The sequence below is a fragment of the Ranitomeya imitator genome, chromosome 9 (assembly GCF_032444005.1).
Source record: "Ranitomeya imitator isolate aRanImi1 chromosome 9, aRanImi1.pri, whole genome shotgun sequence".
NCBI classification, from domain to species: Eukaryota; Metazoa; Chordata; class Amphibia; order Anura; family Dendrobatidae; genus Ranitomeya; species Ranitomeya imitator.
Window position 1 is genome coordinate 40,531,390 of NC_091290.1, and position 61,261 is coordinate 40,592,650.

At 43.9% G+C, this 61,261-nt stretch overlaps 2 protein-coding genes across 4 annotated transcripts; one reads left to right on the top strand and one right to left on the bottom strand.

Moving 5' to 3' along the window:
- The first annotated feature begins 32,092 nt into the window (after positions 1-32,092).
- LGALS12 (galectin 12) lies at positions 32,093-55,176 on the top strand. 3 transcript variants are annotated; one of them, XM_069740110.1, is made up of 9 exons: positions 32,093-32,176; positions 33,366-33,454; positions 35,186-35,399; positions 47,831-47,950; positions 48,099-48,137; positions 49,119-49,145; positions 49,402-49,490; positions 50,704-50,866; positions 53,961-55,176. In XM_069740110.1, exons 1-9 carry the CDS (start codon positions 32,132-32,134, stop codon positions 54,105-54,107), a joined length of 933 nt encoding a protein of 310 aa, XP_069596211.1. In that variant the 5' UTR covers positions 32,093-32,131; the 3' UTR covers positions 54,108-55,176. The 3 variants fall into 3 exon arrangements, with proteins under 3 accessions (XP_069596211.1, XP_069596213.1, XP_069596212.1); XM_069740112.1 differs by having other exon boundaries at positions 32,103-32,224; XM_069740111.1 differs by having other exon boundaries at positions 32,131-32,220.
- Positions 55,177-56,322: 1,146 nt separating this feature from the next.
- LOC138649590 (keratin, type II cytoskeletal 5-like) lies at positions 56,323-60,627 on the bottom strand. The gene is made up of 2 exons (XM_069740113.1): positions 60,555-60,627; positions 56,323-56,743 (listed from the first exon to the last, which is right to left on the bottom strand). Exon 2 carries the CDS (start codon positions 56,739-56,741, stop codon positions 56,469-56,471), a length of 273 nt encoding a protein of 90 aa, XP_069596214.1. The 5' UTR covers positions 56,742-56,743; positions 60,555-60,627; the 3' UTR covers positions 56,323-56,468.
- Positions 60,628-61,261: the final 634 nt, after the last annotated feature.

Sequence of the window (61,261 nt, forward strand, 5' to 3'; positions counted from 1 at the left end):
AGGAAACTTACAGGCCAAGCAATGCTCCTCTAGGAAATTAAATATACAAATTGCCTCTTCAGAGAAGAAGAGGACTAGAACTCCAGTGCCACCTATTGGAAGCAGCGATCCTAAACGTCAAAAGTAACCCTCTCTTTTCTCTTTATTAAGCGCCAACATATTCCACAGCGCTTTACAGATATTATCATCGCTGTCCCCAATGGGGCTCACAATCTAAATTCCCTATCAGTATGTCTTTGGAATGTGGGAGGAAACCAGAATACCCAGAGGAAACCCACGCAAACACGGAGAGAACATACAAACTCCTTGCAGATGTTGTCCTTTGTGGGATTTGAATCCAGGACTCCAGCGCTGCAAGGCTGCAGTGCTAACCACTTAGCCACCATGCTGTCCTTTAAGGAGTCTTGCCACATGACTCAGAATAAAAGTCAAACCAGTATCTCAATTTTCAGACACATGTTTCAGGGTGTTGCCCCCTCATCAGTTCAATTGAAGAGGTCTGACTTGGCTGTATGAGAAACCATTAACTGGAGAGATAATAACTCTCATACCATGGGAGAGAAGCAGGACGAAGGCACAGCTGCATGTGCAGCGCCCCAGGGTCCTGGTCATTTGTTGTGAATTCTGTGGCAGAGCTCCCTCCTGTGGTCACAAGTGGTACTTCGGCTGATTCTCTCTGGGAGCTTCCGTTTGTGGAGGAAACTGGTACTGCTGCTTCTGAGTTTCCTTCCTCAGGTGATCTGGTGAGGTCGTTAGGTGCTTCTCTACTTAACCCCACCTAATGCTTTGATTCATGCTTCCTGTCAATGTTCCAGTGTTGGACTTGTGTTTCTCTGGATCACTCCTGTGGCCTGCTGCTCTGCATAGCTAAGTGCTTCTTTGCTATTTGTTGCTATTTTTCTGTCCAGCTTGTCTATTTGTTTTGCTGGAAGCTCTGGGACGCAAGGGGTGTACCTCCGTGCCGTTAGTTCGGTACGGAGGGTCTTTTTGCCCCCTTTGCGTGGTTTTCTTTAGGGTTTTGTGTAGACCGCAAAGTTTTCTTTCCTATCCTCGTTCTGTCTAGAATATCGGGCCTCACTTTGCTGAATCTATTTCATCCCTACGTTTGTCTTTTCATCTTACTCACAGTCATTATATGTGGGGGGCTGCCTTTTCCTTTGGGGTATTTCTCTGAGGCAAGGTAGGCTTATTTTTCTATCTTCAGGCTAGTTAGTTTCTCAGGCTGTGCCGAGTTGCATAGGGAGCGTTAGGCGCAATCCACAGCTGCCTCTAGTTGTGTTTGGAGAGGATCAGGAATTGCGGTCTACAGAGTTCCCACGTCTCAGAGCTCGTTCTGTTATTTTGGGTTGTTGTCAGATCACTGTGTGTGCTCTGATCGCTATGTACATTGTGTTCCTGAATTGCCTATCATAACAGTACAGGAAGCCAAAAGTACTAATGTTTCTCAATAGAAGGAAAAAAGAAGTTCTGAGACCATTTTTTTTCCTTTGCACTGTGTTTTGTCTTTTTTTTCCCCTAGACATTTGGGTGGTTCAGGACACAGGTGTGGACATGGATATTCAGGGTCTGTGCTCTTCAATGGATAATCTCGTTATAAATGTACAAAAGATTCAAGACTTGGTGGTTCAGAAGCCTATGTTAGAACCAAAAATTCCTATTCCTGATTTGTTTTTTGGTGATAGAGTCAAGTTTATGAATTTCAAAAATAATTGCAAGCTGTTTTTGGCCTTGAAACCTCACTCCTCTGGTGACCCAGCTCAACAAGTGAGAATTATTATTTCTTTTTTGCGTGGTGACCCTCAAGACTGGGCATTTTCCCTTGCGCCGGGAGATCCTGCATTGGGTAATATTGATGCGTTTTTCCTGGCGCTCGGATTGCTGTACGATGAGCCTAATTCAGTGGATCAGGCAGAGAAAAATTTGCTGGCTTTGTGTCAGGGTCAGGATGAGATAGAGGTATACTGTCAGAAATTTAGAAAGTGGTCTGTACTCACGCAATGGAATGAAGCTGCGCTCGCAGCGATTTTCAGAAAGGGTCTCTCTGAAGCCCTTAAAGATGTCATGGTGGGATTTCCTATGCCTGATGGTCTGACTGAATCTATGTCTTTGGCCATTCAGATCGGTCGACGCTTGCGTGAGCGTAAAGCTGTGCACCATTTGGCGGTATTACCTGAGATTAAACCTAAGCCTATGCAGTGCGATAGGACTTTGTCCAGAGTTGAACGGCATGAACACAGACGTCTGAATGGTCTGTGTTTCTACTGTGGTGATTCCACTCATGCCATTTCTGATTGTCCTAAGCGCTCTAAGCGGTTCGCTAGGTTTGCCACCATTGGTACAGTACAGTCAAAATTTCTTCTGTCCGTTACCTTGATATGCTCTTTGTCATCATATTCTGTCATGGCGTTTGTGGATTCGGGCGCTGCCCTGAATTTGATGGACTTGGATTATGCTAAGCGTTGTGGGTTTTTCTTGGAGCCCTTGCAGTGTCCTATTCCATTGAGAGGAATTGGCCAAGAATAAGCCTCAGTACTGGACCCAGCTGACCATGTGCATGGCTCCTGCACATCAGGACGATATTCGCTTTCTGGTGTTGCATAATCTGCATGATGTGGTCGTGTTGGGGTTGCCATGGCTACAAGTCCATAATCCAGTATTAGATTGTAAATCCATGTCGGTGTCCAGCTGGGGTTGTCAGGGGGTACATGGTGATGTTCCATTTCTGTCAATTTCGTCATCCACCCCTTCTGAGGTCCCAGAGTTCTTGTCTGATTACCGGGATGTATTTGATGAGCCCAAGTCCGATACCCTACCTCCGCATAGGGATTGTGATTGTGCTATCAATTTGATTCCTGGTAGTAAATTCCCAAAAGGTCGACTGTTTAATTTATCCATACCTGAGCACACCGCTATGCGCAGTTATGTGAAGGAATCCCTGGAGAAGGGGCATATTCGCCCGTCATCGTCGCCATTAGGAGCAGGGCTCTTTTTTGTAGCCAAGAAGGATGGTTCGCTGAGACCTTGTATAGATTACCGCCTTCTTAATAAGATCACGGTTAAATTTCAGTACCCCTTGCCATTGTTATCTGACCTGTTTGCTCGGATTAAGGGGCTAGTTGGTTCACAAAGATAGATCTTCGTGGTGCGTATAATCTGGTGCGAATTAAGCAAGGCGATGAATGGAAAACTGCATTCAATACGCCCGAGGGTCATTTTGAGTATCTAGTGATGCCGTTCGGACTTGCCAATGCTCCATCAGTGTTTCAGTCCTTTATGCATGACATCTTCCGAGAGTACCTGGATAAATTCCTGATTGTGTACTTGGATGACATTTTGATCTTCTCGGATGATTGGGAGTCTCATGTGAAGCAGGTCAGAACGGTTTTTCAGGTCTTGCGTGCTAATTCTTTGTTTGTGAAGGGATCAAAGTGTCTCTTTGGTGTGCAGAAGGTTTCATTTTTGGGGTTCATCTTTTCCCCTTCTACTATCGAGATGGATCCTGTTAAGGTCCAGGCCATCCATGATTGGACTCAGCCGACATCTCTGAAAAGTCTGCGAAAGTTCCTGGGCTTTGCTAATTTTTATCGTCGCTTCATCTGCAATTTCTCTAGTATTGCTAAACCATTGACCGATTTGACCAAGAAGGGTGCTGATTTGGTCAATTGGTCTTCTGCTGCTGTGGAAGCTTTTCAAGAGTTGAAGCGTCGTTTTTCCTCTGCCCCTGTGTTGTGTCAACCAGATGTTTCTCTTCCGTTCCAGGTCGAGGTTGATGCTTCTGAGATTGGAGCAGGGGCTGTTTTGTCGAAGAGAGGTTCTGATTGCTCAGTGATGAAACCATGCGCTTTCTTTTCCAGGAAGTTTTCGCCTGCTGAGCGAAATTATGATGTGGGCAACCGAGAGTTGCTGGCCATGAAGTGGACATTCGAGGAGTGGCGTCATTGGCTTGAAGGAGCTAAGCATCGCGTGGTGGTATTGACTGATCATAAGAACTTGACTTATCTCGAGTCTGCCAAGCGCTTGAATCCTAGACAAGCTCGTTTGTCGTTGTTTTTTGCCCGTTTTGACTTTGTGATTTCGTACCTTCCGGGCTCTAAAAATGTGAAGGCGGATGCTCTGTCTAGGAGTTTTGTGCCCGACTCTCCGGGTTTATCTGAGCCGGCGGGTATCCTCAAGGAAGGAGTAATTGTGTCTGCCATCTCCCCTGATTTGCGGCGGGTGCTGCAAAAATTTCAGGCTAATAAACCTGATCGTTGCCCAGCGGAGAAACTGTTTGTCCCTGATAGGTGGATGAATAGAGTTATCTCTGAACTTCATTGTTCGGTGTTGGCTGGTCATCCTGGAATCTTTGGTACCAGAGAGTTAGTGGCTAGATCCTTTTGGTGGCCGTCTCTGTTGCGGGATGTGCGTACTTTTGTGCAGTCCTGTGGGATTTGTGCTCGGGCTAAGCCCTGCTGTTCTCGTGCCAGTGGGTTGCTTTTGCCCTTGCCGGTCCCGAAGAGGCCTTGGACACATATCTCTATGGATTTTATTTCTGACCTTCCCGTTTCTCAAAAGATGTCAGTCATTTGGGTGATCTGTGATCGCTTTTCTAAGATGGTCCATCTGGTACCCTTGTCTAAATTGCCTTCCTCCTCTGATTTGGTGCCTTTGTTCTTCCAGCATGTGGTTCGTTTGCATGGCATTCCAGAGAATATTGTTTCTGACAGAGGTTCCCAGTTTGTTTCGAGGTTTTGGCGAGCCTTTTGTGGTAGGATGGGCATTGATTTGTCTTTTTCCTCTTTTTGCCTTTGGCTGAGTTCGCCCTTAATATTCGGGCCAGCTCGGCTACCCTGGTTTCACCGTTTTTCTGCAATTCTGGGTTCCATCCTCGTTTCTCTTCAGGACAGGTTGAGTCTTCGGACTGTCCTGGTGTGGATACTGTGGTGGACAGGTTGCAGCAGATTTGGACTCAGGTAGTGGACAATTTGACCTTGTCCCAGGAGAAGGCTCAACTTTTCGCTAATCGCAGACGCCGTGTGGGTCCCCGACTTCGTGTTGGGGATCTGGTTTGGTTATCTTCTCGTCATATTCCTATGAAGGTTTCCTCTCCTAAGTTTAAACCTCGTTTTATTGGTCCGTATAGGATTTCTGAGGTTCTTAATCCTGTGTCTTTTCGTCTGACCCTCCCAGATTCTTTTTCCATACATAACGTATTCCATAGGTCATTGTTGCGGAGATACGTGGCACCTATGGTTCCATCTGTTGACCCTCCTGCCCCGGTTTTGGTGGAGGGGGAATTGGAGTATATTGTGGAGAAGATTTTGGATTCTCGTGTTTCAAGACGGAAACTCCAGTATCTGGTTAAATGGAAGGGTTATGCTCAGGAAGATAATTCCTGGGTTTTTGCCTCTGATGTCCATGCTCCCGATCTTGTTCGTGCCTTTCATTTGGCTCATCCTGGTCGGCCTGGGGGCTCTGGTGAGGGTTCGGTGACCCCTCCTCAAGGGGGGGGGGGGGTACTGTTGTGAATTCTGTGGCAGAGCTCCCTCCTGTGGTCACAAGTGGTACTTTGGCTGATTCTCTCTGGGAGCTTCGATTTGTGGAGGAAACTGGTACTGCTGCTTCTGAGTTTCCTTCCTCAGGTGATCTGGTGAGGTCGTTAGGTGCTTCTCTACTTAACCCCACCTAATGCTTTGATTCATGCTTCCTGTCAATGTTCCAGTGTTGGACTTGTGTTTCTCTGGATCATTCCTGTGGCCTGCTGCTCTGCATAGCTAAGTGCTTCTTTGCCATTTGTTGCTATTTTTTCTGTCCAGCTTGTCTATTTGTTTTGCTGGAAGCTCTGGGACGCAAGGGGTGTACCTCCGTGCCGTTAGTTCGGTACGGAGGGTCTTTTTGCCCCCTTTGCGTGGTTTTCTTTAGGGTTTTGTGTAGACCGCAAAGTTTTCTTTCCTATCCTCGTTCTGTCTAGAATATCGGGCCTCACTTTGCTGAATCTATTTCATCCCTACGTTTGTCTTTTCATCTTACTCACAGTCATTATATGTGGGGGGCTGCCTTTTCCTTTGGGGTATTTCTCTGAGGCAAGGTAGGCTTATTTTTCTATCTTCAGGCTAGTTAGTTTCTCAGGCTGTGCCGAGTTGCATAGGGAGCGTTAGGCGCAATCCACAGCTGCCTCTAGTTGTGTTTGGAGAGGATCAGGAATTGCGGTCTACAGAGTTCCCACGTCTCAGAGCTCGTTCTGTTATTTTGGGTTGTTGTCAGATCACTGTGTGTGCTCTGATCGCTATGTACATTGTGTTCCTGAATTGCCTATCATAACAGTCATTGCAGTAATATCATTCTCCTCTAGGGGGGAGTGATGTTACGTTTGGAAGCAATAAAGGAGATCTCTTTACCAGGTACCACAAACATACAACACATTTCATACTCCAGTCCACCAGGGGGAGCTATGCTCCTATTTATTAGGGCACTCTTCACAATTAGGTAAAACTGGTGGCCTGGATAGGAAGTTAGGCAGTTGCTAGCTGAGCTCCGCTCAGATAGTTGGTCCCTGACAGGGGTGAGATCCTGTCAGAGGCCTAGACAGAAGGACACGGAGCTGTGCCGGCCCCACATGTGGCAGTTCCTAAGAAAGGACACGAACAGAGAACTGTATTGTAGAGAGTGAGAAAGAAGTCATAGCAAATGGAGTGGAAACCAAAAGGAGTTCTGCCCTGCACAGGCTGCCTCCTTCTGAGGCGCAGGATCCCGGTAGCCGGAACACCAAGGGAGCAACAGTCCTTTATGCCTTGCTCCAGAGACCGGCAGGACAGCTAATTGCAAGTTACTGATCCGCCCTATACCCAGGAGGCAAGGTTCCACCCACGAGAGGCCGGGGCATGCTGGAGTCCCTGTAAAAAGCCTCACGCCACCGGTCATACGGGTTTGTCCTATCCATCTGGGGGACAGAGAGAGACATAACATCTAGAACATCTACAACAGTTGTGAGGACCTTATGAGAGGCTCAGCAATAAGGTACTACAACACCCAGGTGCTAAAGGAAGGTCACTGATTTCCACCTGGATAAGGAGACTCTGGATTTGCCTCCAAACCGGCCAGACTCTGCCTGCCCTGTGATCTGGTGCTCTGGACTGTGGATGCTGAAGCCTTCAGTAAAAAGGTAAAGAGACTGCAACCTTGAGTCCTCGTTCTTCACTGCGCCTTACACCATTGACCATCCACCTTCTACATAATGGGAAGCCCTGGGGACATACTTCACCTGTGGGAAGGTATACCATCTAACTGCCATAACATCACCCCAGCGGACCCCTTAAAGCAGCGTCGGTCATCATTACCGAATACCACAGGTGGCGTCACGAACATATCCCTTTAAAGACCTTTCCCCCCTTTTACAATAGACGTTCCGAGGGCCACGGACCGGGTCAGCCACCGTGACATTCCCCCGAGAACCGAAGGGCCCGGTACCATGTACCCCACTGCCCTCGGGGGCGCTCCATATAACCTCGGATTGATGAAGCTGCACCACCAGGGATTACGGGTGCCACTTCTAAAGAAAAAGAATCTGTATGTCCATAGAAAAGAAAGCGGATTGGCACATACCATCCCGTGCAACAAAATCCTTTATTGTGGCATCATCATACCAGCAGCAGGCAGATAAAACAGTGGATATGACCTGTTGAAGCACAATGTAAGCATGAAACAATCGTCGTCTGTATTTGCTCCACTGTTTTATCTGCCTGCTGTTGGTATGATGATGCCAATTTTGTTGCATGGGACGGTACGTGCCAATCCGCTTTCTTTTCTATGGAGATAATAACTCTTCTTGCAACATATATAAACTAATGGTGGTTTCCAAGTAGAAGCCACCAGAAAAATGTACCATTCCCTACTTTTAACCTCTTCGTGGCTTTTTAAGTCTGAATCTGGTAAATGAAGTGACTAAAGACGGAACATGAGCACAAGTCGTTTTCACGTTGCTGTGCATATGCTCATTCTTTTTTAACACTTATTGAGCTCTTTTTTTCTGATGGGGGCCAGCAGAATCCACCTGTGAATGACGTCGTGTGCACAAACCCTAAGGGTGCATTCAGACATCCATGCCAATCGGTTTGAGATTGGGCTGCAATGCACGGACTGGCTGCAGGTCTCCCAATCCAAGCGTGTAAACTTCATAGAAATATATGAAGCTGTCACATTTGAGTAGGGAGACCCGCAGCCAGTCCGTGCATTGTGAACCAATCTCTGACCGATTTGTACAGACATTTGAATTTCGCCCTTACAGAGAATGCCGAAGATAGCTGAGGGGTTCACTCCCTTTAGAATGAATGGAGCAGCAGTGTACATGACCGACTACCGCTCTATTCTCACGGGGCTCATCAGAGTGCCGGTTCTCGGGGTCAGTCCCCGACGGCTGGATCCCCAGCTAGTGTAAAGTATTCCGTAACCCATTACACACGAGAAAACCCCTTAAAGATACCAGTAGTCAATGTACATGTGCACTAGAATCTGCACCAGCAGGAGGGCAGAAGAATAAACAGGAGGCTGTGCCTAGAGAGGAGATGGAGAGAAGAAAAGCATGTCTGCAGCCAGCGAACCAGTAGTTGAGGCTATAAGCGACCATGACACCCCTAGTAAAATAATGCTATTTGTTCAATTTTTTTTTTAGAAGAGTCTCAGGTCTAAACCTAAATGGATAGCCATGGCGAAGTTGGCATTTCATCTGTACAGAGAAGCCAAATTGGAAAGCAACCCCTTAATGGCTCCATAGTATAACAGTCACCTGAAGTCTTCAAAATGCTAAAAGTATGATCAGAGACAACCACTTTTAATCCTGTAAACTTCCCACCTTCCTTTTCGCTTTCAGTTTTCTCAAAACCATGACCCCGATAAAAGAGGCATTGGGCATGAAATGCTAACCTGCATCACCATCTCGTGGCAAAAACTAGTAATACAACTAGAGATAGCTCAGCTTCCCTAGAACTGGAGAGCAATCCGAGAGCTATGAGAATCAGACATTTTATTCTATAAAGCTGGATTAGAAACACTAATAAGATGTCTGTTCCAGCATATATCCTAACACTAGTTTTTGTACACATTTTTGCAGCTGAGTTATTGTGACCTTATCCCTATTGCCTACAAATATATTTTGACAGCTTTGCCCTTAAATTATTTTATTAATTTTAAATGCTTTCGGTTCAATCTCGAGTCATGGCGACTTGATGGGTGAACGATCTATAGGAAGAGCCATCTTGTGCAAGCCTAGTTAGGCCCACCAGGGTCTTGTAATGGCTTGTAGCCACGGGCAAGCGTTGAGGCTTCTGCACCCCGGCTCACTACAGAACTAGAAGGACCCTGTAGTCCCTTTGATTCCTGGGTGTGTATGTTGCAGTGTTTCAGTGGAGGAGAACTCCCAGCTTACTTCTGGGGAAGGGAAGTGAACTGAAGGTAAACTTCAGGGAATTGAAGGTAAACTAATCAAACTTGCAGACAATGCTAAGCTAGGAGGGATAGCTAACACTAGACAAGAAAGAGAAAGGAATCAGAAGGATCTAGATACTGTAAGCTTGAACAATGGGCAGAAACTAATAGAATGCTATTTAATAGGGAGAAAAGCAAGATTCTACATCTGGGCAAGAAAAACTAAAATTACACCTACAGAATGGGAGGAATAGAACTAAGCAACAGTACATGTAAAAAAGACTTGGGTATACTAATAGAACACAGACTGCACATGAGTCAACAGTGTGATGCAGCAGCAAAAAAGGCAAACACAGTTCTAGGCTGTATAAGAGAAGCAGAAAAGAGTCTTGATCACGTGAAGTAATTATCCCCCTCTACTCCTCCTTGGTCAGGCCTCATATGGAATACTGTGTCCAGTTCTGGGCACCACATTTTAAAAAAAGACATAAAAAAACTGGAGCAAGTTCACAGAAGAGCTACCAGGATGGTGAGTGGACTGCAAAGTATGTCCTACGAGGAATGGTTAAAGGATCTGGGAATATTTAGCTTGCAAAAAAGAAGGCTAAGAGGAGACTTAATAGCGGTCTACAAATATCTGAAGGGCTGTCACAGTGTAGAGGGATCATCATTATTCTCATTTGCACATGGAGACATGAGAAGCAATGGAATGAAACTGAAAGGGAGAAGATACAGATTAAATATTAGAAAAAACTTTTTGACAGTGAGGGTAATGAGTGGAACAGGCTACCACGAGAGGCGGTGAGTTCTTCTTCAATGGAAGTCTTCAAACAGAGGCTGCACAGACATCTGTCTGAGATGGTTTAGTGAATCCTGCATTGAGCAGGGGGCTGGACCAGATGACCCTTGAGGTCCTTTCCAATTCTAACATACCGTATCTCCGTGTTCCATTTGGACTGTTACTTATTGGTCAATGTAAAGGTTCCAATGGGGCTGATTTTAGATGATTCAGAACATCCTTATACTTCATGGTATTTCAAAGCTTCTGGTGATCAATATAGTTGAAGGCTTTGCTATATTCGATGAAGCAAAGATACATCTTGTAGTCTTTAGAAGTTTCCATTATCCATCTAATGTTATCAATCACATCACTTGTTTCCTCTGCCTTTTCTGAATCCCGCTTGTCCTCTGGGAGCTCTTTGTCAAAGTAAGGCTGTTGTGGTCATTGTAGGATCTTCAGTAGTGTTTTACTCACATGAGGTATGATTGCAATAGTCAGATAGTTTCCACAGCCAGTAGCATCTCCCTTCTTCGGAATAGGAATACACATCAATCTTGTCCAGTCCTTGGGCCATTTACCAGTTGTCCATATCTGTTGATACAGGCATGTGAAGACATCAACTGCTGCTTCAGAAAACGTTATTAGCTCAGTGGGAATATTGTCACATCCAGGCACTTTGCTGTTTAATAGAAGCTTTATTGTAGCAATGACTTTCAGGATGATTGGCTCTCTATAATTTCCACTCTCAGTTTCTTCTTGTATCACTGAGGAGTTCTTGTAGAGGTTCTCTGTGTATTCTTTCCATCTTTCCTTGATCTGTTCTGGCTCAGTTAGTTTGTGCCCGATGGCGTCTTTCAATATTCCCACTCTTGGTTAAAACGTTGGTCGAGTGTTGTCGAAAGCAACACTTGCATTCAAATCAGTTCTCACCTCTGCTAAACAGGCCTACTTCACAACCCTCGTATCTTACTTATCCCACAACCCCAAACAGTTGTTCAACACTTTTAACTTCCTCCTCCGCCCACCACTGACCCCTCCGAGTTCCCTAATCATTGCCGAGGACTTTGCCACGCACTTCAAAAATAAGATCGACCAAACAAGGCAAATCTTTGTCGTCAAACCACCACAACCCCTTTGTATACCAGACCAATGCCCAAACCTCATAACTTCCCTCTCCAAAATCAATGAAGGGGAGCTTGCTCATCTTTTCTCCAAATCACACCTCACCACTTGTGCACTTGACCCCATCCCATCCCACCTCCTCCCTAACCTCACCACCACACTAATCCCATCCCTAACCCATCTCTTCAACCTATCAGTAACTTCTGGTACCTTCCCCACTGCTTTCAAACATGCCACAATCACACCTATTTTCAAAAAGCCATCACTTGACCCAAGCGCTATGCCCAGCTATCGCCCCATATCTTTGCTCCCGTTTGCATCCAAACTCCTTGAGCAGCACGTCCATGCTGAACTTTCCTCTCACTTTGCACCTAACTCTCTCTTCGACAACCTACAATCTTGCTTCCGTCCCCACCATGCCACTGAGACAGCCCTGACCAAAATTACTAACGACTTACTTATAGCCAAAGCTAACAGACAATTCTCTATACTCCTCCTTCTAGACCTGTCCTCTGCCTTCAAAACAGTTGACCACTGCCTCCTACTACAGATCCTCTCTTCCTTTGGGGTCAAAGACCTCGCCCTATCTTGGATCTCCTCATGCCTTACCAACACCACATTTAGCGTTTCCTACTCCCATACTACCTCTTCATCTCGCCCCCTCTCTGTTGGTGTCCCTCAAGGCTCTGTCCTTGGGCCCTTACTGTTCTCAATCTATACACTCGACCTGGGACAACTCATAAGGTCCTATGGCTTTCAGTACCATCTATATGCTGATGACACTCAGATCTACCTCTCTGGCCCAGATGTCACCTCTCTGCTCTCCAGAATCCCAGAGTGTCTATCAGCCATATTATCCCTCTTCTACTCTTGCTTCCTCAAGCTCAATGTGGACAAATCTGAACTAATTATCTTTCCTCCATCTCGCATATCTTCCCTACCTGATCTATCTATCAAATTAAATGGCATCACACTTTCCCCTATCCCCAAAATCCGCCGCCTCGGAGTAACCCTGGATTCTGCCCTGTCCTTCAAACCACACAGCCAAGCTCTCGTCACCTCCTGTCGCCTCCAGCTCAAAAATTTCCAGAATCCATCCTTTCGTCAACCCTCACTCTACCAAAATACTTGTGCATGCCCTAATTATTATTATTATTTATTGTTATAGCGCCATTTATTCCATGGCGCTTTACATGTGTCATCTCCCGCCTCGACTACTGCAACATCCTCCTCTGTGGCCTACCTTCTAACACTCTCGCAGCACTCCAGTCCGTCCTTAACTCTGCTGCCTGACTAATTAATCTCTCTCCTCGCTACTCTCCTGCTTCCCCTCTTTGCAAATCCCTTCACATGCTCCCAATTTCCCAGCGTATCCAGTTTAAACTACTAACACTGACCTACAAAGCCATCCATAACCTTTCATATATTTCCAGACTAATCTCTCAATATCTTCCCTCACATAATCTCCGATCCTCCCAAGACCCCCTTCTCTCCTCCATGCTTATTCGCTCCTCACCCAATCACCTCCAAGACTTCTCCCGAATATCCCCCATCCTCTGGAATTCTGTGCCCCAACACATCCGGTTATCCACCACATTTGGATCCTTTAAAAGAAACCTGAAAACCCACCTCTTCAAAGAAGCTTACAGCCTGTAAAGACCACACGGCCGCCTCAACGCCATTGGAGCTACTGCAACCCTGGACCTACTGTCTCCTTCCCCATAATCCTGTAGAATGTAAGCCCGCAAGGGCAGGGTCCTCTTCCCTCTGTACCAGTCTGTCATTGTTAGTTTTGTTTACTGTAAGTGATATTTGTATTTTGATGTAACCCTTTCTCATGTACAGCACCATGGAATTAACCCCTTTCTGACCTCGGACGGGATAGTACATCCGAGGTCAGATCCCCCTCTTTGATGCAGGGCTCCGGCGGTGAGCCCGCATCAAAGATGTCAGCTGTTTTGAACAGCTGACATGTGCCCACAATAGCGGCGGGTGAAATCGCAATTCACCTGCCGCTATTAACTAGTTAAATGCCGCTGTCAAACGCTGACAGCGGCATTTATCCTGCGCTTCCAGCCATCCGGCCGGAAATGAGCGCATGGCTAACCCCCGTCACATGATTGGTCCTTGAGACCTCTATGGTTACTGATCCTGGCCTGCTGTGAGCGCCACCCTGTGGTCGGCGCTCATAGCACACCTGCAATCCAGCTACATAGCAGCGATCTGATAATCGCTGCTATGTAGCAGAGGCGATCGAGTTGTGCCTGCTTCTAGTCTCCCATGGAGGCTATTAAACCATGGCAAAAGTAAAAAAAAATAGTTAAAAAAAATGTGAAAAAAAAAATATAAAAGTTTAAATCACCCCCCTTTCGCCCCATCCAAAATAAATCAATAAAAAATAATTCAAACCTACACATATTTGGTATCGCCGCGTTCAGAATCGCCCGATCTATCAATAAAAAAAAGCATTAACCTGATCGCTAAACGGTGTAGTGAGAAAAAAATTAGCCAGAATTAAGCTTTTTTGGTCGCCGCGACATTGCATTAAAATGCAATAACGGGCGATCAAAAGAACGTATCTGCATCAAAATGGTATCAATAAAAATGACAGCTCAGTACGCAAAAAATAAGCCCTCAACCGACCCCAGATCATGAAAAATGGAGATGCAACGGGTATCGGAGAATGGCGCAATTTTTTTTTTTTTAAGCAAAGTTTCACCACTTAGATAAAAGAGAACCTAGACATGTTTGGTGTCTATGAACTCGTAATGACCTGGAAAATCATAATGGCAGGTCAGATTTAGCATTTAGTGAAGCTAGCAAAAAAGCGAATCAAAAAACAAGTGTGGGATTGCACTTTTTTTTGCAATTTCACCGCACTTGGAATTTTTTTCCCGTTTTCTAGTACACGACATGCTAAAACCAATGATGTCATTCAAAAGTACAACTCGTTTCACAAAAAATAAGCCCTCACATGGCCATATTGACGGAAAAATAAAAAAGTTATGGCTCTGGGAAGGAGGGGAGCGAAAAACGAAGACGGAAAAACGGAAAATGCCAAGGTCATGAAGGGGTTAATGGTGCTATATAAATAAATAATAATAATCTCTTTGAACTTTTGGTATGCCTTCCTGGTCTTGCCCCTCAGATGTTCCCTTTCTATCTCTATACATATCTTTTGGTAATAAAGTTCTTTATCTGCTTGAATGGCTCTCTTTAATCTTTTACTGATATTGTCTGTGTCCTGCTTGTTGCCTTTTGCTTTTGTTATTCGTGATATTTAGGGTCTCTTATGTTAACCGTGGCTGTGAAGGTATCTTATGCTTCTTGTTTTATTGTCTTACTGTTTTTTTTCAGCAATAATAGTCTTTATATGTGTCCATAATGGCCCTTAAATTTCAGGTTTTATTATAAGGCGAAGTTCCCGTGAATTAATATTTGCTTCATTTTTTTCTTGGAAAATCTTACTGTAAGCATTTGCAAAAATATTAAAGTGCTTTAGTCATCCCCCACAGACTGCACATTGGTGAGGAGGCTGTTTCCACTTCAGTCCCTATAGTCTGTGATGGATTAGAAACTTTCCTTCCCATGCAGAGATTTGCCGCAGGCATTACCCTGGGAAAAAAACAGTAGAATAATTAACACAGATTATATGCAAAATGTAGAGGGAACGTAGAGTTCATGACTGCTTTTTTATTATAGGGAGTGATAAGAGTTTTGGGAAATGTCCATAAGGGCTCATTCACACATCCTATTTTTTAAGCCTATTTGATTTGCTAAAGTGAGATCTGCAAATCGTTCTGCACCTTATTGTATATAGTATAAACGAGACAAATGCACAGACATACAGTATAGCAGAAATAGAAAGGTGGCACTCACCATCCCATAAAAAAAACTGTTTTATTCAAAACCAACTTAAAATTATGGATGCAGGAGTATATAAACTACATGCAGGACGACGGCCCTTTCGTGTCACACCACACCGCACCTTTTTTAGGGAACACACCTCATGTCTACGTCACAATAGCCAATAAAATGTGGTGAAAACAGAAAAAAGACAACAAACCGCAATACATTTAGTAAAAATATAGACATATCAATCTTATCATTAAAACCCAAAGGGCCTTGCGCCCATGTGCACATGATCAGTTAACCCTCTCAAGACCTGTGAACCGAAAAACCTCAGGCTTTGAACGATGAATATCCTGAACATGTTTTATCAGCCTCGGAGAGCCTTTGATTCATGTAATGGACCTAAAGTGCTCCCTAAACCAGATATACAGTGGTCTGATTGTTTTACCGATGTAATCAGGGTTGTACTGGCCCACTAGAAAACCGGAGAATCCTCCGGTGGGCCCTGGCTTCTCCTTCAGGAGAGTTCATAGTGCAACCTTGCAGTTGCTATGGGGCTCTTCAGTGGGGGAAAGGTGGGCCCTCAGAATCAAATCCTCCGGTGGGCCCAATGTTCTTCAGTCTGACACTGGATGTAATAAAACATCACGGGCAAAAAATAATGTAAACCAAAAATCGGGTTTTGCAAAAATTAAAATCGGGACATCTAATGTGACATAGCCCTTATCTGTAAGGGGCTAAGTAGGCTGATTAGAGTCAAGATGATCTTCCCTGCAGCGTGCACTATTGGCTCTTCAGGCTTTAAGGTAGGGAATTCCGATAACTCAGCTGTTTCTTCTATCGCCAATGATGCTGCGTTATTGGGGAGTTTAAGTGGTAACTTTCCTGACGTTGAGGACCCGGCTGAGGAAATTGCCCACTGACCATAAAGGTTTACACTCTACAGGAGAGAGAGGACCCCACTGACCATAAGAGATTACACTCTACAAGAGAGAGAACATACCCCACTGACCATAAGAGCTTACACTCTACAGGAGAGAGAAGACCCCACTGACCATAAGAGTTTACACTCTACAGGAGAGAGAGAGGACACCACTGACCATAAGAGCTTACACTCTACAGGAGAGAGAAGACCCCACTGACCATAAGAGCTTATGCAGCACCCCAGAGATCTGGTCGTTGCAGTATGACACTCTGCCACCAAGGGGAGTGATGGTACGTCTGATGGCACTAAAGGAGTTCTCCTGACCAGGTATCACCAGAACACTTTACACTTTACACTCCAGCCACTAGGGGGAGAAAAAGGCTTTATTTATTGGGCCACTCCTCACACTGGTAAAACTAGGGGTTGGGGAGGAAGTTAGTCAGAAGCTGACGGGGTTGGATTCAGGCAACATCCCGTGGCAGGGGGTGTTGCAGGGTGAAGACACCGGGGGGTCCCTGTCAGGCGTGGGAACCTGGCAGGTGCCTAGCGAACAGAACAGAACGGAACGGAACCGCGCCTGCACTACCTTGCGGCTGTATCCTAAGAAAGAGACAAGAAGGGAAGGATATTGTGGAACAGTGTAAACGAGATCAAGCACAAAGGAGTACCAGTAGGAGTCGTGCCGTGAGACCGAGGCAACATCCTACTGAGGCGCGTAGCCAGTGGCCGGAACACCGCGGGAGTAACTGACTCTAGGCCTTACTTCGAACTCCGCAGGACAGTTAATTATAGGTTGGCTGTCTACCTTAAATTTCCTATGAAGACATAGGGGGCAACAGTGGGAGAGGGGCATCTCTAGGGTCCCGGAAGACCTCCAGGCTTTCCCGTCATACAGGTGCGTCCTAGCCATAACATATCTGGGGGACGAGAAACTAGCAACATCTGGAACTAAAGAAAGAGAGAGAGCTGTAGAGAACGACGAACGAGAACAGCAGTTGTGAGGACTGTTCCGAATGCTCAGCAGGGTAGGACTACAACACACAGGCGCTAGTGGTAGGCAACGATTTCAATCTGCGAAGGAAACTCTGGAAGTGCCCATCGGACCGGCCGGTCTCAGATAGCCCTGTTAAACGTGCTCTGGATTGAGGATCCTGAAGTCTTCAGTAAAGAGGTAAAGAGACTGCAACCCTGTGTCCTCATTATTGACTGCACCTCACACCATCACCATCCACCTTACTGGGAAGCCCTGGGGACATACTTCACCTGTGGGAAGGTATAACATCCAGCTGCCATTCCATCACCCCAGCGGACAACCACAGCAGCGTCAGTCACCCTGACCGAACACCACAGGTGGCGTCACAAACCCCTGACAGACTGCACCACCTTTATTGGATGCCCCTTAGCAGGGTCGCGGACCGGGTCTAGCCACTGTGACAGCCTCAGAACCGAACCAAAGAGGCCCGGTACCGAGAACTCGTGGCCCTGTGTCTGGGGGCGATCCACTTACACTCTACAGGAGAGAGAAGATCCCACTGACCATAAGAGCTTACACTCTACAGGAGAGAGAGAGGACTTCGCTGACCATAAGAGCTTACACTCTACAGGAGAGAGAGAGAGAAGACCCCGCTGACCATAAGAGATTACACTCTACAGGAGAGAGAGAGGATCCTGCTCACCATAAGAGCTTACACTCTACAGGAGAGAGAGAGGACCCTGCTGACCATAAGAGCTTACACTCTACAGGAGAGAGAGAAGATCCTGCTGACCATAAGAGCTTACACTCTACAGGAGAGAGAGAGGACCCTGCTGACCATAAGAGCTTACACTCTACAGGAGAGAGAGAGGACACCGCTGACCATAAGAGCTTATACTCTACAGGAGAGAGAGAGGACCCCACTGACCATAAGAGCTTATACTCTACAGGAGAGAGAGAGGACCCCACTGACCTTAAGAGCTTACACTCTACAGGAGAGAGAGAGAGAGAAGACCCTGCTGACCATAAGAGCTTACACTCTATAGGAGAGAGAGAGGATCCTGCTGACCATAAGAGCTTACACTCTACAGGAGAGAGAGAGGACCCTGCTGACCATAAGAGCTTACACTCTACAAGAGAGAGGAAGGACACCACTGACCTTAAGAGCTTACACTCTACAGGAGAGAGAGAGAGAGAGAAGACCCCGCTGACCATAAGAGCTTACACTCTACAGGAGATAGAGAGGACCCCACTGACCTTAAGAGCTTACACTCTACAGGAGAGAGAGAGAGAGAGAGAGAAGACCCTGCTGACCATAAGAGCTTACACTCTACAGGAGAGAGAGAGGATCCTGCTGACCATAAGAGCTTACACTCTACAGGAGAGAGAGAGGACCCCACTGACCATAAGAGCTTACACTCTACAGGAGAGAGAGAGGACCCCACTGACCTTAAGAGCTTACACTTTACAGGAGAGAGAGAGAGAGAAGACCCCGCTGACCATAAGAGCTTACACTCTACAGGAGAGAGAGAGGACCCTGCTGACCATCAGAGCTTACACTCTACAGGAGAGAGAGAGCGGACCCTGCTGACCATAAGAGCTTACACTCTACAGGAGAGAGAGAGGACACCGCTGACCATAAGAGCTTACACTGTACAGGAGAGAGAGAGGACCCCACTGACCATAAGAACTTACACGTTACAATAGAGAGAGGAATGGAACGCCCACCAGTGCCTAGGGGTACTCGCTACCGGGTGCGGTCATTATTAAAGGGGTGGTCACGATGGCTGCGACCCGGTCCGTGGCCCTGGGCGCCCAAGCAAAAGGGAATGTCTTTAAAGGGGTTTGTGGAATAAAGTTTGTGTTTGTGACGCCACTTGTAGTATTCGGTCCAGGATGAACGAAGCGGGTTAAAGGGGTCCTCTGGGGTGATGTTATGGTAGCTAAGGTGGTATAACTTCACACAGGTGAAGCTGGGTCCCCAGGGCTCCCAGTGTGTAGATAAAGATGGTGGGTGATGTAGTAAGAAACGGAGGACACAGGTTTGCAGTCTCTTTACCTGGTTTACTGATGAATTCAGGCAGCCACAGTCCAGGGTACCAGATCACGGATGCAGGTGTGGTCTGGCCGGCTTGGAAGCGAGTTGAGAGTCCCCCTTACCAGGTGGGGTTGGAAGCCTTCCCTCTGGCTCTGTGGTGTAGTCCTTTGCTACCTTAGGCCTCACACAAGGTCCTCATGCATTCTCTCTGTCCCCCAAGTTGGTAGGACAGGTAGCTCACTCTACAGGAGAGAGAGAGGACCCCACTGACCATAAGAGCTTACACTCTACAGGAGAGAGAGAGGACCCCACTGACCATAAGAGCTTACACTCTACAGGAGAGAGAGAGGACCCCACTGACCATAAGATCTTACACTCTACAGGAGAGAGAGAGGACCCCGCTGGCCATAAGATCTTACACTCTACAGGAGAGAGAGAGGACCCCACTGGCCATAAGAGCTTACACTCTACAGGAGAGAGAGAGGACCCCACTGGCCATAAGAGCTGACACTCTACAGGAGAGATAGAGGACCCCACTGGCCATAAGAGCTTACACTCTACAGGAGAGAGAGGATCCCACTGACGATAAGATTTTACACTCTACGGGAGAGAGAGAGAGAGAGGACCCTGCTGACTATAACAGCTTACACTCTACGGGAAAGAGAGGACCCTGCTGACTATAAGAGCTTATACTCTACAAGCGAAAGGAAAGAAACCGCTGACCATAAAGCTTACACTCTACGGGAGAGAGGACTCCACTGACCATAAGAGCTTACTCTCTATAGGAGAGAGTAGCCTATTGAAGATAAGATCTTGCACTCTACAGGAGAGAGGACCCTGCTGACCATAAGTACTTGGACAATGATGGAGACAAGGGAAAGGACAATGAGGGGTGTGTGGGATGAGAATAAGGAGGACATATAATTGACTTATGAACAGAGGGAGGGAGAGGAGGACGTTAGATATGGATGTAAAATGAATTGTGTGGTGGAGAGGGTCCCTGATAGAGTCATACTGAATTGTGAGATGGGGAGGACGCTATCAGGGACTTAAAATTTATTGGGGAGTGGGAGAGGAGGGCGTAAGTTGCATAGGACCCTTCATAATGAATATGTGCACACTTTCACGATTTGGAGGAGAAAATTCTGCTGCACATCCTTATGTGTTGGCAGGAACAATGCTGCTTAAAATTTATTTTTTTGCCACATTTTTTACATGCTTTTGTTGCGTTAGTATGTACCCATTAGTGTGGATGAAATACACTGAAAGAATTGACATTATGCAAATTTTAATCTGCTGCAAATCTACAGGAAAAAATAAGCAACGTGTGCATGAGACTTCAGGGATCTCATTCACTTTGCTTGTACAGTAAAACCTTACATGTTTTCTATAACAAAAATGCAGCATGTGCACATAGCCTTAACGTTAATTAGGGAGAGTAAAGCTGGGGTCACACTAAACGTATGAAAAATCGGTCAGAGTCTCCCTGCCGAGAGACGCACATATGTTCTCCGTATGGTCATCCGTGTGTAATGTGTTTGCAATGCGATGATGCGATTTTCTCGCACTGATGTATTCTTATGACACTCATATGACATCTGTATGACATGAATATGGCTTTACATTTCTCACTGCTTTTCCCCATTTAATTTTATGGCTCAATGGGCTGAAATTAGGAAAATGTGTGCGTATTTGTCGCAAGTCACACTGATGGTCCGCGTGGTGTCCAATTTTTTTCTACCACCCATTTCTTGCACGGAGGCGCCAGGCTGTCAGCGTCTGCCCCTGCCCCGCAGCTTCATGATTTCCAGCTGTTAGAGAGCCGCAACACATGCAGGGATTGTCTAACAAACAGGCAATCCCTGGATGTGTTGCGGCTGTCTAACAGCCGCAAATTTTGCAGTTGCGAGGACTCAAACCGATTTTTCGAGCTCGCCCTAGATACTTAGATAACACCCGAGCATGCTCAGATAACACCTTAGACCAGCACGCTCACTCATCACTAGTTCCTATAAAAAAAATTGTATCATAAAACAGTACCAAACAACATTGAATGTCTTCCTTTTAACACCATGTAGAATTTCGTTACATAACTATGTGCCAATTAAACTATACAGTATGGATAAGAGTCTTAGGTCAGACCTCTCTGAATTCAAGTTTTTCATCCAGTCCCATTGTCACAGCCTCACAGGTGTATAAAATCCAGCATCTATCCATGCATATAAAACGGCTAAAAGGAAAGATAAATGCAAAAAAGGGAAATGCACATAAAAAAAACAACAAATATTGCCTACAACCTGCAACAGTGACCCCATTCCTGCAGTCTCTCTCACCAGTGGTCACCACTCACCTGGCTAAAATATTTAACCTCTCTCTTTCTTCAGGTATCTTTCCCTCCTCATTTAAACATTCCATCATTACCCCTTAACTTAAAAAGCCATCCCTGGACCAGAACTGCACTGCTAACTACAGACCTGTCTCTAACCTTTCCTTCATCTCTAAACTCCTGGAACGCTTGGTCCACTCCCGTCTAATCCGCTATCTCTTGGATAACTCTCTTCTAGACCCCTTACAATCTGGTTTCCGCTCTTTACACTCCACTGAAACTGCCCTCACTAAAGTCTCTAATGATCTAATAACAGCTAAATCCAAAGGTCATTGCTCCCTATCTGAAACGAAATCTCTCCAAAACGGAACTTCTTGTGTTTTTCCCTTCTACTAACCTCACTCTACCCAACATTGAAATTACCCTGGAGAGTTCAACCATAACTCCCAAGCAGCATGCCCGCTGTCTTGGGGTCATATTTGACACCGAACTTTCCTTTACTCCCTGTATCCAATCACTCACTCGCTCTTGTCACCTGCACCTTGTTTTTTTTAACATCTCCAGAATCCGACCTTTTCCCACCTTTAAAACTGCTAAGACTCTTACTGTCGCTCTTATTCATTCTCATCTGGACTACTGCAACTCTCTTCTGATCGGTCTCCCTCTTACCAAACTTTCTCCAGCCAGGGTCATATTTCTGTCCAGCCACTTCACCGATGCCTCCATCTTGTGCCAGTCATTACACTGGCTACCCATTCGCTACAGGGTCCAGTATAACTTACCCAAAAACATAGACCAACAAATACATATGGTGTACCACCAAAAATCACGTATATCCAAAAGAAGGGGGAGTACCGACCAAATATAAAATATAAAGTATTTTTATTGATAACAATTAAAAGCAAAGTAGTAGAGAATGTATACAATACAAGGAAAAAATGGGAACAAGGCAGAGTAGCCCCAAAGCAATCCATATACAGGTTAAATAACCAGATGCATGTGCGTAAAAGGAATCATATCCAATAAATAATGAAAACTCATGCACCAGCAGGCTCAGAATTTGTAATGATCACAACACAACACTAAAAAGCGGTCTATGTATATACAGTGGGGCAAAAAAGTATTTAGTCAGTCAGCAATAGTGCAAGTTCCACCACTTAAAAAGATGAGAGGCGTCTGTAATTTACATCATAGGTAGACCTCAACTATGGGAGACAAACTGAGAAAAAAAAATCCAGAAAATCACATTGTCTGTTTTTTTAACAATTTATTTGCATATTATGGTGGAAAATAAGTATTTGGTCAGAAACAAACAATCAAGATTTCTGGCTCTCACAGACCTGTAACTTCTTCTTTAAGAGTCTCCTCTTTCCTCCACTCATTACCTGTAGTAATGGCACCTGTTTAAACTTGTTATCAGTATAAAAAGACACCTGTGCACACCCTCAAACAGTCTGACTCCAAACTCCACTATGGTGAAGACCAAAGTGCTGTCAAAGGACACCAGAAACAAAATTGTAGCCCTGCACCAGGCTGGGAAGACTGAATCTGCAATAGCCAACCAGCTTGGAGTGAAGAAATCAACAGTGGGAGCAATAATTAGAAAATGGAAGACATACAAGACCACTGATAATCTCCCTCGATCTGGGGCTCCACGCAAAATCCCACCCCGTGGGGTCAGAATGATCACAAGAACGGTGAGCAAAAATCCCAGAACCACGCGGGGGGACCTAGTGAATGAACTGCAGAGAGCTGGGACCAATGTAACAAGGCCTACCATAAGTAACACACTACGCCACCATGGACTCAGAACCTGCAGTGCCAGACGTGTCCCACTGCTTAAGCCAGTACATGTCCGGGCCCGTCTGAAGTTTGCTAGAGAGCATTTGGATGATCCAGAGGAGTTTTGGGAGAATGTCCTATGGTCTGATGAAACCAAACTGGAACTGTTTGGTAGAAACACAACTTGTCGTGTTTGGAGGAAAAAGAATACTGAGTTGCATCCATCAAACACCATAACTACTGTAAAGCATGGTGGTGGAAACATCATGCTTTGGGGCTGTTTCTCTGCAAAGGGGCCAGGACGACTGATCCGGGTACATGAAAGAATGAATGGGGCCATGTATCGTGAGCTTTTGAGTGCAAACCTCCTTCCATCAGCAAGGGCATTGAAGATGAAACGTGGCTGGGTCTTTCAACATGACAATGATCCAAAGCACACCGCCAGGGCAACGAAGGAGTGGCTTCGTAAGAAGCATTTCAAGGTCCTGGAGTGGCCTAGCCAGTCTCCAGATCTCAACCCTATAGAAAACCTTTGGAGGGAGTTGAAAGTCCGTGTTGCCAAGCGAAAAGCCAAAAACATCACTGCTCTAGAGGAGATCTGCATGGAGGAATGGGCCTACATACCAACAACAGTGTGTGGCAACCTTGTGAAGACTTACAGAAAACGTTTGACCTCTGTCATTGCCAACAAAGGATATATTACAAAGTATTGAGATGAAATTTTGTTTCTGACCAAATACTTATTTTCCACAATAATATGCAAATAAATTGTTAAAAAAACAGACAATGTGATTTTCTGGATTTTTTTTTCTCCCTTTGTCTCCCATAGTTGAGGTCTACCTATGATGTAAATTACAGACGCCTCTCATCTTTTTAAGTGGTGGAACTTGCACTATTGCTGACTGACTAAATACTTTTTTGCCCCACTATATATATATACGTGTAAGTGTTGGTATAGCTCCTAAAACATATGAATGACTACTCCTGTGATAAATAGGGGGTAAGGGGTTAATAAGGTGTGCTAAAAAAATATGGCTACACCAAAAAGTAAGGACTGATAAGGTGACAGTGCAATGCGGCTAAACTGACGATACAGTACTAAATACAAGTAAAGTGCCAATGCATATACAAATGTAGGGTCTAACTACACTGATATAGAACAAAAAGGAGGCTATAGGCTACCCCAAAAGGTGCGGGCTGATAAAGTGATAGTGCAATGCGGCTAAACTAGCGATACAGTACTAGATGTAGGTAAAATGCCAGTGCATATACAAATATAGGGTCTTAACCAGGGCCGCCATCAGGGCATGACAGCCGTGACTGGCGTATGGGGCCCGGTGAGCAGAGGGGGCCCGCATCGGGCCCCGTCTCATCTGGTCACCGGGCCCCCCCTGCAGGCGCTGCGGCAGCGGCACACTATTGACGTGCGGGCCCGCGCCCGCACGTCAATAGTTAACAGCCGCCAGCCAGTCTGAGGCTGGCGGCTGAATAGGGCCGCAGTGCGCACTCGCCGGCGTCGCCGGCGTCTGACGTCATTGTCAGCCGCCGGGCCCGGCGGCGAGTGCGTCTGTGTGGAGCCTGGAGAGGGAGCTTCACCCGGCGCTGGAGCTTGGCCAGGTAAGAAGTTGTGTTTTTTTTTTTCTTTGAGAGCTGCTGCGATCCAGGGGGGCCCGGGGGGCAGGATGATGGACACACAGGGGCAGAAATGCTGGACACACAGGGGCAGAATGGTGGACACAGTTGGGCAGAATGCTGGACACACAGGGGCAGAAATGCCGGACACAGTGGGGCAGAAATGCTGGACACAGTGGGGCAGAATGGTGGACACAGTGGGGCAGAATGGTGGACACACAGGGGCAGAAATGCTGGACACAGTGGGGCAGAAATGCTGGACACAGTGGGGCAGAATGGTGGACACAGTGGGGCAGAATGGTGGACACACAGGGGCAGAATAGTGGACACACAGGGGCAGAATGGTGGACACAGTGGGGTAGAATGCTGGACACACAGGGGCAGAAATGCCGGACACAGTGGGGCAGAATGGTGGACACAGTGGGGCAGAATGCTGGACACAGTGTGGCAGAAATGCTGGACACAGTGGGGCAGAAATGCTGGACAAAGTGGGGCAGAAATGCTGGACACAGTGGGGCAGAAATGCTGGACACAGTGGGACAGAATGGTGGACACAGTGGGGCAGAATGCTGGACACACAGGGGCAGAAATGCCGGACACAGTGGGGCAGAATGGTGGACACAGTGGGGCAGAATGCTGGACACAGTGGGGCAGAAATGCTGGACACAGTGGGGCAGAAATGCTGGACACAGTGGGGCAGAAATGCTGGACACAGTGGGGCAGAAATGCTGGACACAGTGGGGCAGAAATGCTGGACACAGTGGGACAGAATGGTGGACACAGGGGCAGAAATGCTGGACACAGTGGGGCAGAATGCTGGACACAGTGGGGCAGAATGCTGGACACACAGGGGCAGAAATGCTGGACACAGGGTCAGAAATGCTGGACACAGGGGCAGAAATGCTGGACACAGTGGGGCAGAATGCTGGACACACAGTGGGGCAGAATGCTGGACACACAGTGGGGCAGAATGCTGGACACACAGTGGGGCAAAATGCTGGACACACAGTGGGGCAGAATGCTGGACACACAGTGGGGCAGAATGCTGGACACACAGTGGGGCAGAATGCCGGAGACAGGGGCAGAAATGCTGGACACAGTGACAGGGGCAGAATGCTGGACATTGGGGCAGAATGCGAGACACAGTGGGGCAGAATGCTGGACACAGTGGGGCAGAATGCGAGACACAGTGGGGCAGAATGCTGGACACAGTGGGGCAGAATGCTGGACACAGTGGGGCAGAATGCTGGACACACAGTGGGGCAGAATGTTGGACACAGTGGGGCAGAATGCTGGACACAGTGGGGCAGAATGCTGGACACAGTGGGGCAGAAATGCTGGACACAGTGACAGGGGCAGAATGCTGGACACAGTGACAGGTGCAGAATGCTGGACACAGGGGCAGACTGTGAGACCCAGGGGCAGAATGCGAGACACGGGGCAGAATGGAGATACGGGGCATGATTGGAGACACGGGGCAGGATGAAAGACATGGGGGCATGACTGGAGACAGATGGGGCAGGATTGGAGACAGATGGGGCAGAATGGAGACACAGGGGGCATGATTGGAGACAAGTGTCAGGATTGCAGACATGGGGGCATGGTTGGAGACATAGGGGGCAGAATGGAGACATGGGGCATGATTGGAGACACTGGGGGCAGAATTGGAGACAGATCGTGCAGGATCATGGGGCAGGATGGATATGATGGAGACAGATGGGGCAGGATGGAGAGATCACATGGGGCGATCATATGGGGCAGGATAAGGAGATCATATGGGGCAGAATGGATACTCATGAGGGCAGGATGGGAGAATATCTGGCTGAAACCAGGAATGAGACACACGGGGCCAGGCTGGGTGATATTATTAATACCATAGGGGCTAATTTAGGGATATTATTACTGCAGTGATGTATTTATTTTATTTTTTGAGTATACAGTTTTAAATGGGGGGCGGTCCTGTTACTGTATAGAGTGATACTATGTCGCCTTCTTCATGTGGTGTAATGTAGAAGTTGTGAAAAATTAAGTAATGTGTTCTGCAAGCGGAGCTCGAGATAACTGTGTTATTTCCTGCAGAGAGAAGTCCTGGCTGGATGAAATGATGGCGGTCTGTGCTGGATGAAAGATGAAGGACTTCACCTAGAGACGTCACTGGTGAGTCAGTGTGTTACCTATACACTGACACTATACACTGTATACAGAGCTCCTGTGTATAATTTCACTAGTGATCACTATATTATCTGTACACAGACACTGCATACTAAGTACAGATCTCCTGTGTATAATGGCACTTATGGTGATAGTATGGTGCTTTTTTAAAAATTACTGATCAGAATTGTAGTATTCAGTCACTATGTGGTGGTAATATGTGGTCTGGACATGGTGTTGTGGTATTTGTTCCTTGTATGTGATATTATTCGATCACTGTGGTGGTAATATGTGGTCTGGTCATGGTGTTGTGGTATTTGTTCCTTCTATGTAATATTATTGGGCATTTTAAAAATTGAAAAATAAATAAAAATATACCTAAATTGTATTGCATATTTTAACAAATATTTAATAGGTTACAGCAGAGTAGGGCCCGGCCAAAAGTGTCTACCGTGTTATGGTGGCAGCTTAAGAAATCTTTTGGCCAAAACAAAAGCTGCCTGCTATATGTGTGATCTGGTGATGGGAACTGTTAATGTGTGATTGGTGAGAAGTGGAGTTTTTCCAAGAGAGAGCGGTGGGACTGTGGACAGTTCGAGGGGTGGAGCCTGGAGGCGGGGCTAAGGTGGAGCCTGGGCGGAGTCTCAAGGGGGCCCCGAAAATTTTGCCAGTATGGGGCCCCGAAATTTCTAGTGGCAGCCCTGGTCTTAACCACACTGATATAGAACAAAAAGGAGGCTGTAGGTACTATGTAAAGCACCATATAGATACCTGCTGGAGGGAGGATTGCTGTGGGGAGGAAAACCCCGACGCGCGTTTCGCAACATAGCTTCTTCCTGGGGGTCATATATAATAGGGTCCAGTATAAACTCATCTCACCCACAAAGCTCTCCACAGTTCTGCACCGCCTTATATCTCCTCTCTCATCTTTATCGCCCTACACGTGCCCTCCGTTCTACAAATGACCTAAGATTAACATCCCCTGTAATCCGAACCTCGCACCTCCGTCTCCAAGACTTCTCTCGTGCTGCGCCAGCTCTCTGGAATGCACTTGCCCAGACGATCAGGCTGATACCTAGCCCCGACCTATTCAAGCGCGCTTTGAAAACCCATCTCTTCAAATAAGCCTACCACATCAACTACTCAGTAAACTAACTTTGTCCTGTTCCCTCCTTCCAAATATTATTCTCAATCTGCACCCTACTATTCATCTGTCTCCGCACCCTCCATGCACATGCACTTTAAGTGTTCAAAACTGGGAGAAAAAGGGGTCTCTTTGACGAGTTGCACAAAAACGAATGCTCAAATTAATTTCCATTCTTGACCTATAGAATAATGCGCTGCTTCAAGGAAGCATTCAGATGTGTATAACTACTGTATATACAGTATAGAAAAACCTGCTACGGGAAGGACATCATTGAAATGATATATTTGCATAGTTTACATAGAGTGAGAAAGCGGCCACGTTGTACAGGTATACGGCTGAGTTAATAACCACAACCCAGCAAGTATTGACAGATGGAAACTGTGAAGTAGAAAGTTTAGTCAACTGAAAAATGTATGTTCCATACAGCATAAGTGATTTCTACTTATTGTATATGTTATCCTTACACGTTCACCCTGAAAGTGTGTTCAGCAGACATTTTTTTTTCTAATTTCCTTTGTCTTTTCTAAGTGTTGTGTTCTTGGTAAAGTTTTTAGCCGTTTTCTCATAGGCTTTTACACAGGATATTAAAAAACACCTTAAAAAAAGCCTAAAAGATGTATGAATAAAAAAGAAAAAAACTGTAATAAAAATCTAAAGGACAGATAGACCTTGCTGGCGTCATAGAAGAGCAGTCTAAAGCTTGTTGATCCACCCACGATTCTCTTGAAGATCAAAAAAGACTTAAAGAGTAAGGCCCCTTTCACACATCAGTTTTTTGCCGTCAGTCACAATCCGTGGGCTCGACGGATCCGTCGCAGAATGTAAAAAACTGATGCAACGGATTTGTTTTTTCTATGGATCCGACTAGGGGGGCTGGCTACTTGGATCCGAAAAAAATCAGAGCATGCTCAATTAAAAAAAAATGGAATCCATCGCCGGATTCCGTCATTTGACAGATCTGGTGCCCATAGGCTTCCATTCTAGCAAACGATGGATCCGTCGCTGTCCGTTTTTTCGACAGAGACAAAAACGTTACTTTGTCCGTTGTTTCCGGTTGCCGGAGAAACAATTTTCGACGGATCCGGCCAGCGACGGATGAAACGTGAGGCCATCCGTCACAATCGGTCGCTAATACAAGTCTATGAGAAAAAAAACAGATCCGGTGGCATCAGACGCCGGATCCAGGTTTTTCAAAATTCAACGGATTGTGACTGATGGCAAAAAACTGATGAGTGAGAGTGGCCTTAGGGCTTGTACTCATCTGCCAGGAAACGCATAAGAGCATCCGATATAAAAATCAGACTGCACTCTGACCAATGTTAATCTATGAGTCCCTGCTCAGCTGCCATTATTTTCTCAGCTCAAATAGTCTGCTGACATTGTCCTCATATCATGGACGAGACTCGCCAATGGAAGTCAATGAGTGTGGTAAATATATAATAATAGTATAATGCACCCCCATACTGGTATAATGTGCCCATACCGCGGATTTACACAAAAAAAAAAATGTTTTCCTTAGGCCTCTTTCACACTTCCGTTTTTACAATCTGCGCAGGATCGATCAAAATGTTGAAAAGACAGATCCTGTGCAGATTGTAAAAAACGGCCCGTTTTTCTGACGGACCCGTCGAGACTATGTGCACCTGTTGAGTATGCGTGTTCGCAGCGGTTTTCCGCTGCAAAAACGCATACACAACACAACCCAGGTTAAAAATAATTAAAAAAATAAAAAATCGCAATGTTCTCACCTTCCGGCGTCCCGCGCTGCGTTACCGATGCTCGCGATGCTCCCGACAGCTGGCGTTCCCAGTAATGCCTTGCGTGCAATGACCTCTGATGACGTCGCGGTCTCTGGAGAACGCGATGTCATCGTGTCATTTCGCAATGCATTACTGGGAACGGGAGGTGCCGGGAGCATCGCGAGCATCGATAATGCAGCGCGGGACACCGGAAGGTGAGAATATTGCAATTTTTTTTTTCAATATTATATCTTGTTACTATTGATGCTGCAAAGGGCAGCGATGTGTGCGACGCGGGCAGCAGATGCAGTTGTTCAACGCATCCGCTGCCCATTCTGAAGTCCGGGGAGGAGGAGGTGGAGTTTCGGCCGAGCATGCGCGGTAGAAAATGGCGGACACGACGGACAAAAAACGTTCACTTGAAAGTTTTTTCGTGCCGATGGTCTGCTAAAACACAACGGATCCGTTGCATGACAGACTCGACTTGTGGCCATCCGTTGCGATCCGTCGCTAATGCAAGTCTGTGGGCAAAAAACGCATCCTGCGGGCACATTTGCAGGTTCCGTTTTTTGCCCAAAATGACGGATTTGCGATGGATTAAAAAAAACGCTAGTGTGAAAGTAGCCTTAAACAACAGAATATAACTCCAAGTAAATTAAACTTCTGTGAAATCAAACTGTCCACTTAGGAAGCAACACTGTTTGACAATCAATTTCACATGCTGTCGTGCAAATGGAATGGACAATAGATGGATATTATTGGCAATTATCAAGACACCCTCAATAAAGGAGTGGTTCTGCAGGTGGGGACAACAGGCCACATCTCATTACCAATGCTTTCTGGCTGATGTTTTGGTCACTTTTGAATGCTGGTTGTGCTTTCACACTCGTGGTAGCATGAGACGGACTCTACAACCCACACATGTGGCTCAGGTAGTGCAGCTCATCCAGGATGGCACATCAATGCGAGCTGTGGCAAGACGGTTTGCTGTATCTGTCAGCATAGTGTCCAGAGGCTGGAGGCGCTACCAGGAGATAGGCCAGTACACCAGGAGACGTGGAGCCAGCAGCAGGACTGTGACCTCCGCCTTTGCGCAAGGAGGAACATGAGGAGCACTGCCAGAGCCCTGCAAAATGACCTCGAGCAGGCCACAAATGTGCATGTGTCTGCACAAACGGTTAGAAACCGACTCCAAGAGGATGGTCTGAGTTCCTGATGTCCAGGGATGGGGGTTGTGCTCACAGCCCAACACCGTGCAGGACGCTTGGCATTTGCCACAGAACACCAGGATTGGCAAATACACCACTGGCACCATGTGCTCTTCACAGATGAAAGCAGGTTCACACTGAGCACATGTGACAGATGTGACAGAGTCTGGAGATGCCGTGGAGAGCGATCTGCTGCTTGCAACATCCTTCAGCATGACCGGTTTGGCAGTGGGTCAGTAATGGTGTGGGGTGGCATTTCTTTGGAGGGCCGCACAGCCCTCCATGTGCTTGCAAGAGGTAGCTTGACTGCCATTAGGTACCAAGATGAGATCCTCAGACCCCTTGTGAGACCATATGCTGGTGCGGTTGGCCTTGGGTTCCTCCTAATGCAGGACAATGCCAGAACTCATGTGGCTGGAGTGTGTCAGCAGTTCCTGCAAGATGAAGGCATTGAAGCTATGGACTGGCCCGCCCGTTCCCCAGACCTGAATCCGATTTAACACATGGGGGACATCAGGTCCTGCACCATCCACCAACATCACGTTGCACCACAGACTGTCCAGCAGTTGGCGGATGCTTTAGTCCAGGTCTGTGAGGAAATCCCTCAGGAGACCATCCGCCGCCTCATCAGGAGCATGCCCAGGTGTTGTAGGGAGATCATACAGGCATGTGGAGGCCACGCACACTACTGAGCATCATTTCCTTGTCTTGAGGCATTTCCACTGAAGATGGACCAGCCTGTAATTGGATTTTCCGCTTTGATTTTGAGTGGGATTCCAAACCCAGACCTCCATTGGTTAATAAATTTGATTTCCATTGATGATCTTTGTGTGATTTTGTTGTCAGCACATTCAACTTTGTACCGAACAAAGTGTTCAATGAGAATATTTCATTCATTCAGATCTAGGATGTGTTATTTGAGAGTTCCCTTTATTTTTTTGAGCAGTGTATAAAGCTGTGTCAGCGTAGCAGGAGAGGGGTTAAGTTAAAAAAAAAAGGAGGTGGGGTTTCAGAGAACTTTCCTGGTGTGTGACTCAACCATTGCCTGACACAGATATGGATCCCCTGTCCCTGCTGTTACAGCCGCCTGTCTTCTATCCGGTGTGTACAGGATATTCCTGCTTGGGTCGCCACATGTCATGTCTGTAGGTGTGTCATTTACTATCAGAAGCGCATTGCTTGCAGTCGTTGAGAGGGGTACGAGGGCCTGTTTTACTCCTGATCCCCCCCCCCCCCTAAAGTATGCGCTCTGGAAAGGAAATGGTTAAAAAAATAACATTAATGAGGATTAACGTGACCAATTATAACTCAGTTTAAAACTTTTCGCCGTAATATTGACAGTAAAATGTCGCTGCATCATGGTTGTCTGGGGGGGGGAGAGGTTTATGTATTGACGGATGGACACTTACATAACATACTTGTTTCCCCCCACAATCTGCATGCCGTGGGTTCTGCGCAGCGCTGCCAGTGTGAACGCAGACCTGTCACTGGTCCACCATTGCAGATGTCAAACTTTTTCTAGGGTCGGAGACTTTTTTTTACTTCCCCCATCCACCCAGCACAGCTGACAACCTTTCCCCCAGATCAGAGCGGCCAGACAAGTAGAGTAAGAGCCTTTGCTATTGCATTGAGGCTGTCAATATTTTCTATCTAAGCGAACGCGGAAAGTTTAATGTTTTATTTTTGCATTAAACATTGTGCAGACGTAACGTCCCCCATCATGTCTTACGGGTCACAAGTTATGGGAGGAAACGCTGTGTTTATTATTCACTGACGTCAAGAAAGTTAAAAACGAAATCCTCCTAAATATTTTCGTTACACGTTCTGTAGAAAACGAAGTATTATTATTATTATTATTTATTTATATAGCACCATTGATTCCATGGTGCTGTACATGAGAAGGGGTTACATACAAGTTACAAATATCACATACAGTAAACAAACTAACAATGACAGACTGATACAGAGGGGCGAGGACCCTGCCCTTGCGGGCTTAGTAAATGTTCTCCTACAAATGAAGGGCCGGGCAGGACGCAACATTTTGTTGGCCAATTTTCAGAATGTTCCTGATCAATTCTCAAAATTTGGTTAGAGACCAAGTTCACACGTTCAGTATTTGTTCAGTATTTTCCATCAGTATTTGTAAGCCAAAGTCAGGTTTGGCATCATAGAAAGTATAAGTTCTATTTGTTTGAAATATTTGTAAATATTTGAATGTTTCTTAATAGTAAATCTGTAATGACGATGAATTTTTTTAGTGATTGTGTTACTTTGCCTTCTGGTTATGCAGGTTGTTCCTTACGCATGTACGATATTTGGGGGTCTGCAACATGGACGAATGATCCTGATACAAGGACGTGTTGCCAGCGATGCTCTTCGGTATGTGACTCGGTGCACTTGTCTCCCGTCGCCATTTTTCTATTATCTAAAGGACGTTCCTGTTTTACTTTTATCATATTTAGGAATCCTCTCTCTCGTAGGGTCTGATTCGTTATTGTTTCTACTAATGTTTTTCTTTAGTTTCTGGCGCTTTCAACCCGTTTTTGATTTGCGCGAGCTTCGCCTTTTAATTTTCAGCTTTTTTGATGTTTTTTTTAGACACCTGTTTTGTTTATTGTTTTTTTTTATTGCACTGTGGATGTGATTTTAGTTTTACGCTGATTTTGAAGTCAATTCATCAATTTAAAAAAAAAAAAAAAAAATCACAAAATTTTTCTGTAAATGTACTCCAGTCCTTAACCGGAGTAATTATTATTTTTGAAAAAAAAATTGGAGGCCATGAATTTTTGAGCAAATGTTACGATTTGTGTGCAACGGTTTGACGAATTTTGGGGGGAAATAAAATCAACAAATACATCTGAATCCTCGTGAAAAGGGATTTGGATGCATGGTGCAACAGGGCCATAGAGTATAATGGAGACAGTAGAGCAAATATGTGCTCTAGGCGAACAGTCGGACGTAGGCGCATGCATCCAAATTCTGTTTTGTGGGAGGTTCAGACGTGAGCCCCAGCGGGCCCACCGCATACAGTGTGAAAGCGCCCTTAGGTCTCAGTCAGATGTCCATGTTTCACATTCAGAGTTTTCATGGATAGAACATGCACCCGTTAGTCTATGGAGATGTTCACATGTCCATGGTTTTTTTCTTCTTATGGACTGTGTGTCCGTGCAGAAAATAATGGAAACATGTCCATTTTTCACCTGCATAACAGATGAATATTACCAATACAAGTCAATGGGTCTGTGGAAATCACGTACATCACACAGGTGGCATCGGACAGGAAAGCAAAAAACTTTTCAGTGTATAAAATCCAAATCAAATACATAGACATTTCTTCGTTAAAATACTTTTTTTTTGCTATGTAATCTGAGCGCAGCATGATGTAGGGACAGAGACCCTGATTCCAGTAATGTGTCACTTACTAGGCTGTGTGCTGTTGTTTTTAATAAAAATCATTTCTTTTTCAGTAGGAGATTATTACTGGGTGTCTTATGCCTCCTGGTTCTTGTGCTCTGTTCAACCAGGTCCCCACCACAGATTAGCAGCTTTCTGCCTACGCACTGTGTACACAGAAATCTGCCAATCAGTGGTGTGGGCGGGGTTATACACGGCTCCGCATTCACAGCTCTGCTAGATCTGCAGCCGAAAAAAAATGTAATTTTATCACAATTGCTGCAACCAGTAAACTAAGTGAAACAGCGCAGGAATCAGGATCTCTGCCCCTACATTATGCTGTACTCAGATGGGGTAGCAAAAACCTGCTGACAGATTCCCTTTAAGAAATTCTAAACCTATTTGGAAACAAGGTGGGGAAACATTGAAAAACTCCTGGAACCTCAGGTTGATATCTTGTGGATATGTCAGATACAAATCCATATTGGATTCCTCCACATTACAGTAGCCAAGCACTTCTCTGGGGTCTCTGTACCTCTTCATGCCTCCAATCTTATATTGCAGGTAGAATCAGAATCAGGCCTTTCATAAGCTACAAATCCATCGTTGTGATGGAATCTGCAATACTGCTCATTGCTCGATGAGCCGTGGGGGTGACATGCTGGAGTTGGGGGGCTCCATTCTGACAGTTTGGTAAAATCTGCTTGTGATTCCCAGGTTCCAAATTGACTTCCAGTGCGGCTGCAGCACCCGTCCCCGCTCTGACATCGCCTTTCACTTCAATCCACGCTTTTCTTCTTCGGATGCTCACGTTATCTGCAATGCCATGCGCAGGGACCAGTGGCAAGATGAGCACAAATTCTCAGGCTTCCCACTTCGAAAAGGAGAGGCTTTTCTGCTTCTTTTTCTTTTTCTTGCCAACAAAGTAAAGGTAAGAGGCTGATGGGACGTCATCTGCTAAAGTTTTATCATTTCACAAAAAAGAAATGGCGGCCCAAATGTAACTTCAACGTATATCCATGAGTCTACAGAGTCACTTTTTACTTCTCTCCCCCTATCTGTGCAGCTTTTTATAAAAAAAAAAAAGTGTGTATATATATATATATATATATATATATATATATATATATATAGTGAATGGAGCACAGTATATACAGGGGCATACCCCTCGATGCATAGCTAGGGGGTTCAGCTCAGGCAGAGGGTGCAAAGCACCTGAATGGCCCCTAGCCAGTAGTCCTGATTACAACTACGGTGGTCCACCCAGCTGTGGATACTCTATAGAATGACACCAACCCTGATATTACTGTCATATGGTGACCTTGTAGTGGAGATCAAAGTACAGGTATAGATGGTGACTTACTGATGACATTTTTTCTGATGGTGTCGTTCAATTTTCCAAGTGGCCCAGACCGACATGACAAAATCTCCTGCCACGACGCGGCTGCAGAGATTACAACAAAAACACATCTGACTTCTCACATTTCCAGCACCGTCCATATCTATCCCCAACCTGCACAAACCGCTCATCCTGCAGTCATCCTAAAGGTATGTGCACACGTTCAGGTTTTTTCGCGTTTTTTTTTTTCCCGCGATAAAACCGCATTAGAAACTGCAGACACCTGCATCCTATCATTTAGAATGCATTCTGCAATTTTTGTGCACGTGATGCGTTTTTTTCCGCGAAAAAAAAACGCATTGCGGTAAAAAAAAAGCAACATGTTCATTAATTGTGCGGTTTTTTTCACGTTTTTCCCGCTATTCTATGCATTTAGAAAAAAACGCAAGAAAAAACGCATCATAAATGCGCAAAAAACGCATCAAAAACGCAAAAAAAAAAAACGCATGCGGATTTATGGCAGCAATGTCAGGTTTTTGTCAGGAAAATTTCTGCCAGAAATCCTGACGTGTGCACATAGCCTTATTCTAAGACGCTGTTGCCGTATGTGTCTCTAGTAATGCCCCTGCTGTTTAACACAATAAGGCCACATTCACACATTCAGTATTTGGTCAGGATTTTACCTCAGTATTTGTAGCCAAAACCAGGAGTGGGTGATAAATACAGAAGTGGTGACGGGTTTCTATTATACTTCTCCTCTGACTCATCACTCCTAATTTTGGCTTACGAATACTGATGGGAAATACTGACCAAATACTGACAGTGTGAAAGTGGCCTAACATTGCTCCACTACTTTGCGCATGCATAATAATCCCAACAACTTTTCCCCTTACAAAGTAAAATGTCTCTTTTATGCCTTGTAGATGGAAAATTTGAGCCCTTAAAAATATTAATGCCTTGTGCAAGTGCCCTAGAAAACAAAGTCCACATTTTTCCCTTAGAAAGTAATATTGTCCAATGATCCTTTGATGGTCATAGTACCCACTGTGCCCATATAATAATAATAATAATAATAATAATAATAATAATAATAATAATAATACTTAATTGACCAGTTAACATTTAATAATGTCACCTGAGTCCCTACAACCATGTACAATTTCCTTAAGCACAGTATAATGGGCCCACAGCTCCCCTGTACACAGTATGATGAACCCATAGCCCCCCTGTACACATTATAATCGGTCCACAGCTCCCCTGTACACAGTATGATGAGCCCACAGATCCCCTGAACACAGTATGATGAGCCCACGGCTCCCCTGTACACAGTATGATGAGCCCACGGCTCCCCTGTTCACAGTATGATGGACCCACAGCTCTCCTGTACACAGTATGATGAGCCCATAGCACCCCTGTACACAGTATGATGAGCCCATAGCTCCCCTGTACACAGTATGATGAGCCCACAGCTCCCCTGTACACAGTATGATGAGCCCACGGCTCCCCTGTTCACAGTATGTTGGACCCACAGCTCTCCTGTACACAGTATGATGAGCCCATAGCACCCCTGTACACAGTATGATGAGCCCACGGCTCCCCTGTACACAGTATAATGAGCTCACGGCTCCCCTGTACACAGTATGATGAGCTCACGGCTCCCCTGTACACAGTATGATGAGGCCACAGCTCCCCTTTACACAGTATGATGAGGCCACAGCTCCCCTGTACACAGTATGATGAGGCCACAGCTCCCCTGTACACAGTATGATGAGCCCACAGCTACCCTGTACACAGTATGATGAGGCCACAGCTCCCCTGTACACAGTATGATGAGCCCACAGCTACCCTGTACACAGTATGATGAGGCCACAGCTCCCCTGTACACAGTATGATGAGCCCACCGCTCCCCTGTACACAGTATGATGAGCCCACAGCTCAGCTACACAAAGTGTGGTGAGACTACAGATACCCTTTGCACAGCATGCTGTGCCCACACCACCCATATACACAGTACAATAGACCAATAGCTCCCCTATACACAGTATGATGCCCCCACAGCTCCCTTATACACAGTTTGATGTCCCCACTGCTACAACAAAACACAGTATAATGAATCCTACAGTAGCCCCCACACTATAGAATGGCCTACATTAGTTAGCATGCTGCATAATAGCCCCACATAATCTCCCATGCTGTGTAATGTTTCCACATTAGCTCTCACGCTGTTTAATGTTCCCACATTAGCTCTCACGCTGTATAATGTTCCCACATTAGCTCCCACACTGTATAATGTTCCCACATAATCTCTGTTATGATCCGGTGGTTTGGACAAATAATGGACCTGATAGTTACTGATAATAAGGACGAGCTCAGGGACGTGGGAACTCTGCTGACCGCAATCCCTAAACCTATCAAAACACACTAGAAATAGCCGTAGATTGCGCCTAACGCTCCCTATGCAACTCGGCACAGCCTAAGAAACTAGCTAGCCCTGAAGATAGAAAAATAAAGCCTAGCTTGCCTCAGAGAAATTCCCCAAAGGAAAAGGCAGCCACCCACATATAATGACTGTGAGTAAAGACGAAAATACAAACACAGAGATTAAATATATTTAGCAAAGTGAGGCCCGACTTACTGAACGGACCGAGGATAGAAAAGGTTACTTTGCGGTCAGCACAAAAACCTACAAAAGACCACGCAGAGAGTGCAGGGAAAAATACCTTCCGCACCGACTCACGGTGCGGGAGGCGCCCCTCTGCGTCCCAGAGCTTCCAGCAAGCAAGGCAATATTGACAAAAGCAAGTTGGACAGAAAAAATAGCAAACAAGCAAAATAGCATAGAGGAACTTAGCTTCTGCTGGAGCAACAGGAACTCAGAACGATCCAGGAGCGAACTGGAGCCATAGTACAACATTGACAGCTGGCATGGGGCAAAGATCAAAGTGGAGTTAAATAGAGCAGCCCACTAACGAATTAGCCTCGTCACCTGTGGAAGGAAACTCAGAAACACCCACAGGCACCAGAGAAAGTCCATGGACAGAACCAGCCGAAGTACCATTCATGACCACAGGAGGGAGCCTGACAACAGAATTCACAACAAATCTCCCATGCTGTGTAGTTTCCACATTAGCTCCCACGCTGTATAATGTTCCCACATTAGCTCCCACGCTGTATAATGTTCCCACATTGGTTCCCACTCTGTCTAATGACCCCACATTTGTTGGCATATGCAACAGATTGGGACTTATTATAAGAGAAAGGAGGACTTTATACTAACCAGACAGCAGATGGCGATAGTGTGTAAAGTCATATACTTGCTGTAATGTGGGGAGGGAAGCTCTCAGTGGGTGGTTGTTTTGTTTTTTTACTTTCGGTTTTGCTTTTCTTCATGAATGTGTTGTCTTCAGTGCACGGACTGTGTGACACTGAATTGTATCTCATGTTTATCCAGTATGAAGTAAATACTGTTTACTCAAGATATCTTGCTGATTGAAGCTTTCCTAAGTACAGCTCTGCAACAGGTTATGGGCCCAGGCACCCCAGATAACCCCAGATAACCCCAGGCACCCCAGATAACCCCAGACATCCCAGGCACCCCAGACACTACAGGTCTGCACTACAAGCTCAGGCAGAAGGATCCTGGTTTATAGCCCAGATAATGGAGCACACAGATAAGCTCTGTAAACAGAAGGAACTAAATCCAGATACAGAGTGACAGAGGAATTCAGCATCCCAGGAGCTGGATATAATTGCAGAGAATTAACATTACATACAGGAGAATATCTTCAGTACAACTCTCTAAACAAGTAAGACTATATAAAGATGATGAGTAACACAGAACTGAAATTTACAGTAGCTAAACTGAATAGTGAAAATTATCAGTTATGGAAATTCAAAGTAGAGATGTTGTTATCTAAGGATGATCTATGGGAAGTAATTGTTACAGCAAGACCAGATCAAGATAATCAGACATGGGATAAGAAGGATATAAAAGCGAGAGCCACCATTAGCTTATTAGAGGATGATGCTCAATTAATACATATAAGAAATGAAGAAACAGCTAAGGGAATGTGGGAAGCATTAAGAAAACTGTATGAAAGACCTAGCTTGAATCACAAGTTATTTTTATTAAGAAAGCTGTACAGTATGAGATTGAGTGCAAATGACGATATGCAGAAGCACATATTCTCACTGATGGAAGTGATATCACAGCTAAGATCTATTGGTGAAGATGTTAAAGAAAGTCATGTAGCAGCTATATTGTTGTGCAGTTTACCAGATTCGTATACAGCCTTGATAAATGCCCTTGAGACGAGACCAGAAACTGACATTACATTAGATTTTGTGAAAACAAGACTAATAGATGAATATCAGAGAAGAAAAGAACAAAGAAATGATTCTTCTACTGAAAAGGACAGTGAAAACGCTCTTAAAGCTACAGAATTCAAAAAAACCTATAATAAAGAGACAAGAGAATGCTTCAGATGTAAGAAAAAAGGTCATTTAAAGAAAGACTGTACCATATGGAAAGCAGAACAACAAAAATTACAACATAAAAAGCATACAGAGAAAGTAAAAAACACAATTTCCGATTCATGTGAGAATAATTGGAATGGCACATTTAGAGTAACAGACAAGAAATCATCACTTGGTTGGTTTATTGATTCAGGAGCAACGAGTCATATGACAAGTGACAAGAATTTCTTTACTGATCTTGATTTAGATAAGAAAGAAGCCATTTATCTCGCAGATGGAAGCAAAATAACCGCAGAAGGTATCGGACAAGGTATGCTAAATTGTTCAAACAAGTTCGGACAAGATTCAAAGATACTTGTACAAGATGTGTTGTATGTTCCAAAATTGGAAGGCGGATTATTATCTGTGAAACGTTTAACAGCAAAAGGACTTACAGTGAAATTCAAAGATAATGAGTGTGCAATTATTGCAGGAAACAAGGTGATAACCAAAGTCAAGGCAGATGAACAATTATATCATTTTGACACACCAAAGGAACAGATGAAGGTATGTACACATGATCACAAAAACTGTATTCACATTTGGCATAGACGTCTAGGACATAGACACCCTGACAGTATAAGGGAACTACAGAGAAAAGAATTGACAAAAGATTTAAAGATATCAGATTGCTCAATTACCATAAGATGTGATTGTTGTATAAAATCCAAAGCCACAAGGATATCTATTCCAAAAGAAAGTGAGATGAAAAGCGAAAGACCACTTGATTTGGTGCATACTGACGTATGTGGACCCATGAAAGTGACTACATCAGGAGGCAATAGATACATGTTGACTTTTATAGACGATTACTCAAGATACACAGTCACATACTTAATTAACCCCTTTACCCCCAAGGGTGGTTTGCACGTTAATGACCAGGCCAATTTTTACAATTCTGACCACTGTCCCTTTATGAGGTTATAACTCCGAAACGCTTCAACGGATCCTGGTGATTCTGACATTGTTTTCTCGTGACATATTGTACTTCATGATAGTGGTAAAATTTCTTTGATAGTACCTGCGTTTATTTGTGAAAAAAACGGAAATTTGGCGAAAATTTTGAAAATGGCGCAATTTTCAAACTTTGAATTTTTATGCAATTAAATCACAGAGATATGTCACACAAAATACTTAATAAGCAACATTTCCCACATGTCTCCTTTACATCAGCATAATTTTGGAACCAATTTTTTTTTTTGTTAGGGAGTTATAAGGGTTAAAAGTTGACCAGCAATTTCTCATTTTTACAACACCATTTTTTTTTAGGGACCACGTCTCATTTGAAGTCATTTTGAGGGGTCTATATGATAGAAAATGCCCAAGTGTGACACCATTCTAAAAACTGCACCCCTCAAGGTGCTCAAAACCACATTCAAGAAGTTTATTAACCCTTCAGGTGTTTAATAGGAATTTTTGGAATGTTTAAATAAAAATGAACATTTAACTTTTTTACACAAAAAATTTACTTCAGCTCCAATTTGTTTTATTTTACCAAGGGTAACAGGAGAAATTGGACCCCAAAAGTTGTTGTCCAATTTGTCCTGAGTACGCTGATACCCCATATGTGGCAGTAAACCACTGTTTGGGCGCATGGGAGAGCTCGGAAGGGAAGGAGCGCTATTTGACTTTTCAATGCAAAATTGACAGGAATTGAGATGGGACGCCATGTTGCGTTTGGAGAGCCACTGATGTGCCTAAACATTGAAACCCCCCACAAGTGACACCATTTTGGAAAGTAGACCCCCTAAGGAACTTATCTAGAGGTGTGGTGAGCACTTTGACCCACCAAGTGCTTCACAGAAGTTTATAATGCAGAACCGTAAAAATAAAAAATCATATTTTTTCACAAAAATTATATTTTTGCCCCCAATTTTTTATTTTTCCAAGGGTAAGAGAAGAAATTGGACCTCAAAAGTTGTTGTCCAATTTGTCCCGAGTACGCTGATACCCCATATGTGGCAGTAAACCACTGTTTGGGCGCATGGGAGAGCTCGGAAGGGAAGGAGCACCGTTTGACTTTTCAATGCAAAATTGACAGGAATTGAGATGGGACGCCATGTTGCGTTTGGAGAGCCACTGATGTGCCTAAACATTGAAACCCCCCACAAGTGACACCATTTTGGAAAGTAGACCCCCTAAGGAACTTATCTGGATGTGTGGTGAGCACTTTGACCCACCAAGGGCTTCACAGAAGTTTATAATGCAGAGCCATAAAAATAAAACAAAATTTTTTTCCCACAAAAATTATTTTTTAGCCCCCAGTTTTGTATTTTCCCTAGGGTAACAGGAGAAATTGGACCCCAAAAGTTGTTGTCCAATTTGTCCTGAGTACGCTGATACCCCATATGTGGGGGGAACCACCGTTTGGGCGCATGGGAGGGTTCGGAAGGGAAGGAGCGCCATTTGGAATGCAGACTTAGATGGAATGGTCTGCAGGCGTCACATTGCGTTTGCAGAGCCCCTAATGTACCTAAACAGTAGAAAACCCCCACAAGTGACACCATTTTGGAAAGTAGACCCCCTAAGGAACTCATCTTGATGTGTTGTGAGAGCTTTGAACCCCCAAGTATTTCACTACAGTTTATAACGCAGAGCCATGCAAATAAAAAATATTTTTTTTTCCACAAAAATTATATTTTAGCCCCCAGTTTTGTATTTTTCCAAGGTTAGCAGGAGAAATTGGACCCTAAATGTTGTTGTCCAATTTGTCCTGAGTACGCTGATACCCGATATGTGGGGGGGAACCACCGTTTGGGCGCATGGGAGGGCTCGGAAGGGAAGGAGCATCATTTGGAATGCAGACTTAGATGGATTGGTCTGCAGGCGTCACATTGCGTTTGCAGAGCCCCTAATGTACCTAAACAGTAGAAACCCCCCACAAGTGACCCCATATTGGAAACTAGACCCCTCAATGAACTTATCTAGATGTGTTGTGAGAACTTTGAACCCCCAAGTGTTTCACTACAGTTTATAACGCAGAGCCGTGAAAATAAAAAATCTTTTTGTTTTCCCAAGGGTAACAGGAGAAATTGGTCCACAAAAGATGTTGTCCAATTTGTCCTGAGTACGCTGATACCCCATATGTTGGGGTAAACCCCTGTTTGGGCACACAGGAGAGCTCGGAAGGGAAGGAGCACTGTTTTACTTTTTCAACGCAGAATTGGCTGGAATTGAGATCGGACGCCATGTCGTGTTTGGAGAGCCCCTGATGTGCCGAAACAGTGGAAACCCCCCAATTATAACTGAAACCCTAATCTAAACACACCCCTAACCCTAATTCCAACGATAACCCTAACCACACCTCTAACCCTGACACACCCCTAACCCTAATTCCAACGGTAACCCTAACCACACCTCTAACCCTGACACACCCCTAAACCTAATCCCAACCCTATTCCCAACTGTAAATGTAATCTTAACCCTAACTTTAGCCCCAACCCTAACTGTAGCCCCAACCCTAGCCCTAACCCTAGCCCTAACCCTAGCCCTAACCCTAACCCTAGCCCTAACCCTAGCCCTAACCCTAGCCCTAACCCTAGCCCTAACCCTAGCCCTAACCCTAACCCTAGCCCTAACCCTAGCCCTAGCCCTAACCCTAGCCCTAACCCTAGCCCTAATGGGAAAATGGAAATAAATACATTTTTTTTTATTTTTCCCTAACTAAGGGGGTGATGAAGGGGGGTTTGATTTACTTTTATAGCGAGTTTTTTAGCGGATTTTTATGATTGGCAGCCGTCACACACTGAAAGACCCTTTTTATTGCAAAAAAATATTTTTTGCGTTACCACATTTTGAGAGCTATAATTTTTCCATATTTTGGTCCACAGAGTCATGTGAGGTCTTGTTTTTTGCGGGACGAGTTGACGTTTTTATTGAAAACATTTTTGGGCACGTGACATTTTTTTATCGCTTTTTATTCCGATTTTTGTGAGGAAGAATGACCAAAAGCCAGCTATTCATGAATTTCTATTGGGGGAGGCGTTTATACCGTTCCGCGTTTGGTAAAATTGATAAATCAGTTTTATTCTTCGGGTCAGTACGATTACAGCGATACCTCATTTATATCATTTTTTTATGTTTTGGCGCTTTTATACGATAAAAACTATTTTACAGAAAAAATAATTATTTTTGCATCGCTTTATTCTCAGGACTATAACTTTTTTATTTTTTTGCTGATGATGCTGTATGGCGGCTCTTTTTTTGCGGGACAATATGACGCTTTCAGCGGTACCATGGTTATTTATATCTGTCCTTTTGATCGCGTGTTATTCCACTTTTTGTTCGGCGGTATGATAATAAAGCGTTGTTTTTTGCCTCGTTTTTTTTTTTTTTTTCTTACGGTGTTTACTGAAGGGGTTAACTAGTGGGACAGTTTTATAGGTCGGGTCGTTACGGACGCGGCGATACTAAATATGTGTACTTTTATTGTTTTTTTTTTTTATTTAGATGAAGAAATGTATTTATGGGAATAATATTTTTTTTTTTTTTCATTATTTTGGAATATTTTTTTTTATTTTTTTTACACATTTGGAAAAAAATTTTTTTACTTTTTTACTTTGTCCCGGGGGGGACATCACAGATCAGTGATCTGACAGTTTGCACAGCACTCTGTCAGATCACTGATCTGACATGCAGCGCTGCAGGCTTCACAGTGCCTGCTCTGAGCAGGCTCTGTGAAGCCACCTCCCTCCCTGCAGGACCCGGATCCGCGGCCATCTTGGATCCGGGGCTGGAGGGAGCAGGGAGGGAGGTGAGACCCTCGCAGCAACGCGATCACATCGCGTTGCTCCGGGGGTCTCAGGGAAGCCCGCAGGGAGCCCCCTCCCTGCGCGGTGCTTCCCTGCACCGCCGGCACATCGCGATCATCTTTGATCGCGGTGTGCCAGGGGTTAATGTGCCGGGGGCGGTCCGTGACCGCTCCTGGCACATAGTGCCGGATGTCAGCTGCGATAAGCAGCTGACACCCGGCCGCGATCGGCCGCGCTCCCCCCGTGAGCGCGGCCGATCGGCTATGACGTACTATCCCGTCCAGGGTCAGATAAGCCCAGGGCACCTCGACGGGATAGTACGTCTAAGGTCACAGAGGGGTTAAAAACAAAAGTGAAGTTTTTGATAAACTTGTAGACTATGTAACAAGATCAAGTAACAAATTTCAAAGGAAGCCAATTGTCATCAGAAGTGATAATGGAGGTGAATTTACAAGTCACAGAATAGAAGACTACTTAAGACAAAATGGGATAGAACACCAAAAAACGGTTCCATACACACCTGAACAAAATGGAGTAGCAGAAAGGAAAAACAGAACTCTAACAGAGATGATAAGATGTATGCTGACGGATTCCAAACTACCAGAAAAATATTGGGGTGAGGCAGCAATGACAGCTACTTATCTACAGAACAGACTTTTTTCTAGAAAACTGACGAAAACTCCATATGAAGTGTGGCAAGGTATGAAACCAAGTGTCAATCATTTAAAAGTTTTTGGATGTAAAGTTTTCATATTCATTCCAACAGAAAAACGTTCCAAACTTCAAAACAGATCCATGGAAGGAATATTTGTTGGATATAGTGAAAATTGCAAAGGATACAGAATCCTAGATCCCAAAACAGACAGAGTTACGGTGAGTAGCAGTGTGACATTCATTGAAGATTTAAATGAAGACATTATGATTTCAGTTGAAACTAAAAATGAGAAAACCAATAATGACACAACTGAAGAAATATCTGATGAGAAAGAAGTAGAAGTTAATGAAGAACAAAATACTGAAAGTGAAGAATCACAACTACAAACAGACACAGAACCAAGACGTTCAATGAGAGAGAACAAAGGAAAACCACCAAAACGTCTCTCATACAAGACAAGCATAAGAAAAATCTATGAGCCTACTTCTTGGGAGGAAATATCTAAACTTCCAGTGGAAGAAGCTAATAAATGGATAGAAGCAACAGAAACAGTCAATTGTGACACTATCTTCAACAGAAGCAGAATATGTTGCCGCAGCACACGCGAGTCAAGAAGTACTGTGGTTAAGACAATTGTTGACAGAATTAGGACAACCACAGTTGGCACCAACAAAACTAAAAGAGGACAATCAAGGATGTCTTGTTCTTGCTCAGATGGAAAGAGTCAATCCAAGAACCAAGCATATTGATGTGAAATATAATTTCTTGAGAGATCATCAGGAACACGGAGTCTTGAAGTTAGAGTATTGTCCTACTGAAGAAATGACAGCAGACATTTTCACGAAGGCGTTGAATGCTGATAAACATCAGAGACTAATAAAAAAGTTGGGTTTGATTGAATAAGTCCTTACTGTTGAGAAAGGGTGTTGGCATACGCAACAGATTGGGACTTATTATAAGAGAAAGGAGGACTTTATACTAACCAGACAGCAGATGGCGATAGTGTGTAAAGTCATATACTTGCTGTAATGTGGGGAGGGAAGCTCTCAGTGGGTGGTTGTTTTGTTTTTTTACTTTCGGTTTTGCTTTTCTTCATGAATGTGTTGTCTTCAGTGCACGGACTGTGTGACACTGAATTGTATCTCATGTTTATCCAGTATGAAGTAAATACTGTTTACTCAAGATATCTTGCTGATTGAAGCTTTCCTAAGTACAGCTCTGCAACAACATTAACCCACAAATGGTATAAGATCCCCACATTGGCTCCAACGCTGTTTAATAGCCCGTATAATTGCTCACACTCTGCATACTAGTCCTAACACTAGCTCCCACACTGTATGATTGCCCCCACAATGTATAAAGGGCACCCACCGTAGTCCCTACAATGTGTGCGGGGGTCCCCATACTTTAATATTCCCCACAGTTACATCACAAGGTTTTTTTTTATTCTGTTCAGCACACCATATACTCGCCTAATCCACGATCTTGACGAGTCCTCTGGCAAAGCGCAGGTGGACCAACATATCGTCCTCTAACCGGAACACGTACAGGTCAGGAGTCCCGACGCACCGCAGTGAAGTCACCGCGCCAGGACTCTGATGTCCTGTGCGTCACCGGTGTCTCAGCCAGTTCTGTAGACCACAGGCTGAGAGCAGTAGTGCAGGGAGATCATGTCTCCCCCGCTCTACCGCAGGAAAAAACTATACCGGTGCGCTGTTAGTTAACAGTATAAGTAGCTTCAGGTGGGCCCCTCCGAGCGCGGGGCCCGGGGTGATCACACCCTCTGCCCCCCAGTATCTACTCCACTGTCCAGTACTTTTGCAGATATGTGTTCATCAGTGAGATAATACAGTTCTTTATCTGTCTTTTACTGATCTCCTCTCAGCTGACCACAAACTACGTCAATGGAGATCTGGACCCTCATGTGCCCTCAACTCCTATTAACCTATTATTGTTGTTTCTTGGACGTTTTTAATCCCTCGTGTATATTGTATTCCCCCTATTAAGAAAAACAATAAAGATTATTTGAAACCTAAATCATCTGAGAGAAGCTTAGTAAAAGACATAGATAAAACAAGCCGGCGGTTTCTTCTCCCGTATAGGTCAGCATTGGGGGACATCATTTCCTGGACTTCTCCTATCGTCTCCCCCTCCGTGATGTGGACACATTGGGGGTTTACGGAGATGTCACTGTAAAGGAGATCTCATTTCTGAGCACTAATGTAAGTGATAGGGATATTTACATTCTAACATTGGTTTGTTTTTTGAAACCTCATAATCCGGCTTATGTAACGTAACGATTTTTAAAAACTCATGTTTTATGCATTGGAAATATAATATCTAACTTTTTTTTTTAACTTATTTCAATAGCCTTATCATGCTGAAATGACCGATTACCCGCTCTGCCAGGTAATGGATAGAATTTTGACCTAATGTACAATAAAAAGTCATTTTATGCTACTACATTAGCCAGAAAAATCTAAATACATTTATGCTCAAAAAATACAAAAGTGTTCTAGGAATGATACGTTTATTATCAAATGTATTTTTTTTCTGGTTAGCCAATAAAGGTATCGCTCCTAGAATACTTTTGTCTTTTTGGCCATGAAAGTATTTACATATGACTTGTATGAAATATAAGAAAATGCCATTTTCAGTTTATTCACCCGATGGAGCCACTCTGTGATATTACGATGTGAATGTTCTTCATTTTCAGGATTTTAAAAGTAATTGTGCTCTAGAATAAAAGAGGCTGGCCACTACTTTTTTTTATTTTTTTATTTATGACATATCATCAATATCTGATCAGTGGAGGTGCGAAAAGTAATTATACACTAGAGTTAAAGGAGTTGGTCACTACTCTTTTTTTTTTTTTTTATAATTATTATTTTTATTGATGGTCTACCCTTGGGTGTCTGATTGATGGGGTGCAACAAATGGCCGCTCCGCCGGTCAGCTGTTACCGGCACTGGCCAGATGTTCTCTGATACTACCAGAACATAGCATTTGTGCACCCATAGACTTCAATAGTCGCCATACGGAAGAAACTGGTACATGCTTCAAATTTTTTATTTTTATTTTTTTGCTCAGATTCGGTCCATCAAAAAGTAAAAAAAGAGAAAACGTTCATCTGAGCAGCCCGATTGAGTATTTTGATCTTCGGGACGTCCTTGTGACGTCCATATTTCCTTGGACCGCACTCTTAATAAAAATACGGTCATGTGAACTTGGCCTAAGTTAGCTGATAAGGAATAAGGGGCCCCCTATTTTTTTTAATTTTTTTTTACGAGGGGACCAATTGCTGTCTGTGTCCCCCCTGGCAAACAATAATGGCTATATCTTTATGTGCAAAGCTGAAATTAATGTGTTTTTTTTTGTATTTCTTTTAAGCCTTTAAAACCTGGAAATTCCGATCTGGTAAGTGCTTGTACATATATATGTGATCGTATAGAAAATACATTACAAACATTGTAGCACGTGCGTCCACTGCACTGAGAAAAGGCGCATCCGGCCATTGAATGCATGTAACTGTACTGTACCAGGACCAGGGTACAGTCGTATGATTTATTTGTCTGTGATTGATGCCCACTTAATCTTTTCATATTTCATCTTTCAATACATTCACATTTTAGGACATAATTTATCGAGTAACCTTCATTTCCTTTGCAAACAGAATCTCCCCCTGTCCAGGCCATTGCCCACGGGCTTGTCAGAAGGTCAGATGATCCTGGTTCGGGGTTTGGTGACGGAAAACCCACAAGAGTCAGTGAACTATGATTTTAATTAGCTTTTCATTATGTCGTGTGTTCTCTCACATTGTGTTTTATTCTCGGTGCTAAAGAGTAGTTTGACTGCAAAGCAAAATCTGCACCCTTCCATTCTATATCTATGACCCTCGGGCCTTCTTACATGGCATTGTCGCCACTGGTTCAGACTGGGCATCAGGGCCAGGGTGCAGCTGCCACTTCTGTACCCCTTATAGGTGATCTAGGCTGTATGGATAGTTTACCAAGACCGTGATGCTTCATTGGGGGACACAGGAGCCACCCGTCACCAGGAGGTGACACTAAGAAGAAATCTTTAGTTAAAAAAAAGGCTACATGGGTCAGATATAGCATTGGTTTAACTGGGCCCAAGAGGTAAGGGGGCCCATTTCTACCTCTAAAACAGGTGGAATTGTGGAGGATGATGAACTATTGGGCTACCAAGGGCCCATATACTGTTCTTAGCTATGGGCCCTTTTATAGTCTGTGTCCACCAGTGCAGCCTACACCTGGCCAGCTGGCTCCCAACTCAATAGTATCGGCGCTGGGCAGCTCTACCCACCACTCCGTTCAGACATTTGGATGCCTTCTTGGTCTTCCCAATACGCTCTTGCAGAGATCGGATCGCCTCTAGGCATACCAGTGGCAGATCGAAACCAGTGAACAATGCAGAAGATCGGGCCAAGCTAGGACACCCCTGAAGGGCACTGCTTCCTCCCCCACCTTCGGTTGGTTGAAGCCTCCCGTGAGGCCTCCAGGCATCTGTTCTTCCGTCTCATACGGCTGCTTATTCGTCAATCGGCATCTTTGCAGAGCTCTTACTTTTGCGTCTATGAATGCAAATCTTACCACACGGGAACTACATGCAGCAGTTGCACAGATAGTAACCTCAGAGATTGCTATGTTTCCTTCCGCCACCAATGACTCAAAAGATCGCTAAGAAGTGCTCAGCTCAGGAAACAACGGAACATTGTTCCGGCCCGAGAACACACACGAAAGAATAGAAAGTCAAAGGCTTTCGACTGCTTCCGCACTCCCCTGAGATCTCCTGAGCTGAACACTTCTCGTATAAGCGAATGGTGGTGGTCTCAGGACACATAATCCCCTTTATATAATCAGTATTGGCGGTAATAACACTGATGTTTTTTATTCTCGATGAAGAATTGGGGTTTTCCACCAGTATCTGATATCTTTGATGTATTCTCTTATAGGATAACTCTCACATTGAAATCTAAGAACAACATCCCTTTTAAACTTGCTGCGAGCTTCAAAGATGAGTCTTTGTACTACAACTATTCCATGGGACAGTCATGGGGGGAACCACAACAAATCCAGACGCCTTTTTTTGTGTTTCATACAAATAAATATTTTGAGGTGAGTTCTTTGGCTATGAGATGGAGGTGCGGACCGGTGATGCTTACAGCAAACAACAAGTCTGTGACTTACCAATATTATCAGCAAGCAGTTCTATGACCATGACATGCAAATTGGGGCAATGTCTGACACATCATTTTTACAGCTCATAATAAATGTCTACAAAGCTGAAGACAAAATTAAGCTATGTTCACACGTTGTGTTTTTGCTGCTTTTTTTTCCTGCAGGTTTTGCTGCGTTTTGTTTGCTGCATTTTTGTTGTCTCTCGTGCATGCTAATAAAGTATAGTGCCTCCTCAAAAAAAAAATCATGATGCAACTTCCTTAAGGTTTTTTCCACCAAAAACACAGCAAAAACTGATACCTGCATTTTTGCGCTTACCTATTGTTTCCTACGGGTGACGAAATGCTGCAAATGCGCAGAAAAAATGCTGAAAGAAGTGACGTGTGGCAAAAATGCAGCAGTGTTCCAAATCAGTCAGGAAAATAAAACCAATGTATGTGCTTGAGAATTCTGAAATCTCATAGACTTTGCTGGTAGTGTAAAAAGCAGCTTAAAATTTGTATTAAAGAAAACGCAGAAAAAGAAAAGCAACGTGTGAATATTGCCTAAGCGTTCTGCCTCCTATGAGCAAATTTGTCATAACTACAACTTGTCACACCACTTTAACAAAAAATAAATGCAAATATAAGTTTCTTTAATGTGCCTAAGGCAAATATGTCAGCAGGTTGTATGTATGTAATCTGAGCACAGCATGATGTAGGGGCTGAGACCCTGATTCCAGCAATGTGTCACTTTCTGATCTGCGTTTTGCTGTTTCAATAATATCAGTATTTTATCAAGAAGAGACCATCACTATAAGACTAGATGTTCTCGTGCCTGCTAGTCCTCTTACTCAGTGTCACTCTGCTCCCACCACTGACTAGCAGCTTTCTGTCAATCCACAGTGTATACAGCTGCCAATCGGTCATGTGGGCGGCGTTATACACAGCTCTGCTAGATCTGCGATCTGCAGCAAGAAAGTTGTGACTAGCAAGTGACACCTCAATGAAATCAGGGTCTCTGCCCCTACATCATGCTGCTCTCAGATTACATGAGGATAAAATGTTATGAACTAAAAAAAAAAGTCCTATAAAATTCAGTTTTGTCAAAATTTTGGAAAGTGTTCTTGTATTTGGCGAGATATTGATTCAAAGTGGGTGTACTCATTTAGGCCACCTTCACACGTCTGTGTTTACGGTACATGTGGCTTCCATTTTCATACGTACTGGAGACACGTACAAACGGACACCGATTATAATCTATAGGGCATGTCCGTGTGATGTCCATGTGACACCTAATGGAATAGAAATGAAATATGTTTACGTGTTAAAGATGTGTAAATATAGAGATAGTTAGTTAGATATGAGGTAAATAGATAATAGATAAATAAATGAAAAAAATGAATTGTGGTCCCAATTTTGATAACCAGCAAAGGTAAAGCTGAGAGCTGATATTATCAGGCTGGGGGAGTGCTGTGATTATTGGGCCCTTCCCAGCCGAACAATATCAGCCTGCAGTCGCCCATCACTCGAGATGCTCCAATTCTTAGGCTTCGCCTTCACTCTTCCCAGTGCCCTGATGCATTGGCAATTGAGTAAATGAGGTTTGGGGTTGATGTCGGCTATGAATTATCCAAAAACACAGCTGGTAACAACCCTGGTGTTGGTAAAGGAGAGGTGTCTGCAGACGTAATCCAACAAAGTCTAGAGAAGTCCATCGAATCCTCCATACAAAAACTATGGAGCCTCGTTCTTAGACTCTATAGTCTTTGCAAACAACCACTGCCAGGTCACTCTGCGCTGCGCCAGCCCTGGCGATTCTGAGCGATTACGTCATTAACATGGACTTTGCTGGACTACATTGGATTCAGTGGACTACATTTAAAAAAAAAAAAAAATTAATTAGTGGTGAACCAGGGAAAGTGTCAGGGAGTGTTTATTTAAATAATAAAAATTCTGTGTGTTTTTTTTTATATTACGGTATTTGGTTAGTATTGGGGGTGTCTGATAGACACCTCTCCATTACTAACACCACGGCTTTATGTCCGCTGTGTTTTTGGAAAATTTACAGTTGACATCAACCTCAATACTCATTACTCTAATTGCCCCGGTGCCTTTGCAAAAACGAATCCCCATAATTGGAGAATCTCATATGATGCTCCACTTCTGGGGAATCTGAGGGCTGGAAAGCTCAAAATAACCAAGGACCTGTCCAGCCTGATAAGAAAAGCCCACAGCTATCTGCTTTACCTTTGCTGGTTTCTTCAATCATTTATTTATTAGGTTAATACATGTACAGTAAGCTACACAAGCCACAAATTCTATCTATCTATCTATCTATCTATCTATCTATCTATCTATCTATCTATCTATCTATCTATCTATCTATCTATCTATCTATCTATCTATCTATCTATCTATCTATCTATCATTGTTTTTTTTAAGCAGCCATGGGAAGGAGCCTCATTCTGAGCATAAATAACTTCTAATAGAATAATAGTCAATACAAAAGTTATTCTAATAATTTAATATACTTCTAAAACAATGTCCGAGTAAGGCTACTTTCACACTAGCGTTTTTTTAAATCCGTCACAATGCGTCGTTTTGCAGAAAAAACGCATCCTGCAAAAGTGTTTGCAGGATGCGTTTTTTCCCCATAGACTTCTATTGACGACGCATTTGCGACGGATTGCCACACTTCGCATCCGTCTTGCGACGGATGCGTCGTGCTTTGGCGGACCGTCGGGAGAAAAAAACGCTACATGTAACGTTTTTTTCTCCTGACGGACCGCTTTTTCCGACCGCGCATGCGCGGCCGGAACTCCGCCCCCACCTCCCCGCACCTTACAATGGGGCAGCGGATGCGCCGGAAAAATGCATCCGCTGCACCCATTGTGCAATGCAGCAAACGCTAGCGTCGGAATCTCTCCCTGACGCATTGCGACGGGGAGATTCCGACGCTAGTGTGAAAGAAGCCTAAGAGATGACACCACTTGAGTGTTTTTTTTTCTTCTAGTAACCATTTTGATTTTATTTTTTTATGCTAAATTCAGATACTAATCCTTCCTGAGTCTGGCATGTTCAGACTCGCCATCAACGGGACTCCGCTTGGTGACTTTGGTCCTCCAGAACTAGACCTGAAATCCATCGATGAGCTCCGGGTAGAGGGCAGCGCCCTGTTATACTTTGTTAAATGCTAATCTGAAGTATCTGTGGATTTCCTTATCTAAATGTGGCTTGAACGATGGACACTTGCACTTCGCGCTGTGAAGACCAAGAAGACCCATCTGGACTGGTAGACCCTGCCATGCTGATTTGACCAATTTTGATCTCGCACCTTGGGACATCCGTTGTTCTGTAGGTGTTGACAGTGTGCCATGTTTGAAACTTAATGTAACGTGCCAAGACGTTGGAGGTGATTCTATCCACATTCCATGTAATTCTGCAGTTCTAGGCCACTGGATGCCGCACCCGAGAGGACCTTCAGTGAAGATATCTGGGTGTAAGTTCTTGCAATAATTCTCTTACATTCTTTTTTTTCTGAAGCAAACAACTTACCGTTCTCAGAAAATATATGACGACACATGTGCCAAATATCACGCGACCGTTGCATCTGCACCCTAAACCGCAGCCGCCGCCTCAACTCCTCCATTGTTCCTCTTGGCTATTTGTGACAAACGACTCTGACAGTGATGTACATGGTATCTGCTAAATTAACTGCATTTATTAAACATTCATTGCAAAAAATATAATCATCCACTATTCTTTATAAATGATGCTGAACATCTACAGCATGGAAAACCTACATAATATTAGAGAGAATTTTTTTAAAAAAATTTACGAGTCAAATGCAACAAATAAAGCAATAAATCCTACATTTTCTGGATACATATTCACTTGTGCATCGGCTAAGAAGCGGTTAAGTAATTTTCCGCTTTGTCACGCTGTCCCCAATTCCTAGTTAATCATCCTTAATCGGCTCAGTACTCCTCACAAGACGGCGCGTGCTGCTTAACCCTTGCATGGCGGTTACTACCATGCAGTGGCGGTATAGTCATGCTGGATAATTGCTTGTCACACCAGTCTCGGCATTTTTTGGTTCTATTTTACGGTCATGTTATGTGTTCCTGCTATACCTGATGGTTAAATTATAACCCGTTTGAAACTTTATATATCTGCCATTTATTTATGTTCATATCGATTTACTAGATGTATTTTTTGCCTTGACTTAATGTTTGTACTTTAAAAAATAAAAGGTGATAATAAAGTAAAAAAAAAATATCCGTGCTTGGATTTCAGACATGTTTAATCCCTACACTGCTAGCAGAACAGTCTGTCCTCATGAATAAATCCTCCATCAGTTTCATTCTCAGTGTCTCGGACTATAAACAGAACCTGTCACTTGCCAGAATTATTTCATTTGTTTACTGGTGTAAATGCCGCTGTTCTCCTGAATCCGGCGATGTTTTTCTTTTGTTCCTGCGCCTCTCCGTTCCTGAGATATGGCCCGTTCTTCTCTTTTATAGAAATGTAAGCCTTGTTAGTCAAGTGGGCGTGCTCGTCAACAGTTCTGTGGGTGTTTCCACTAGGAACACACCCAGTTGGCTAAAAAGATTAGATTTCTATCCAGAAACAAGGGGCCATATCTCAGGAATGGAGAGGCGCAGGAACAAAAGAAAAACGAGGTCAGATTGGGGAAAACAGCAGTATTTGCATCATGCAAAAAAAATACCGTACATAAGTTTGAAAAGGGCTTGTTCAGGTTTAGAATTAAAGTCTGCAGTTCAGACTTCTGAATCCTGTCCGCAAGCGGTACGTTCACATTCCGACTAGACGTGCTCGTCCTCGCTCAATAGAAGGGCACTGAGGAAGAGCAAACGTCTAGTCGGAATGTGATGCAAATCGCATACTTGTCCTCACGTAACTGCCCGCTTTCATGGACAACGCGGAGAATCTTGATGACGAGCGGACCACACACTGTCAGGATTCAGAAGTCTGCAGTCACCCCAAACCTGGACATTCCCTGTAACACAAGCCACATGGGGAATTTTCCAAATATATCATAACTTATTGTTCTCTGCTGCCTATACCATTCATGATATCAGATCATGAACCTTACGAGTAGCAGATGACGTGGCTTCAATCGATAAGAATGATAACTTTCTGCTTATTTCCGACACAAATTTCCTGCTATGGGGTTACTTATTATGTAAGATATGAAATATATCTGTAATAAAGGTAGGGAAATAAATGATTATAGGGTCTCCTTTACAGTTGACGTTGCCACTATTGAGAAGACTGATTTGAACACTATGTATATCTTTTTCCCATACTCCATTGCTCTAACTTGCTAAATTTTTCATAACCGAGGCCTAAGCAACCAAAAATATCTCATATCCAATTAAGAAAACTTAAATTATGTCTGAGGAGCCGCTCTGGCATTGTAGATGTGAGTTGATGAGGATGATGGGTCCTTACAAGCTCTCATTAAACTATGTTCATCCAGGTCTATAACCCATTCAGAAGTTGTGGAATAATCCACGTCTGATAAGAGTTCTTTTTCACAGTTGCTTGCTCAGTTTTCGCACCTGCCTTTCCCTGGCTTCAAATGCCACCTTCGTGTCCATTAATTCATTGACCGAGCGTTTCACCTCCGCCAGGTCTCGTTCAGCCTGGGAAAATCGTTCTATGAGGTCTCTGTTTTCATTCCTGAGGTCTTCGCATAGTTGTCTCACGTCATCGCTCTGTTTTTGGCACCGTGCCCTCAGCGTCTCCGCCTCGCTTAAAAGGGTCTCGACTGTGCGGACCACTCCTTCCAGTTGTTCACGAGACATATCTGCAATGAGAGATGAAATAGTCTAAAACTTCAATAACCTTAGACATTGTAGAACTTTCGAGCTAACCCTAGACATGGTAGAACTTTCGGACTAACCCTAGACATGGTAGAACATTCGGGCTAACCCTAGACATGGTAGAACTTTCAAACTAACCCTAGACATGGTAGAACGTTCGGACTAACCTTAGACATGGTAGAACTTTCGGGGTAACTCTAGACATGGTAGAACTTTCGGACTAACACTAGACATGGTAGAACTTTCCGACTAACCCTAGACATGGTAGAACTTTCGTGGTAACCCTAGACATGGTAGAACTTTCGGACTAACCCTAGACATGGTAGAACATTCGGGCTAACCCTAGACATGGTAGAACTTTCGGACTAACCCTAGACATGGTAGAATTTTTGGGGTAACCATAGACATGGTAGAACATTCGGACTAACCCTAGACATGGTAGAACTTTCGGGGTAACCCTAGACATGGTAGAACTTTCGGACTATCCCTAGACATGGTAGAACTTTCGGACTATCGAAGAGCATAACTGGTAATTTCCAGAAGTGACCTAAAATGACTAATGATAACAATGTCTTGTATGTAGAAAAGAACCACATTTCCAAAAATATGGCTGATATACCTGTTTGTTAGGCAATCCCTGCATGTGTTGCGGCTGTCGAACAGCCGCGAGACGTGGAGCTGCAGGGACTCGAACATATTTTTTAAGCATGCCGAAGACACTCAGTTAACACTCGAGCATGCTTGGAGAACACTTTATCCGAGAACATTCACTCATCACTAGTGACAACCTCTTTGGAAACAATGACTGTTACGCAATGGATCCAGGGCTACCAGGCGTCATACACAGATCATCCGATCAGCTCAGAGCTGGATCCACACTCTGCTGACTACAGAGAAAAGGTAAAGCTGCTTGTCTGCGGTTACTCCATTGTCCATCTCACGCCACAATATCAATCAGATTTTTTTTTTTTAAGAATGCATGGACCGATAACATCCTATACCGTGTCGCTTCTTGTACTATAATTTTATTTTTGGGTCGTTTCCTATAGATGTTTATATTTTTGAATTTACTAAATATTTTAATACAATAAATATATAAAGGGTTTAGTAAATACATTGAATTAATTGGAGATTTTGATAGGGGAAAAAATGAGATTATCTATTTTAGGTCAGCAGGAACAGATGGGACATTTTTCTGGGACTGTTTGGACTGCAGAAAGACTTTCCAGAACTGGTATCCAACGCGTTTTGCATAGTATAATTGGCGTCTTGCACTTTATTTATTTTTTCAAACTTCAAGGTTACTTTTTTTTCAAATACAAAACATTACAAACAAGGTACTTTTATTTTTTTTATTTAAATGCATGTAATTGGGACCAAAAATGTATTTTTTTGCGTTGCATTACAAACGTTCCACCATTTGCCTTCTATAGCCTCTATATCGCAATGTTCATTGCTGGCTGCAGAATGAGTTAACTGAGAATCTGTCAGTCAGCCCTTTATGGGAGAATTTATTACAATTTTCTCTTTTTGTCTTTTACTGAGTTCCTCAGCTGATTTATGTCCTCAGACCACATTAAAGTTGACTGCGCAGAAACAAAGAACCTGTGAACGCAAAACTGTGCAATTCTTTAAATTAAGCCCAATTGCAAAATTGATTTTAGCCTGAAATATATGTATTTAAGTAAAAAAAAAATCTTCAAAAGTGGACAGCCCCTTTTAAGACATTAAAATCCATCCTGAAGGAAATGTTATTTTAAAGCCTCATTCACATGTCTGGTGTTGTTTTTTTTTTTGTTTTGTTTTTGTTCCTTTATAACTAATTTTTTGGGGGGAGTTTGTGTGTGAGATTTTACAATCTGTGTGACATCCTTTTTTTCAGGCACAAATTTAAAAAAAAAAATTAGAGCTTATTTTAAAGCTTTTCTTCCAACTTCTAGAGGATGTGACTTTTTCATGGACTCAGTCACATTATTGGGTGAGTCTAAGCCACAAATTGGATAAAAAAATATCATCGTGACCATTGACTACAGTGGATAGGAGTTGAAATACACGTATAGATCACGTATGAGAATAACCGATGTCTGAATGTGGCTTCAGTGTGGTTACACATACACAACATTTTTGGAAAAATTCCACTGCCAAAGGATTTTTTTTTTTCTTTTTGTACGTGATATACGATCCTGTTTTGGCTTAAAAAAATATATAGATGTCATAGCTCCAATGAAAATTATGGTTACATTTATATTGCACTACTTGTGTCAAATGTAATATTCGTGAACTTATGTCCTCCAGAGTTAACACCTATAAGAGCCAAAGACCGTATCTGCCAAGTGTAAAACAACAAAGCAAAAATTCATTAAAACATATACTAAAAAATATATATTTAAAAGGATATGAGTCATTATGTCAACTAAACATGCAGCAGTTTATGGTCACATAGCAATTTGTAATTGATGATTATCATGTTTACCTGTAATTCCTATTGGTACCTGAATGTTAAAGTGCTAGTGCATATATCTATGTAGTATAAGAGCAGCAAAGAAAAATAGTATCAAATCAGTGCAATAAAGTATGCAGACAGAGGACACCACATGTAATGGCCTGACATACATTGCACCGTTGATTCTTCCAGGATTACTGGTTTCTGTTGTTAGAGCCCTGTAATTCCTATGGGTATCTGAATGCTAAAGTGCTAGTGCATATATCTATATATCTACATGGTATTATAGCAGCCGGGAAAAATAGTATCAAATCAGTGCAATAAAGTATACAGACAGAGGACGCCACATGTAACAGCCTGACATACATTGCACTGTCGATTCTTCCAGGATTACCGCTTTCTGTTGTTAGAGCCCTGTAATTCCTATTGGTACCTGAATGCTAAAGTGCTAGCGCATATATCTATATATCTACATGGTATAAAAGAAGCAAGGAAAAATAGTATCAAATCAGTGCAATAAAGTATACAGACAGAGGACGCCACATGTAACAGCCTGACATACATTGCACCGTCGATTCTTTCAGGATTACCGGTTTCTGTTGTTAGAGCCCTGGAAGAAGCGATGGCGAAACACATGTTGGGCTGTTTCGTGGTCTTTATGCATTACAGCACTGTTTTGTAACTATGTATATTTGCTATTATACCATATAGATCTAGTTTTCATAACTAAACTATATTCATTGTCACTTTAGCATCAGGTATCAATATGAATTAAAGATATTTTAATATAAAAATAATTGACTATTGTTAGGCAACCATAGACTGCCACATGTATGATTGGTATGGTGATTAATATATATAATTTTTATGTGTGTTTTATTTCATCTTTTTAATAATAAAGTCTATCTATTTTGCATTTCACCTCTATCGGACCCCATGTTTATTTGTAGGTATTGTATTAACTACAAGAACATGATCAAACAAGGCACATTTAGTTTTGCGTATTTTTTTTTTCTACTGCCATCTTTGACCATACGGGTTGAGAATGTAATACTATAGGCTTTCCTGTGGCCCATTACACTAAGATAACGTTGAATGCTTGATTGGCAATAGGTCGTTGAGGACAAATCAACTCCCCGCAGAAGAAATGGAACGATGATGGCAAGGTTCTCAAAATTCTGTTCTGCAATCTTTTTTTGTAAAAAGTGCTATTTTTTTCAATGTGGTACAAGGGTATAATAAGTTTGAGAAGCAGGTGCAGTATACTATACTATGGCTGGAAATGGGAGAAGGTGGAGTAAAGGATTTTAGGGGATATTAATGAAAATAAATAAAAGTTAAATGACTCTCACCGTAGAAGCGACTGCTTTGCTTCAAGTAGACTTTGAGTTGAGTTAAAGGTTCCAGCGTTTCTGCAGTTTGCGCTCAATTTATATTTCTTGGTTCTCCCAGTAAGGCGCTATTTTTTTGTTTGTTTTTTGTTATTTCTTGTAAGCGTTCGTTGACGTTCGTGGTGGCTTCACTCCTCCCACATCGCTCAGTTGCTTGTAACCGCCGTGTCCATCGCTTTGACCATCACCTTATTCTTCCTTTGTGTCTCTGCCCTTTGTCACACTCTCGGTCGCTCTCTTTTTGTGATAATCTTTCCGTTAATCCCTTTCTTCTCATCCCCTCCCCCCACAATCCTTACAGATCCCCAGCTGTTCCTTGCGCGGAGAAGATCGTCATTCTGATCCTGCTCACGCCATCTTGTGCTTGCTACTTGGTTTTCTATCTCCTTATGTGTTCAGAGGTTTATTCTTCAGCTCCTTCCCTCCATACGCCGTATCGCCGTGCTCTTATTAGCGGTCGTATGTAGTGATGAGCGAAGGTGCTGGGATAAGGTGTTATCTGAGCATGCTCGGGTGCTGACCGAGTGTCTTCGGCGTGCTCGAAAAATATGTTCAAGTCCCCGCGGCTGCATGTCTCGCGGCTGTTCAACAGCTGTAAGGCTAGTTTCACACAAGCGTTCGGCAGGGCTGCGGACTTCCTCCATGAAGCCCCGCCCACTGCCGCGCCT

What these genes read in the sequence shown, in the direction of transcription:
- LGALS12 (XM_069740110.1), top strand. Translation starts at nt 32,132, where the DNA reads ATGGATCCCCTGTCCCTGCTGTTACAGCCGCCTGTCTTCTATCCG. An exon ending in TTCTTGCCAACAAAGTAAAG is followed by an intron (nt 35,400 to 47,830) that starts GTAAGAGGCTGA and finishes TCTCCCGTATAG; the next exon opens with GTCAGCATTGGGGGACATCA. An exon ending in CCGATTACCCGCTCTGCCAG is followed by an intron (nt 48,138 to 49,118) that starts GTAATGGATAGA and finishes ATTTCTTTTAAG; the next exon opens with CCTTTAAAACCTGGAAATTC.
- LOC138649590 (XM_069740113.1), bottom strand. Translation starts at nt 56,741, where the DNA reads ATGTCTCGTGAACAACTGGAAGGAGTGGTCCGCACAGTCGAGACCCTT.